General features: G+C 38.1%; 1 protein-coding gene across 1 annotated transcript; it reads left to right on the forward strand.

The window, feature by feature from the left end:
* Positions 1 to 497: 497 nt before the first annotated feature.
* Positions 498 to 48,331, forward strand: LOC121372954 (protein ERGIC-53-like). Its single transcript, XM_041499392.1, has 15 exons — positions 498 to 660; positions 9,684 to 9,740; positions 13,200 to 13,297; positions 16,858 to 16,965; positions 17,846 to 17,907; positions 18,632 to 18,731; positions 20,272 to 20,395; positions 30,420 to 30,472; positions 32,134 to 32,222; positions 34,642 to 34,702; positions 37,294 to 37,479; positions 38,207 to 38,301; positions 40,335 to 40,503; positions 41,480 to 41,592; positions 47,772 to 48,331. Exons 1-15 carry the CDS (start codon positions 498 to 500, stop codon positions 47,806 to 47,808), a joined length of 1,515 nt encoding a protein of 504 aa, XP_041355326.1. The 3' UTR covers positions 47,809 to 48,331.
* The last annotated feature ends 23,758 nt before the right edge of the window (positions 48,332 to 72,089 follow it).

Here is a 72,089-nt window from a genome sequence, read left to right on the forward strand (position 1 = left end):
TTTGTAGTAAATTGTACACGACATTTTGTATGGATTACCAAATACCTTTGAAACTGAACTTCGGTACTTAGTTCTCCTAAAATGGCGAAAACCGACGAAGAAGGAGACAGCAAAGACAGCAAAGATAGTTTCCAAATATTATGTAGGGTTGGGGCGAAATGTCAAATCAATGTTCGAGCTGACCAAACACTGTGGGTGTGGGTAATGTTTGGCATGCTTCCATCAGATGACTGTTCAAGCACGCCTGTCGTGGGCACAACTTCTGACTTCGCCAGAGAGTTCTGTCCATGGCAAGATCAAACTCTGGGCCGAGTTGGTAAATTAAAATTAGGAGGTGTTTTCATTACGCAGATTAGGGTGAGTTGACCGACCATTGGGGCGAGTTGGTACGGGGCGAATCGGTTTTGGGACGACGAGTTAACCGGCGTTCTTACGGATTAGAGTTATCTCCATCTCTTACGAAATCTCCACCTGAGGGCGCATTAGCGAATTTCAAGATGGAAGGAGTGGACACGTTTCTGGTTTTGCTGTCTCTGTCTTTATCGGTTTTCTCCGTTTTAGGAGAACTACCGAAGTCTAGATTTGAATATAAGTACAGTTTCAAAGGGCCACATCTGGTGCAAAAAGATAAAAGCGTGCCTTTCTGGCAGTATGGCGGCGGTGAGACTTTTAAGTGTGATACATGGGTCAAAATCTGATTGGTAGTAACTTACACGTGTGTTTTAAACCGACTTCCATATGGCAATGTTTACATTATGTCAATGACCTAGATGTGGACGCATTGTGACTATTTTGGACTGACACGCAGCAACCTATTGTTCATTTTAACTAAGATAGTTACCAAATAAGATGTTCAATTAAGATTAAATTTCATAATTTTAAATTTAGCATGAGACCCATTTTATTAATCATTTCATGATGCATAATAATTGTAGTTTTATATTTTAAAACTGTTTTGTAATTGTATTATTAAAACTGCTTTGTAATTGTATTATAATAATTATTTTTATTACATTTTTCAATTCAGGGCTTCTAGAATTTTTTTAAAATTCACTAGCCATGGGATCAGTGATTTAAGAAATTTACTAGCCACGATTAAAAATCCACTAGCCCTACTTTACTTTAAGTAAATACAATTTTACTAATTAATAGTAATAATCGGATATGTCACCTAAAGAGGGAATGAATATTTAACGACACCCCAGCACGAAAAATACATCGGCTATTGGGTGTCAAACTATGGTAATGCAAATAAATAAAGTGATGATCAACATCAATATAAAAATTCAAGACGTAAACAAAAACAGTGTAAAGAACTGTGCAAAAACACAAATATCACAGAATTTTTCTCAAAGAGAATGTTACACCCCTGCACCACGGTGAGGTTACAGCAGACACAGCAATCTAATTAAAATTAGCTCCACTATTACATGTGGATCTAACACCAGCCAGTTGGAGCTCATGTCCACCAATCAAAACCTTACTTGCAGAATCCTGCCAGTGATTTAAAACGGTAGGACTTTCCTTTGGCACTGTCACGTAGCGTAGGCTATAATAAAGAACATTATAAATACTTATCATAGGGTTAGGGTTAGTCCTTCCTTTAAAACTAACAACACTGTGTAGTCTCCAGTGTCCAGGTAACATTTCGTCTATAAATAATAATTTAAATATTGACCAATCACACTTCGCCTTTTATAACGTTATTTGGGAGCATACAAATTCTAAAAATATCGGGTGAGTCTGTTTTAGTGGCCGCAGTACAGCGAACCATACCAGTACGTACGGGGTAGGTTATCAGTCTTCAATTTTACATTAAAAATTATTTATTTATTTATAAAAAAAAAACCTAACTAAATCAGTCTTCAGTTTTACATTACAAATTATTTATTTTATAAAATAAAAGATATTTTAAGGCATTCGTAATTCACACGGAACTATGTCGTATACCCTCAGGATAATTCGGAATGTTTTCAAATTATTTTCAAATCACTGGCAGGATTCTGCAAGTAAGGTTTTGATTGGTGGACATGAGCTCCATCTGGCTGGTGTTAGATCCACATGTAATAGTGGAGCTAATTTTAATTAGATTGCACACGCAGGGGCCTAAAGAGGGAGATGGAGCTTAAAAACACTAATATTGGGGGTGTATGGAGGTGGGAGTGAGTTACAGGATATTCATATTTAAAAAATAGACTAAAATGCAGCATTTGACAACTTTTGTTTTCACTAGCCGTTGGGCATGGTAATATTAGTTATTTACTAGCCCAACATTGAATATCACTAGCCATGGGAGTGGGGCTACCATAATCTAGAAGCCCTGTAATTGTTACTTAAACCAATAATACCTAGAAATAAACTAAACTGATGCAAACAAAAGTGGCTACGTGCTTACAGTTGGTCTACTCCTACTTAACTGAATAAAGAAAATTCAAATCAGTCCTTCATATGGCGTGAGTTCGACTCGTACTCACCTTTCATTGGTTACGGTTAGTTTTAGGGTTAGTCTTTAGAGCCTTGATATAGAAGGGTACATGTACTTTAGCACACCCTAATTTTATATCGGAAGCAGTTTTTATTGTCCACCTAAAACATGGTTTCAGCACACCATCAGCTGAATATTTAACAAGAAGCTGCTTTAACCCCAGCCAACCACAGTATTTGAATACTAGTATCAGGGCTATCTCTGGGTGAGCAGAACGTCTTGCTAAATCATCAATTTAATCTTCAATAATTGCAACAACCCAGTTATTTTCTAATAATTAATATAATAATTATTACATAAAATATATTACTTATTAGCCAAATGAATATAAAATTCACAAATTGCTTTGAAAATTGTCAGTTGGCAACCTTGACGAGTGCCAGAGCTAGCCATGTGTATAATTCAATTTTTTTTCAGTGATTGTTCGATGTGCGCTATTCAAAACGTCTTTGTGTCAGTATACAGACATAACTGTACAAGCTTTTCTCAAGATCTTTCCAGTATATTTCAAATCACTCGCTTGGAGAGGATAGTAATTTATCACTCGCCTGGTATTTTCAGTGTTTACTGTAAAAGTCAATACTAATCTACATCCTATTTTACGTGCCAGTATACCTGCACTGTGGAAACCAAACAGTCCTGAAAAAAAAGATAATTATAAAACAGGGCTTCTAAAATTTATACAAAATCCACTAGTCATGGGATCAGTGATTTTTATTTTATTTTTTACTAGCCATGAGTAAAAATTCACTAGCCCTACTTTACTTAATACAGTTTTGCTAATAGTAATAATGAGATATGTTACCTAAAGTTAGAGATAGGGATTAAAAACACTAAAGACTGGTGGGGTTGGGGACAGGATATTCATATTTATAAAATAGATAAATGCAACATTTGTCAACTTTTTAAAAACTTTTTTTGGCTAGCCATCGGGCATGGCAGTAGTAGTTATTTACAAGCCCAACATTGAATATCACTAGCCATGGGAGTGGGGCTACCATAATCTATAAGCTCTGGATAAAATGATAGAAATATATAAAATAGTAATAATAACAATAATACTTAAGAGATGAAATTTGTTCAGAAACCCAATGTACTGGCTATATTGTAGCTGTTTAATTTGATCAACACTACATGTGTATGTAAGAAAATAAATTCTTATACTTCTTACTAAAATTCAACATATTATACTACTCAAAAGAATTTAAGGGTCAGACGATATTTTCGACATATTTTCTGAATGTCAATTATATTAGCTAGACCATAATGTCACGCATGGTATTGTTCCATTTTGATGAAAGTGGGTCTAAGCAACCCATAAATGAATTAAAATCCACTGACACTGTCAACTAGTTCTAATGGCGAAAACATGCTTACATTTGCACGTAAATTAGGGCGAAAGCGAAAGGTCTGCTAAGTGCCCATAACTTGCTTTTTCACAAAGCGCTTCATTTGCATGCTTTGCACGTGTATTCCATGTTCCCAATGCTGAATTTCCGTATAATTGGAGCTTGCGTTCGTGTACGGTGCACACTCCAAATTCGACAATGGTACGACTTCAACTGACTATCGAAGATCGAGGAAGGGCTATTGCTTGGCTTCAGGATGGCAATACGCAAAGAAATGTTGCTCTGAGACTTGGTGTCAGTCAGAGTGTCGTTGGCCGACTGTGGCAACGGTACCAAGCAACGAATTCTTTTCGAAATCGTCCACGTTCGGGAAGACCCCGAAGCACTACAAATAGAGAGGACCGCTACATCACCAATATGGCTCTACGTCAACGCACAACCACTGCACGCCGATTACGTGACAATCTGCAGACTGCGACTGGAACTCGAGTGTCTGATCAAACCATACGCAATCGTCTGAGAGCCAATAATCTACGCTGCCGTCGCCAGGCTGTTCGACCACCACTCCTACCACGTCACAGAACGGCCAGACGTCACTGGTGCACGCTTCATCTGTGGTGGCAACGTGTTCAGTGGGGTCGAGTGATGTTCACTGATGAGTCCAGGTTTAGTCTCCAGTTCAACGACGGTCGGGTTCGTGTCTACAGACGTCCTGGGGAGTGCTTCGCTGACGTTAACGTTAGACAACGTCACCGGTTCGGTGGTGGCAGCGTCATGGTGTGGGGCGGCATCTCTAACCACCACAGGACCCCCCTCTATGTGGTGGATGGCAATCTGAATGGAATCCGCTATCTGAATGAGATTATCTGGCCGTTGGTTCTCCCAGGCCTTCAGCAGATTGGCGGCGGGGCAGTTCTGCAGGATGACAATGCCAGACCCCACCGCGCCAGGGTGGTAACGGACTTTCTCAGGCAACAAGGTATCGCCAGGATGGATTGGCCAGCATATTCGCCTGACTTGGCCCCAATAGAGACGTCTGGGACGAATTAGGCAGGAGAGTTCGGGATAACCATGCCCCTCCGGCCAACCTTCATGATCTGGGTCAACTTCTTATGGCAGAGTGGCAGGCCATTCCCCAAGAGTTCTTCAGATGTCTGATCAACAGCATGAGGCAACGATGTGTCGAGTGTATTCACGCCAGGGGTGGATTCACACACTATTAAACGAATGTTCTAATGTGTAAAATCCATGTTTCACAACCTTCAACTTTGACAGCATGTCATGTGACTTTCTTGTATACAGTGACGTTTATTTGTGTTTTTTTGTAAATATGGAACAATAAATAAAAAATTTGGTGTAGTTTACATCATCAATCTAATACACTCTGAAACTTATTTGGTTATAAATTTTTGACCCTTAAATTCTTTTGAGTAGTATATAAATTGCCCACTTTTCAGTGAGTGAGTGAGTAAAAGTTTTACACGTGCGTATATACCACGAAGGTTTCACGCACGCCTGTCACGGGCTTAATCTCTGACTTTCGCCAGTGACTAAGTCCGGGCCAGGAGGGGGGAGGGGTACGTTTGAGGTGGGCGGAATTTGGAATAAAAAATTTAGTGGTCGGTCAAAGACCTAAGTCCTAAAATCCTAACGACATTCTACACTTCTACACATGTCCGGACTAAGAATTTAAAACCAAACGTTTTTGACTGCTCGGCCTAAAAGGTTTTAAGGTGATTTGAGCAATTGATCGGGCACCAAAGTAAAGTGCGTTGGACTATTTATAAAAAAATAAACATAAGAATTTTGAGCCGCGGCCGAAATTTTTTAAAGTCCAACTAAGCCCAAGAAAAGAAAAAGGAGGTTGGCATCTACTTTGGCGAGCCTGAAGATTCCCGGAGTAGAGGCAGGTGATGTTGGCGTCGTAGCAAAGTACGCACTACAGCACCGTAGTCGGGGCCGCAGACCGCCCGGATCATCTTGTGGATGTTCTTGTTGTCCAACTTGGCCGGAAGTATGACTTGGCGGTAGGTCTTGTCCCTCTGGTGCGTCACGACTACGGTGTCATGAGTTCCAAACATCTTGTTGTGGAGTTCGTATTTGCTGCCGTCCTCCAGGGATCTCCAGTCTGTGTTGAGGTGGCTGCCTCGTAGCTGCGTCGGGTCAGTCGTGTCCCCCTGCATGTACTGGTGAAGTTGTTTATTCAGTCCGTTCACAGCGACGGTCTATTCGGACTCTTCAGGGGGAGCGACTACCGGGGCTGGTCTCTCGGCCTTGGCTGGCCGGTCGGTCGGTGATGTTGCCTTCCTTTTTTCTCCAACGGTGGTCGATCGGGCCGATGGCGAGGCGACTGGCTGTACCGGAGATACCGGCCAGTTCTTCCTGGGCCATGTGACGGTCGGTGATGGAGGGTCGTTGGGCGTCTCACACACCGCAGTGTTGAGCTCGTCCAGTTCGGTGGCCGACGGTTCCCTTGGGGCTGGTCGCGTCGTCTCAGGTTGGACTGGGGGCGGCGTCGCAGAAGGGACCGCCACTGGCGGTTGAGCCGCCAGCTTAGATCCCCCCCCGTGCCGCTCCTGGCGCAGGTTTCCTCTTCCTCCACTTCCGATTCCTTGTCGGTGAGATCGCGTCCCCGTACACCAAGGTCACGGAAGCCCGTGACCCGGTGTGCGTGACGCGATACTCACTCAGCTTTCCAAAACTGGCGAGCAGTCCCCCCAGGTGGGGGGGTAAGTCAAGAGCGCAGCTAACCACGTCTACTCTCATCGCGAGTTGAGTTGAAAGCCCCCACTTTTCAGTACATATATTTTATGAAACTATTCAACATTTAAATATTTTTTTTTTATACTGAGTTCTTTCTTTTTATTGTGTAGTCTTGGCTATTGATGTATGCAAAAATATAACAATAGATGTGAAGTTTACAGCCTAAATATACATGTATGTACCTTTTTTCAAGTTAAAGTTTATATTAGCTTTCTCGCTCCAATTAGTGCACCACAACTGGTTAAAGGCCGTTGTAAGTGCTTTCCTGTCTGTGGGAAAGTGCATATAAGTCAGAATTACCAAATGTTTGACATCCAATAGCCGATTAATATATCAATGTGCTGTAGTGGTTTCGTTAAACAAACTTTATATTAGCTGTGTGGAATTTGTAACATATTTAATTTAATAAGGGGTGGGACATACATGTAGCTGATTGGTAATGTGCCCACCTGATACATGGTCAGCCTAGGATCGATCCCCATCAGTGGCCCCATTGGGCTATTTCTCATTCCAGCCAGTACACCACGACTATAACATTAAAACATATAAAAGATCCCTAGCTAATAATGAAAAATGTAGCAGGTTTTCTCTCCAATACCAAGTCAGAATGCCAAATGTTTGATAGACAATTATTAATAAATCATTGTGCTCTGGTGGTGTCTTTAAACAAAACAAACAAACAAACCCATTTGTGGCCCCATGCATTGGGCAATTTTTTGTTCCAGCCAGTGCACCACGACTGGTATATCAAAGTTTGTGATATATATACATGTATATACTATCCTGTTTGTGGGATGATGCATATAAAAGATCCTTTGCTACTAATTATGGAAAATGTAGCGGGTTTCTTCTCTAAGACTATATCAGAATATCAAATGTTTGACATCCAATTGATAGCCGATGATTAAATAATCAGTGTGCTCTAGTGGTGTTGTTAAACAAAACAAACCCATCAGTTTAAGCAATGTTTATTCTCACTTATAATGCTGGTTGGGGATTTGTCAGCAGGCAAAATGCCTATATCAAGGCCTCTCCCTAACAAACCCATCAGTGGCCCCATTGGGCTATTTTCTCATTCCAGCGAGTACACCATGGCTGGTATATCAAAGGCTGTGGGATGTTGCATGTAAAATATCCCTTGCTACTAATGGAAAAAAGTAGCAGACTTCCTCTCAAATTGACCGGCGTCGTGGCAGGCCATTGGTCTACAGGCTGGTAGGTACTGGGTTCGGATCCCAGCCGAGCCATGGGATTTTTAATCCAGATACTGACTCCAAACCCTGAGTGAGTGCTCCGCAAGGCTCGATGGGTAGGTGTAAACCACTTGCACCGACCAGTGATCCATAACTGGTTCAACAAAGGCCATGGTTTGTGCTATCCTGCCTGTGGGAAGCGCAAATAAAAGATCCCTTGCTGCTAATCGGAAGAGTAGCCCATGTAGTGGCGACAGCGGGTTTCCTCTCCAAATCTGTGTGGTCCTTAACCATATGTCTGACGCCATATAACCGTAAATAAAATGTGTTGAGTGCGTCGTTAAATAAAACCTTTCTTTTCTTTTCCTCTCAAATTCTATGTCAGAATACCAAATGTTTGACATTCAAGGTGTTCTTGTAGTGTACATAAAGAAAACAAAGTTTTTAATTTTGCAATAAGGTGTGGTATGCACATTTTGACTCTTTGTCCCAGGAGTATTGTTTTTATCCCATCAATTAAGGTGAACAGGTGTCAGGGTGTATAAGCAATTAAGCTGTCCATTGTAAAGTAACAGTAATTGATAGCTGTTAAAAGTTGTATTCATGAATCTGTAAGTATCATCATTGCCTGAAGCGAATATAACAAGGATGTGAGACCCTAGTCAGATAGTAGTCAAGCTGTTGGTGCATGCTGCAGGGTGATCGCTCTGTGTGATCAGAAAATATTGCCAAATTATTCCAGGGCTTGCACTGGAATGAATTTTTGTTTAGCCAATTTTCATATTACATGTAGAGTAGTGTTTTCCATACAAATTCGGAAAGGCATAGTAGATAAAACATTTGGGACATTCTTGCCATTTTAATGGCACTTTTTGTTCCATTAAATCATTAAAGACAAGAACAATTAAAGGGACAGAACCTAGTGAAAACTAACACTTAAGTTTACTTAATCTACAAACCTGTAACACATTTGGATAAAGTTACAATTGAGTGAAACATGAGTCTGTTACTTTGAAATGGTGAAATACCCTCTACGATAGATTAAAACGCGACTCCATAAGTGTTACATGTACTTCTCAGACGCATGTGCGTTTTTAGAAATATGATAAATACATTTTGTGATATTAGAAACACCAGAATGACCAAAAACACTTCAAATGTACGGAAATTGATAATCTAAGCCATAGAATGTAAGTAAAGTATGATTTCAGTTATCAAAAACGACTCTAATAGTAAAATATATGCCTTAGTGTTTAAAAACAAGGGTATATCCCTTTAAGTGAAATAAAAATAAGTGTAATGGATGTACTTGTTTTCATAAATGAATAGCGAAATATATAACAGACATAATGTGTTTTATTAATTAATAATACATTACGTTTTATAAAGACAATTTTAAAATTAATTATTGAAACAGTCTAGACTTGTTTAATCTCTGGGCAAGATGGCGCTAGATTATTTTGGCTTGGTGCTGCGCCATGCTATAACAAGCTAGGGAAAACCCTATTTCTGAGACGATATCTATTATGACAAGAAATTGCCAATTTTTTTTTAATTTGGAATTAAGACTAGTGAACTTGGTAAGTGCCAAAGCTAGCCCTGTAGCCATTGTCCAGATTGAAATACTGTCCTAATATTAATAATATAAGTTCAATGCAAGTTTGAATGAATTAATTAATTAGGTTGCACAAATTTGTATATAATTTATTAGCATATCGGAACAGTCAGTATCATGATTACAAAGCACATTAACTGACTTCAGATTCAATTGACTGAAAATGTTACTGATGAAAATTTTAAAAACATAATGTTCCCTGGCTAAATTGTTATGAGGGGAGTAATATATGTACATAATTAAATATTAATGTTTAATGTGCTAAAATATTTTTGCAGATGCCATGGCTGGAGATGAGGGCATTCGGATTACTCCATCACTGCGGAGCAAAAAGGGTAAGCACAAAAATAATCCACAGTCATGTGTTTGTTTATTTATTGATAAACACACTGCAGTCTTCACCAGGAAAGACAAACTCGTGATTGCTCCCACTCCCCTCCACTCTCGTCAGTGGGTCCATTGGGCTATTTCTCATTCCAGCCAATGTAACTCGTGATTGCTCCCACTCCCCTCCACTCTCGTCAGTGGGTCCATTGGGCTATTTCTCATTCCAGCCAATGTAACTCGTGATTGCTCCCACTCCCCTCCACTCTCGTCGGTGGGTCCATTGGGCTATTTCTCATTCCAGCCAATGTAACTCGTGATTGCTCCCACTCCCCTCCACTCTCGTCGGTGGGTCCATTGGGCTATTTCTCATTCCAGCCAATGTAACTCGTGATTGCTCCCACTCCCCTCCACTCTCGTCGGTGGGTCCATTGGGCTATTTCTCATTCCAGCCAATGTAACTCGTGATTGCTCCCACTCCCCTCCACTCTCGTCAGTGGGTCCATTGGGCTATTTCTCATTCCAGCCAATGTAACTCGTGATTGCTCCCACTCCCCTCCACTCTCGTCAGTGGGTCCATTGGGCTATTTCTCATTCCAGCCAATGTAACTCGTGATTGCTCCCACTCCCCTCCACTCTCGTCGGTGGGTCCATTGGGCTATTTCTCATTCCAGCCAATGTAACTCGTGATTGCTCCCACTCCCCTCCACTCTCGTCAGTGGGTCCATTGGGCTATTTCTCATTCCAGCCAATGTAACTCGTGATTGCTCCCACTCCCCTCCACTCTCGTCGGTGGGTCCATTGGGCTATTTCTCATTCCAGCCAATGTAACTCGTGATTGCTCCCACTCCCCTCCACTCTCGTCGGTGGGTCCATTGGGCTATTTCTCATTCCAGCCAATGTAACTCGTGATTGCTCCCATTCCCCTCCACTCTCGTCAGTGGGTCCATTGGGCTATTTCTCATTCCAGCCAATGTAACTCGTGATTGCTCCCACTCCCCTCCACTCTCGTCGGTGGGTCCATTGGACTATTTCTCATTCCAGCCAATGTAACTCGTGATTGCTCCCACTCCCCTCCACTCTCGTCGGTGGGTCCATTGGGCTATTTCTCATTCCAGCCAATGTAACTCGTGATTGCTCCCACTCCCCTCCACTCTCGTCGGTGGGTCCATTGGGCTATTTCTCATTCCAGCCAATGTAACTCGTGATTGCTCCCACTCCCCTCCACTCTCGTCGGTGGGTCCATTGGGCTATTTCTCATTCCAGCCAATGTAACTCGTGATTGCTCCCACTCCCCTCCACTCTCGTCGGTGGGTCCATTGGGCTATTTCTCATTCCAGCCAATGTAACTCGTGATTGCTCCCACTCCCCTCCACTCTCGTCGGTGGGTCCATTGGGCTATTTCTCATTCCAGCCAATGTAACTCGTGATTGCTCCCACTCCCCTCCACTCTCGTCGGTGGGTCCATTGGGCTATTTCTCATTCCAGCCAATGTAACTCGTGATTGCTCCCACTCCCCTCCACTCTCGTCGGTGGGTCCATTGGGCTATTTCTCATTCCAGCCAATGTAACTCGTGATTGCTCCCACTCCCCTCCACTCTCGTCGGTGGGTCCATTGGGCTATTTCTCATTCCAGCCAATGTAACTGGTGTAGCAAAGGCTGTGCCGTGATATATAACATCCTGTCTGTGGGATGGTGCATATAAAGGATCCCTTGCTGCTAATTGAAGATTCTGACAACAGGTTTCCTCTCTCAATAACTGTGTGGTCCTTAACCATATGTCTGACACCATATAACCGTAGTCAAAAGAGTAGCCCGTGAAGTGGCGACAGCGGGTTTCCTCTCTCAATATCTGTGTGGTCCTTAACCATATGTCTGACACCATATAACCGTAGTCAAAAGAGTAGCCCGTGAAGTGGCGACAGCGGGTTTCCTCTCTCAATATCTGTGTGGTCCTTAACCATATGTCTGACACCATATAACCGTAGTCAAAAGAATAGCCCGTGAAGTGGCGACAGCGGGTTTCCTCTCTCAATATCTGTGTGGTCCTTAACCATATGTCTGACACCATATAACCGTAGTCAAAAGAGTAGCCCGTGAAGTGGCGACAGCGGGTTTCCTCTCTCAATATCTGTGTGGTCCTTAACCATATGTCTGACACCATATAACCGTAGTCAAAAGAGTAGCTCGTGAAGTGGCGACAGCGGGTTTCCAAGAGTAGCCCGTGAAGTGGCGACAGCGGGTTTCCAAGAGTAGCCCGTGAAGTGGCGACAGCGGGTTTCCAAGAGTAGCCCGTGAAGTGGCGACAGCGGGTTTCCAAGAGTAGCCCGTGAAGTGGCGACAGCGGGTTTCCAAGAGTAGCCCGTGAAGTGGCGACAGCGGGTTTCCAAGAGTAGCCCGTGAAGTGGCGACAGTGGGTTTCCAAGAGTAGCCCGTGAAGTGGCGACAGCGGGTTTCCAAGAGTAGCCCGTGAAGTGGCGACAGCGGGTTTCCAAGAGTAGCCCGTGAAGTGGCGACAGTGGGTTTCCAAGAGTAGCCCGTGAAGTGGCGACAGCGGGTTTCCAAGAGTAGCCCGTGAAGTGGCGACAGCGGGTTTCCAAGAGTAGCCCGTGAAGTGGCGACAGCGGGTTTCCAAGAGTAGACAGCAGGTTTCCTCTCTCAGTATCTGTGTGGTTCTTAAATATATGTCTGACGCCATTATCAAAATGTGTTGAGTGCGTCATTTTTCTTCCTTCCTCCACTCTTGCATGTATGTTTAGGTGAGCAACAAAATGATTGCCTCACAATAAAATTTTCAATGCTTTTGCACTACGTGTGTACAAATTACAATATATATTCAATTTAAACTGGAAGATTTCTTTTTAAAAACAAGCCTATTCCTTTAATACACTTTATAGTTTGGATGTAAGTCATTAAATTCAGTTTTTCTCTTGAAGGATTTACTTTTTCACTAGATTCTCGATAAGTACACAAATGTAAATCCCCATATTTCAGAGCCATACAGTTATTTTAGTATGAAATATCTTCTGGACAATACTATATTATAATGTAGGGTATCTCTTAAATCAGGAATGTGATAGACATTTAAAAATAAAAGCTGAACTGATGTTAAAAGCCGAAACCTCAGTACCATACCTATATAAAGGTCTTTGTTTTAGTATTTCATGCAGATCAAATCCATTCTATAGTAAACTTTGGGAAAATTATTTTACGTAAAAAGCTGAAATCGGATAAAAAGCTGAAAAATCACATCCCTGTTAAATAAAGTAAAAAAAAAAGAAAAAGTGGGCATTTTTTTTGCTTCTATAGATAATACACACTTTGTGATAATATCATTTATATTACCAGTTATGAAAATATCATATACCGGTATACATGTATTACTATTACGGTTGTAAAAAATATCATTTATGTCACCAGTTGTGAAAATATCATATATATTACCAGTTGTAAAAAATATTATTTACAGGTTGGGTGTGGACAAAAAATGTATTCGAGAGTGAACACTGGCAGATTGATGTTGTGGTCAGAGTTCAAGGTCGCGGACGAATTGGAGCTGACGGAATGGTAATATAATGTTGCATGGTTTAGTGACGTTCAACTTCCCCGATTCACACGGTTTGCAGATGATTTTTGTTTTTTTATTATTCATAACACAATGAACGTAAAAGAAATAACAGACAATCCTTAAATATTTATTACTTTTTAAGATAAGACTCTAAACATTGTGAGATTGATAGTTTTTGTTTGCACATTACTCATTTTATTTCAACTTATTTTTGTGCTTATATCCAAGTAATGTTCAAGCACACTGTCCTGGGCACACACACCTCGGCTATCTGGGCTGTGTCCAGGACAGTGGGTTAGTTATTAGTTGGTTAGTGAGAGAGAAGAGGGTGTAGTGGTCTTACACCTACACATTGAGTGCTTAAGAATTTGCTCAGGGTTGGAGCCGGTACCGGGCTGCAAACCCTGTACCTACCAGCCTGTAGTCCGATGGCTTAACCACTGCACCACCATTACTCAGGCAAGTCTAGCTTTGATTAACTCATTTTGCATTCGCACATTAAATTTATAACATCATTTCTATTATAATTTGTCTGAAGAGTCAATGCGCAGCTCGGGGCTTTTATGTTGTGTTAGCCCACTCACATGGCTAGTGATATTCAATGTTGGGCTGGTAAATAACTACTATCGTTATGCCCGATGGCTAGTGATATTCAATGTTGGGCTGGTAAATAACTACTATCGTTGTGCCCGATGGCTAGTGATATTCAATGTTGGGCTGGTGAATAACTACTATCGTTATGCCCGATGGCTAGTGATATTCAATGTTGGGCTGGTAAATAACTACTATCGTTATGCCCGATGGCTAGTGATATTCAATGTTGGGCTGGTGAATAACTACTATCGTTATGCCCGATGGCTAGTGATATTCAATGTTGGGCTGGTAAATAACTACTATCGTTATGCCCGATGGCTAGTGATATTCAATGTTGGGCTGGTAAATAACTACTATCGTTATGCCCGATGGCTAGTGATATTCAATGTTGGGCTGGTGAATAACTACTATCGTTATGCCCGATGGCTAGTGATATTCAATGTTGGGCTGGTAAATAACTACTAGCGTTATGCCCGATGGCTAGTGATATTCAATGTTGGGCTGGTAAATAACTACTAGCGTTATGCCCGATGGCTAGTGATATTCAATGTTGGGCTGGTAAATGACTATTAGCGTTATGCCCGATGGCTAGTGATATTCAATGTTGGGCTGGTGAATGACTACTAGCGTTATGCCCGATGGCTAGTGATATTCAATGTTGGGCTGGTGAATGACTACTAGCATTATGCCCGATGGCTAGTGATATTCAATGTTGGGCTGGTGAATGACTACTATCGTTATGCCCGATGGCTAGTGATATTCAGTGTTGGGCTGGTAAATAACTACTAGCGTTATGCCCGATGGCTAGTGATATTCAATGTTGGGCTGGTGAATAACTACTAGCGTTGTGCCCGATGGCTAGTGATATTCAATGTTGGGCTGGTGAATGACTACTATCGTTATGCCCGATGGCTAGTGATATTCAGTGTTGGGCTGGTAAATGACTACTATCGTTGTGCCCGATGGCTAGTGATATTCAGTGTTGGGCTGGTGAATGACTACTATCGTTATGCCCGATGGCTAGTGATATTCAGTGTTGGGCTGGTGAATGACTACTATCGTTATGCCCGATGGCTAGTGATATTCAGTGTTGGGCTGGTAAATGACTACTATCGTTATGCCCGATGGCTAGTGATATTCAGTGTTGGGCTGGTAAATGACTACTAGCGTTGTGCCCGATGGCTAGTGATATTCAGTGTTGGGCTGGTAAATAACTACTAGCGTTGTGCCCGATGGCTAGTGATATTCAGTGTTGGGCTGGTAAATAACTACTATCGTTGTGCCCGATGGCTAGTGATATTCAGTGTTGGGCTGGTAATAACTACTATCGTTATGCCCGATGGCTAGTGATATTCAATGTTGGGCTGGTAAATGACTACTATCGTTGCCTCCGATGGCTAGTGATATTCAATGTTGGGCTGGTAAATGACTACTATCGTTATGCCCGATGGCTAGTGATATTCAAGTTGGGCTGGTAAATGACTACTATCGTTATGCCCGATGGCTAGTGATATTCAATGTTGGGCTGGTAAATGACTACTATCGTTATGCCCGATGGCTAGTGATATTCAATGTTGGGCTGGTAAATGACTACTATCGTTATGCCCGATGGCTAGTGATATTCAATGTTGGGCTGGTAAATGACTACTATCGTTATGCCCGATGGCTAGTGATATTCAATGTTGGGCTGGTAAATAACTACTATCGTTATGCCCGATGGCTAGTGGGAAAAAAAAGAGGTAAAATGCTGCATTTAAGTATATTTTGTACAAAAGAATATCTTGCCTCCGATCCCATCCCAATCTAAGGGTTTTTAAAATCCTATCTCCTTTAAGTAACATTAGGTATTTTTTTAAAGTAAGGCTAGTGAATTATTAATCATGGCTAGTAAAAATTTTCAAATTACTGATCCCATGGCTAGTGGATTTTTATAACAATTCTGGAAGTCCTATCAGCTTGTTTTTGCATCTAACCCATAAATTGTTTATGCCAATTTATTAGTTTCGAATTCACTGAGGCCTGGGACCATATTTTTAAAGCGAAAAAGAAAGAAAGAAATGTTTTATTTGATGCACTCAACACATTTTATTCATGGTTATATGGCGTCAGACATATGGTTAAGGACCACACAGATTTTGAGAGGAAACCCGCTGTCGCCACTACATGGGCTACTCTTCCGATAAGCAGCAAGGGATCTTTTATTTGCACTTCCCACAGGAAGGATAGCACAAACCATGGCCTTTGTTGAACCAGTTATGGATCACTGGTCGGTGCAAGTGGTTTACACCTACCCATTGAGCCTTGTGGAGCACTCACTCAGGGTTTGGAGTCGGTATCTGGATTAAAAATCCCATGCCTCGACCGGGATCCGAACCCAGTACCTACCATCCTGTAGACCGATGGCCTGCCACGACGCCACCGAGGCCGGTATATTTTTAAAGCCATCTTAGCACTACGAAATCGTAAAACCATCGTACAGCACACGCCATAGTGACACCATAGCTTACAAGGGGCTGGAAGTAGCCCAGTGGTAAAGTGCTCGCCTGATGTGCGGTCGGTCTGGGATTGATCCCAGTCAGTGGGCCCTTTGGGTTATTTCTCGTTCCAGCCAGTGCACCACACCTGGTATATATCAAAGTCTGTGGTATGTGCTATCCTTTTGGTGCGATGGTGCATATAAAAGATCCCTTGCTGCTAATCGTAAAGAGTAGCCCATTAAGTGGCACCAGCAGGTTTCCTCTCTCAGTATCTGTGTGGTCCTTAACCGTATGTCTGACGCCATATAACCGTAAATAAAATGTGTTGAGTGCGTCGTTAAATAAAACATTTCTTTCCTTCGTGGCTCACAATGATATGCCCTGCTTTATTATTTGGTTTTGCAGACCTTTTGTTTATTTCAGCTTTCTGAAGATCATAATCTGGTGACAGAAGTGGTTACATAATAATTTTGTTATCTATATTTTAGGCAGTGTGGTTCACAGAGACACCTGGAACAGAAGGACCGGTGTTTGGTAGCAACGATAACTGGAAAGGACTAGGAATATTCCTCGATTCCTTTGATAATGACGTTCAGGTAAGGCACTCGCATGTAATCATACACTCATGGCCAGGTAGCAAAATCTCTCCTCCTCTGCTTGTCTCTCTCTTTCTGCCTCTCTCTCTCTCTAACTCTCTCTCTCTCTCTAACTCTCTCTCTCTCTCTCTCTCTCTCTCTCTCTCTCTCTCTCTCTCTCTCTCTCTCTCTCTCTCTCTCTCTCTCTCTCTCTCTAACTCTCTAACTCTAACTCTCTCTCTCTAACTCTCTCTCTCTAACTCTCTCTCTCTCTCTCTCTCTCTCTCTCTCTCTCTCTCTCTCTCTCTCTCTCTCTCTCTCTCTCTCTCTCTCTCTCTCTCTCTCTCTCTCTCTCTCTCTCTCTCTCTCTCTCTCTCTCTCTCTCTCTCTCTCTCTCTCTAACTCTCTCTCTTTCTCTCTCTAACTCTCTCTCTCTCTCTCTCTCTCTCTCTCTCTCTCTCTCTCTCTCTCTCTCTCTCTCTCTCTCTCTCTCTCTCTCTCTCTCTCTCATTCAAATGATTCGGTTTATTCTCATTCTAACCAGTGCACCACCCATTATGAATAAATCAAAGTGGTCCAGTGGTGTCGTTAAACAAAACAAACTTTTAATTAATTAATGGAAGTGCACTAGGGTCGATCAGTGAAAATTAGTTTTCTGCGATTTAATATACATTATATACATATACATATATATGTGTTCATTTTAATGTATTAATTAAAAGCAATTTACAAATGTTTTAATGATTTAAAAAAAAAAAAGATGCAGGGGAAAAAATTATGAGCATCTCTCAATTTTATGTTAATTGTTTGCAAGTGCCAAAGCTTGCCTTAATTGTTTTATTTTTTTTTTTACCAAATTGTAGATAGTTATGTATTATATTAATTTGTTGTTTATTTACAGCATAACAACCCATATATAATGGCGGTTGTCAATGATGGAACTCAGTCCTTTGACCATACCAAGTACGTAATTATGTATCTACTGTGCTTAAGTGGTGGTGTTATACAAAATAAACTTGAATTACCCAGCAACCCCTTGCAGTCTCAGTTATGATGGTGGCAGCGGGTTTCCTCCCTCTCCCACTTTTTCTTACTCTCACTCTGTCGGTCTCTCTCTTCCACCTTTCTTCCTCTCTGTCTTCCTTCCCCCTTGCTCTCATTCTCTCTCTCTTATTTCTTCTACCCCTGTTTGTCTCTCTCACTTCCCCTTTCGCTCTCTCTCTCTCTTGTCCTTCCCCCTTTCTCCCTCCTCTCTTCCTTCCCCCTTTCACTCATTCTCTGTCTCTCTTATATCCCCAGTCTGTCTCTCTCACTTCCCCTTTCTCCCTCCCTCTTGTCTTCTCTCTCTCTCTCTCTCTCTCTCTCTCTCTCTCTCTCTCTCTCTCTCTCTCCTCTCTCTCTCTCTCTCTCTCTCTCTCTCTCTCTCTCTCTCTCTCTCTCTCTCTCTCTCTCTCTCTCTCTCTCTCTCTCTCTCTCTCTCCACTAATTTAATGATTTAATTTTATAATATTTCTCCACTAATTTAATGTCTTTATTTTATAATATTTCTATATCTTACATTATGTTTTCAAAAATATTTATATAGTATTCTTTATTTAGTGTTTGTACTGTTGTTTTTTTTGTTTTAAATTGTATTATATTTGCCATTATTTCTATAGAGCCTATTATATTTCTCTGTCTTTCACAGTGACGGTGTGACCCAGCAGTTGGGAGGCTGTTTACGAGACTTCCGTAACAAGCCGTTTCCGATCCGACTGAGAGTGACGTACTACAAGCAGGCTCTAGAGGTATGGGATAGTTTTGTCGAGCGTTGTCTTTTTAGTTCATCTGAAGGGCGGGACATAGCCCAGTGGTAAAGTCCACGTCTGATGCGCGGTTGGTCTAAGATCGATCCCCGTCGGTGGGCCCATTGGGTTATTTTTCATTCATGTCACATTAGTGTGCGTGGCACAAAAATCTGTGCATGTTAATTATGTTACATTACATCTTGTTTCCTCTTTTAAGTCTATATGTCATAATCACCATATATACCGGCGTCTACAGGCTGGTAGGTACTGGGTTCGGATCCCAGTCGAGGCATGGCATTTTTAATCCAGATACCGACTCCAAACCCTGAGTGAGTGCTCCGCAAGGCTCAATGGGTAGGTGTAAACCACTTGCACCGACCAGTGATCCATAACTGGTTCAACAAAGGCCATGGTTTGTGCTATCCTGCCTGTGGGAAGCGCAAATAAAAGATCCCTTGCTGCTAATCGGAAGAGTAGCCCATGTAGTGGCGACAGCGGGTTTCCTCTCAAAATCTGTGTGGTCCTTAACCATATGTCTGACGCCATATAACCGTATATAAAATGTGTTGAGTGCGTCGTTAAATAAAACATTTCTTTCTTTAATCACCATATGTTCGATATCCAATATCCAGTCAATGTGTTGTAGTGGTATCATTAAACAAAACAAACTTGAATTTGCTCGAGAGGATTGCCTTTTTAGGTCCCCTGAGCTAATTTTAAAAAAAAGCTTCTTTTCCATAAATGTCAAGCCTCGGCACACAGAGAAATACATTTTTGACTTGTGTAATTCTACACCACCCTCCCCCGAGGGGCCTAACTGGGGGGGGGGGGAATTAATTTACTTTATAAAAATCTTTCTCTACAAATAGTCTTCATAACTGTCAAATATGTTTGATCAAAGTTCAAGGAACATTTTGTTCAGTATTGCATCATGATTCCAGGGCTATGATATTCAATATTGGGCTAGTAAATAACTTCTATTACAATGCCTGACGGCTAGTGAAAAAACCCCAGTCAAATGTTGCAGTGTATTTTGTAAATATGAATATCCTAACCCCACTCCATATCCCAATGTTAGTGTTTTTAAGCTCTGTCTCCCTCTTTAGGTGACATTATTACTATTATTTAGTAAAATTGTATTAACTTAAAAGTCAAGTTGGTCTAGTGAATTTTTAATCATGGCTAGTCAATTTTAAAAATCATTGATATCATGGCTAGTGGATTTAAACAAAATTCTGGAATAGAAGCGCTGACAATTTGCTATGCAAGTGTCAGAGGTCGCTTCAGAAATTTAAAGAATTAAACATTGAACAAAATGTTCCTTGAAGTTGTGCATTACATTAATGGTGGGTCCCGGGTTTGTGTCTGGGGAGGGGTCATGTTTTATCAGTAATTTCTTCACTAGACTAAGTGATTTCTTCACTAGACTAAGTGATTTCTTCACTAGACTAAGTGATTTCTTCACTAGACTAAGTGATTTCGTCACTAGACTAAGTAATTTCGTCACTAGACTAAGATCATTTTGAATGGAATGTTTCAGGTTTATATCAACAATGGGTTGAATCAGAACAAGGACGATTTCGAACTGTGTATGAGAGCGGAGAACATCATCTTGTCGAAAACTGGATACTTCGGAGTGAGCGCCGCCACTGGAGCTCTCGCTGGTAAATAACACACCACAGCTTTTCTTGTATATACAGAAGCAGGACGTAGCCCAGTGGTAAAGTGCTCGCTTGATGCGCGGTCGGTTTGGGGTTGATCCCTGTCAGTGGGTCCATTGGGCTATTTCTCGCTTCAGCCAGTGCACCACAACTGGTACATCAACGGCCGTGGTATGTGCTATCCTGTCTGTGTGGGGTAGTGCATATAAAAGATCCCTTGATGCCAGTCGAAAAGAGTAGCCCATGAAGTGGCAACAGTGGGTTTCCTCCCACAATATCTGTGTGGTCCTTAAACCATAAGTCCGACGCCATATAACCGTAAATAAAATGTGTTGAATGCGTCGTTAAATAAAACATTTCCTTCCTTCCTTGTTATATATACTGTATACCAGGGGAGTACTACGTGCATATAATAGATGAAAATCGGCATATTTCGGAGTGAGCTCTCACTGGTAAGTAACACACAGTTTTCCCTATATACACTGTATACCAGCGAATAATGTGTGCATATAATTGTCAAAAACAGGGTATTTTTGATGCTCTCGCTGTTCATTAATGCACAGCTTTTCTTATATATACTGTACACCAGGAATAATGTATGCATATAATTGATAAAAACAGGATATTTTAATGCTTTCGCTGGGGAATACTACGTGTTTATAATTGATAAATACAGGATATTTTGGAGTACGTTCTCACTGGTAAATAACGCATTTTATGATAGCAGTACAAAACTTGATATTTTACTTGGTTTTTATATATCGTTATAACCCTAATAGATATATATATATATAAGCCATGGTATGTGCTATCCTGGGCCTCTGAATATGTTGCGAGAACGATAGTTTCCTTCGCGTAACTATTGTTTGCGCATTGAATTTATAACATCATTTACATGTTCATGTTACGTAAAAACAGAAATGGTTACCTGAATATGTTCTTGCTAAACCATGGCTTCTAGATTATGGTAGCCCCACTCCCATGGCTAGTGAATTTAAGTGTTGGGCTAGTAAATAACTACTATTACCATGCCAGACAGGGCTTCTAGATTATGGTAGCCCCACTCCCATGGCTAGTGAATTTAAGTGTTGGGCTAGTAAATAACTACTATTGTCATGCCCGAGTGAAGTAAAACATTGTCAAATGCTTCAACTAAGTATTTTGTAAATATGAATATTCTGCTGCCCCCCTCAGTATTAGTGTTTTTAAGCACTATCTCCCTCTTTAGGTGACATTTCCTATTATTACTATTAATCAGTAAAATTGTTTTAACTTGAAGTAAAGTAGGGCTAGTGAATTTTTAATCGTGGCTAGTAAAGTTTTATAATCACTGCTCCAATGGCTAGAGAATTTAACAAAAATTCTAGAAGCCCTGTTAACCTATGATCAGTTTATGCAAATGTACAATTCTCAGAGGCCTATATCCTGTCAGTATATCAAAGGCTGTGGTATGTGCTATCCTGTCTGTGGGATGGTGCATATGAAAGATCTGTTTCCACTCTAAGACTATAAGTAAAAATTACCAAATGTTTGACATCCAATGGCCGATGACTAATAAATCAATGTGCTCTAGTGGTGTCGTTAAACAAAACAAACGTTACTTTTTCCAATGACCAATGATTAATAAAGCAATGTGCCCTAGTGGTGTCATAAAACAAAACAAAACATTTGACTGAATGCTGTGTATAAAAAGTGTCTTAGTTTAGGCACACAGTGTACCAAGCTCAAAATGTCAACTTTGAGCCTTGTATATCAGCTTCACAACTCGTCCAGAGTTACAATTAATAAAAAAAGAACACATTTGATTATAGCAAACCTGTTAAATTTGTGTTTTATGGATGTAAATAAATAAATAAATAAATACAGCAAACAATATTTTTAATATGGATATAGGAAATTAATTTATTTTCACGTATGCAGGACCTCTAGAATCTTTTTGAAATCCACTAGCCATGGGATCAGTGATTTTAAACATTTACTGGCCACGACTAAAAATTCACTAGCCCTACTTTACTTTTAAATTAAAACAATTTTACTAAATAATAATAATAATCAGATATGTTACCCAAAGAGGGAGAATATTTATATTTACAAAATAGACTTATACATGTAACTAAAGAGGGAGATGGAGCTTATAGGTTGGACTATACCAATTCAAATCCCATAGGCGACCATGTTAACGTTTGTGTTTAAAAACACTATATGCAATATATCAACCAAACTGTGACCCATAAATATCAGTACTACAACCCCTACCTCAAAGTATTAACTGCAGAAAATGGTACCTTTCATGGCTCATTTTCGGTATAACCAGATGTTTCTGCAACACCCCTAGTTTCGCACAAAATTTTAGTACTTTTTTTTACAGGTACCCCATACATGTTCCAAGCACAAGGCTACTTGACACGGTGGTACTACATCAAATAAAATTGCATACATTTTTAGCCCAGATGAAACTAATTTTTTTTACAACCAACACACTCACATTTATAACCAATCACAGGACTTGTGGTGTTAACTTCTCTATCAAAAGTTCAGTACACCTCGAACTTCGACCCAGCCGGAAATTAATTGGTATAGTGCAACCTATACTGATAACATACATGTTTCAAAAGGTGGTGAATCATGTGTTTTTATGACAACCAGGATCTGGTGTCTTCTGACATAAACTGACAACCTCACTGAAACTGTTGTTTCTACAGTGCAACCTAATTTAATGTACACCAAAACATTATACATTGGGGGTTGGAGTGGGGTCACAAAACACATGTATTTTGTACAGTTTTGTACAAATGCAATATGTCATATTTGAAAAAATAATTTTTTTAAAAATAATACTCCTGAAGATATTTATTGTCAGATGTGTGTGTGTGCTCAGCTATATATGTAGAGACAGCATGGCTATTCAGAGTACCTCAACTCCTTAAACTTATTCCATTGAAACACATGTACTTGACTGACCCCTAGATTATGAAGACCTCAATAGGCACATCAAAGAAATATCAGTATTAAAAAAATACAATGTCTGAGGAAGGAAAAACCAACATGACTGCATCTGTATGAAGTAATGACTTAATGTCCTGCACATCACTGTTGGAAGAAAATCCTGTATGCTGAGTGTGGGCATCTTCAAGTTACCATGTGCGGGAATTTCAAATCCATCAGCTATGCAGATTTTCAAATTGGACCATCAAAACCATTGGCAGCCACCAATATTCCTGACTATATTTTATGTATACCCTACTGTAGTTGGAGGTTTTAAAAATTTGTAATATCTGGAATTATCATGCAGCTTTCGCATATTTATTTTTGATTCATTACTAAAAAAACCTGTTTTTAAGTGACATAATTACCCGAACATCTATTTTATTGCATTATTTTCTAATCCAGATCAATACAATATGTATATTGGATGTATTCCTACAATCTGTAATCCAGCATATCATTTAGCTATTAACATTGGATAATACAGCATTAACAATAAAATAAATCATCAAATTACACCAAGGTAGATAATCAAATCTGGAAAAATTGGTTCCAAATCTAGTATACACTTAAAATACACTTCATGGGAGCAAACTAAGTGATTATTTTAAAAAAAGATTTGATCTGAAGACCTAAAGATATGTTTAACAAGCTTATTGTTATGTATAAATGAGAACAGAAGGCACAATAGTGACAAAAAATTTAATTATGGCTTTGGTAAAAAAATTCTTCAAAGTAAAAAAATGTTTCCCCTAAAACTACAAATTTGTCTAAAATATGACTTAGCACCCTATAAATATGCCAAAAGGACAATAAAAATCAAGGTCTTTAAAAAGTTAAGCTATCAGAAGTACACACATGAAACATTAACTATGTTTATAGAAGTTAAAGACATTATCCCAATATTGGCACATGTTATTTTTAATATAAAAATAAATTGCTATTAAAATCTAAGTTCAGACTGCCTAGATATATTAACATATTTAAGAGCAGTTGTATATGTCAAGGGTAAACACCATGTAAATAAGAACATTCAAATCTGTATAGTATGAATTATAGGCCAAAACCAACTTTTCCTCAGTGCTAATTTTTGTTCAAACTCCATTCAGAGCTATGTACAGTAATTATTGTCAAGGTCATTGTGAACTTGCATGGCCGAGTGACGGCTAATTAATCAAATAGTGTAGTTTAATTTAATTAAATCACAAAAATCATAATCTTTTTTATTATGCACTGAATATGTGCTATAGGTTGGACTATACCAATTCAAATCCCATAGGCGACCATGTTAACGTTTGTGTTTAAAAACACTATATGCAATATATCAACCAAACTGTGACCCATAAATATCAGTACTACAACCCCTACCTCAAAGTATTAACTGCAGAAAATGGTACCTTTCATGGCTCATTTTCGGTATAACCAGATGTTTCTGCAACACCCCTAGTTTCGCACAAAATTTTAGTACTTTTTTTTACAGGTACCCCATACATGTTCCAAGCACAAGGCTACTTGACACGGTGGTACTACATCAAATAAAATTGCATACATTTTTAGCCCAGATGAAACTAATTTTTTTTACAACCAACACACTCACATTTATAACCAATCACAGGACTTGTGGTGTTAACTTCTCTATCAAAAGTTCGGTACACCTCGAACTTCGACCCAGCCGGAAATTAATTGGTATAGTGCAACCTATAAACATTAACATTGGGGGTTGGAGTGGGGTCAGAATATTTATATTTACAAAATAGACTTATACATGTAACTAAAGAGGGAGATGGAGCTTATAAACATTAACATTGGGGGTTGGAGTGGGGTCAGAATATTTATATTTACAAAATAGACTTATACATGTAACTAAAGAGGGAGATGGAGCTTATAAACATTAACATTGGGGGTTGGAGTGGGGTCAGAATATTTATATTTACAAAATAGACTTATACATGTAACTAAAGAGGGAGATGGAGCTTATAAACATTAACATTGGGGGTTGGAGTGGGGTCAGAATATTTATATTTACAAAATAGACTTATACATGTAACTAAAGAGGGAGATGGAGCTTATAAACATTAACATTGGGGGTTGGAGTGGGGTCAGAATATTTATATTTACAAAATAGACTTATACATGTAACCAAAGAGGGAGATGGAGCTTATAAACATTAACATTGGGGGTTGGAGTGGGGTCAGAATATTTATATTTACAAAATAGACTTATACATGTAACCAAAGAGGGAGATGGAGCTTATAAACATTAACATTGGGGGTTGGAGTGGGGTCAGAATATTTATATTTACAAAATAGACTTATACATGTAACTAAAGAGGGAGATGGAGCTTATAAACATTAACATTGGGGGTTGGAGTGGGGTCAGAATAGTTATATTTACAAAATAGACTTATACATGTAACTAAAGAGGGAGATGGAGCTTATAAACATTAACATTGGGGGTTGGAGTGGGGTCAGAATATTTATATTTACAAAATAGACTTATACATGTAACTAAAGAGGGAGATGGAGCTTATAAACATTAACATTGGGGGTTGGAGTGGGGTCAGAATATTTATATTTACAAAATAGACTTATACATGTAACTAAAGAGGGAGATGGAGCTTATAAACATTAACATTGGGGGTTGGAGTGGGGTCAGAATATTTATATTTACAAAATAGACTTATACATGTAACTAAAGAGGGAGATGGAGCTTATAAACATTAACATTGGGGGTTGGAGTGGGGTCAGAATATTTATATTTACAAAATAGACTTATACATGTAACTAAAGAGGGAGATGGAGCTTATAAACATTAACATTGGGGGTTGGAGTGGGGTCAGAATATTTATATTTACAAAATAGACTTATACATGTAACTAAAGAGGGAGATGGAGCTTATAAACATTAACATTGGGGGTTGGAGTGGGGTCAGAATATTTATATTTACAAAATAGACTTATACATGTAACTAAAGAGGGAGATGGAGCTTATAAACATTAACATTGGGGGTTGGAGTGGGGTCAGAATATTTATATTTACAAAATAGACTTATACATGTAACTAAAGAGGGAGATGGAGCTTATAAACATTAACATTGGGGGTTGGAGTGGGGTCAGAATATTTATATTTACAAAATAGACTTATACATGTAACTAAAGAGGGAGATGGAGCTTATAAACATTAACATTGGGGGTTGGAGTGGGGTCAGAATATTTATATTTACAAAATAGACTTATACATGTAACTAAAGAGGGAGATGGAGCTTATAAACATTAACATTGGGGGTTGGAGTGGGGTCAGAATATTTATATTTACAAAATAGACTTATACATGTAACTAAAGAGGGAGATGGAGCTTATAAACATTAACATTGGGGGTTGGAGTGGGGTCAGAATATTTATATTTACAAAATAGACTTATACATGTAACTAAAGAGGGAGATGGAGCTTATAAACATTAACATTGGGGGTTGGAGTGGGGTCAGAATATTTATATTTACAAAATAGACTTATACATGTAACTAAAGAGGGAGATGGAGCTTATAAACATTAACATTGGGGGTTGGAGTGGGGTCAGAATATTTATATTTACAAAATAGACTTATACATGTAACTAAAGAGGGAGATGGAGCTTATAAACATTAACATTGGGGGTTGGAGTGGGGTCAGAATATTTATATTTACAAAATAGACTTATACATGTAACTAAAGAGGGAGATGGAGCTTATAAACATTAACATTGGGGGTTGGAGTGGGGTCAGAATATTTATATTTACAAAATAGACTTATACATGTAACTAAAGAGGGAGATGGAGCTTATAAACATTAACATTGGGGGTTGGAGTGGGGTCAGAATATTTATATTTACAAAATAGACTTATACATGTAACTAAAGAGGGAGATGGAGCTTATAAACATTAACATTGGGGGTTGGAGTGGGGTCAGAATATTTATATTTACAAAATAGACTTATACATGTAACTAAAGAGGGAGATGGAGCTTATAAACATTAACATTGGGGGTTGGAGTGGGGTCAGAATATTTATATTTACAAAATAGACTTATACATGTAACTAAAGAGGGAGATGGAGCTTATAAACATTAACATTGGGGGTTGGAGTGGGGTCAGAATATTTATATTTACAAAATAGACTTATACATGTAACTAAAGAGGGAGATGGAGCTTATAAACATTAACATTGGGGGTTGGAGTGGGGTCAGAATATTTATATTTACAAAATAGACTTATACATGTAACTAAAGAGGGAGATGGAGCTTATAAACATTAACATTGGGGGTTGGAGTGGGGTCAGAATAGTTATATTTACAAAATAGACTTATACATGTAACTAAAGAGGGAGATGGAGCTTATAAACATTAACATTGGGGGTTGGAGTGGGGTCAGAATATTTATATTTACAAAATAGACTTATACATGTAACTAAAGAGGGAGATGGAGCTTATAAACATTAACATTGGGGGTTGGAGTGGGGTCAGAATATTTATATTTACAAAATAGACTTATACATGTAACTAAAGAGGGAGATGGAGCTTATAAACATTAACATTGGGGGTTGGAGTGGGGTCAGAATAGTTATATTTACAAAATAGACTTATACATGTAACTAAAGAGGGAGATGGAGCTTATAAACATTAACATTGGGGGTTGGAGTGGGGTCAGAATATTTATATTTACAAAATAGACTTATACATGTAACTAAAGAGGGAGATGGAGCTTATAAACATTAACATTGGGGGTTGGAGTGGGGTCAGAATATTTATATTTACAAAATAGACTTATACATGTAACTAAAGAGGGAGATGGAGCTTATAAACATTAACATTGGGGGTTGGAGTGGGGTCAGAATAGTTATATTTACAAAATAGACTTATACATGTAACTAAAGAGGGAGATGGAGCTTATAAACATTAACATTGGGGGTTGGAGTGGGGTCAGAATAGTTATATTTACAAAATAGACTTATACATGTAACTAAAGAGGGAGATGGAGCTTATAAACATTAACATTGGGGGTTGGAGTGGGGTCAGAATATTTATATTTACAAAATAGACTTATACATGTAACTAAAGAGGGAGATGGAGCTTATAAACATTAACATTGGGGGTTGGAGTGGGGTCAGAATATTTATATTTACAAAATAGACTTATACATGTAACTAAAGAGGGAGATGGAGCTTATAAACATTAACATTGGGGGTTGGAGTGGGGTCAGAATATTTATATTTACAAAATAGACTTATACATGTAACTAAAGAGGGAGATGGAGCTTATAAACATTAACATTGGGGGTTGGAGTGGGGTCAGAATATTTATATTTACAAAATAGACTTATACATGTAACTAAAGAGGGAGATGGAGCTTATAAACATTAACATTGGGGGTTGGAGTGGGGTCAGAATATTTATATTTACAAAATAGACTTATACATGTAACTAAAGAGGGAGATGGAGCTTATAAACATTAACATTGGGGGTTGGAGTGGGGTCAGAATAGTTATATTTACAAAATAGACTTATACATGTAACTAAAGAGGGAGATGGAGCTTATAAACATTAACATTGGGGGTTGGAGTGGGGTCAGAATAGTTATATTTACAAAATAGACTTATACATGTAACTAAAGAGGGAGATGGAGCTTATAAACATTAACATTGGGGGTTGGAGTGGGGTCAGAATAGTTATATTTACAAAATAGACTTATACATGTAACTAAAGAGGGAGATGGAGCTTATAAACATTAACATTGGGGGTTGGAGTGGGGTCAGAATAGTTATATTTACAAAATAGACTTATACATGTAACTAAAGAGGGAGATGGAGCTTATAAACATTAACATTGGGGGTTGGAGTGGGGTCAGAATATTTATATTTACAAAATAGACTTATACATGTAACTAAAGAGGGAGATGGAGCTTATAAACATTAACATTGGGGGTTGGAGTGGGGTCAGAATATTTATATTTACAAAATAGACTTATACATGTAACTAAAGAGGGAGATGGAGCTTATAAACATTAACATTGGGGGTTGGAGTGGGGTCAGAATATTTATATTTACAAAATAGACTTATACATGTAACTAAAGAGGGAGATGGAGCTTATAAACATTAACATTGGGGGTTGGAGTGGGGTCAGAATATTTATATTTACAAAATAGACTTATACATGTAACTAAAGAGGGAGATGGAGCTTATAAACATTAACATTGGGGGTTGGAGTGGGGTCAGAATATTTATATTTACAAAATAGACTTATACATGTAACTAAAGAGGGAGATGGAGCTTATAAACATTAACATTGGGGGTTGGAGTGGGGTCAGAATATTTATATTTACAAAATAGACTTATACATGTAAGTAAAGAGGGAGATGGAGCTTATAAACATTAACATTGGGGGTTGGAGTGGGGTCAGAATATTTATATTTACAAAATAGACTTATACATGTAAGTAAAGAGGGAGATGGAGCTTATAAACATTAACATTGGGGGTTGGAGTGGGGTCAGAATATTTATATTTACAAAATAGACTTATACATGTAACTAAAGAGGGAGATGGAGCTTATAAACATTAACATTGGGGGTTGGAGTGGGGTCAGAATATTTATATTTACAAAATAGACTTATACATGTAACTAAAGAGGGAGATGGAGCTTATAAACATTAACATTGGGGGTTGGAGTGGGGTCAGAATATTTATATTTACAAAATAGACTTATACATGTAACTAAAGAGGGAGATGGAGCTTATAAACATTAACATTGGGGGTTGGAGTGGGGTCAGAATATTTATATTTACAAAATAGACTTATACATGTAACTAAAGAGGGAGATGGAGCTTATAAACATTAACATTGGGGGTTGGAGTGGGGTCAGAATATTTATACATTATACATGTAACTGCAACTTTTGACACAGAAAATTCACTAGCCGTCTGGCAAGGCAATAGTAAATATTTACTAGCCATAATCTAGAAACCATGAGGTATGACATATTTGGTTGTATTTTTATGATTGTCTTATTTATTTCAGATGATCACGATGTTCAGGCTTTTATCACTCATTCGCTGCTGCCACCTGGTGAGGTACGTATTTGTACAAGTGAAAGGCAGATAATCCTTTACAGCACTGCATATAAGCCATTCTGTTATTCTGTTTTTTTCCTTCCAACCAGTGCACCACAACTGGTCAACGGTTGTGGTATGTGCTTTCCTATCTTAGGGAAAGTGCATATAAAAGATCCCTTGCTGCATTAAGAAAATGTAGCGGGTTTCCTCTGATGACTACGTGTCAGAATTACCAAACGTTTTGACATCCAACAGCTGATGATTAATTAATCAATGTGCTCTAGTGTCGTCTCTGTCTCTCATATAGATTTCAACTTATATTTCACAATGCGACAAGGTATTAAAGTGAACTTTTGTGTATAAGTTTCTCATGCAGAGCTACAGATCAGGTTTGACTTCCATTGTGATTTACCCATTTTTGACAGTTATTGCCAGTTCAGTTCAGATCAGATTATTTTTGTGCTTATATCCAACTAAGATTCAAGCATGCTGTCCTGGGCACACACCTCGGCTGTCTGATATGTCTGTTCAGGACAGTGGGTTAATTGTTGGTGGTTAGTGAGAAAAAAGAGTGTGTAGTGGTCTTACACCTACTCATTGAGTCGTTAAAACTTGGTCTGGGTGAGAGCCAGTACCAGGCTGCGAACCCAGTACCTACCAGCTTTATGTCCGATGGCTTAACCATGACACCACTGAAGCCAGATCATTTCATTTCTGCTTATTGTTGTGCTTATACCCAATTAAGATTCAAGCACACTGTCCTGGGCACACACACCTCAGCTATCTGGGCTGTCTATCCAGGACAGTTAGTTAGTTGTTAGTGATTAGTGAGAGAGAAGAGGGTGTAGTAATCCTACACCTACCCATTGAGCCCTTAAGAACTCGCTGTGGGTGGGAGCCAGAACATTTACCTACCAGCCTTAAGTTTCGCTTTCATGGGAATTTATTCAAGGACCATAACTCTTGTCAAAAATGGATTTATCCAAGTTTGTGGGGCAGTACTGCCCAGAATGCTCGTTTCACGATGCAGTCAGTTCTTCGTAGCCTAATTCACTAAACTCTCACAAGTTTACGATCTCGCAGTGCAATGCTAAAAGACTTACAAAGAGGATGCTTTGTTGTCTAGCAGATCTTTGTGAATTAGACCCTAGTATAATATTACGTCAAATGACATTGTGAGGCATGCATTTTAAGTCATTGTTATCAATCCTACTCATGAGGGGGGGGAGGGGGAGGGGTGTTGGTTGAGTGCTAGGGTCATAGGATCAAACCACCCCAGCAGATCTGTTTGGGTTTTTGATTTGAACCGGTGTCCCACGACTTGTATTTCAAAGGACATGGTATTTATTATTTGTTTTAGGGACGTGACATATAGTCCAGCGGTAAAATGCTTGCTTGATGCTCGATTGGTTTAGGATTGATCCTTGAAGGTTCCAGCCATTGCACCTCGACTGGTATATCAAAGTCTGTGGTATGTGCTATCCTGTCTTTGGTATTGTGCATGTAAAAGATCCCTTTCTACGGATGGAAAGATGTAGTGGGTTTCCTCTGTCAGAATTACCAAATGTTTGACATCCAGTAGCATATGATGGATAAATCAGTGTACTCTAGTGGTGTCTTTAAACAAAACCCCTTCCCAGTCTAAAAACTAATACAAATTATTTGTTTTTCTTTTTCAGAAAGGAGCAGAGATGTCAGAAGAAGAGCGAGTTAAATTTGAGAAAGAATTTGAAGACTATTACAAACAACTTGAACAAGCTAAAGAAGAGTAAGACCCACAAAAACCCATTATGTCGCAAATAGAGGAAATATTTTAAACTGGATTGACTTAATTTCCATCCACAAAAATTGTTCTCATTGAGTGAAAATTTCAGACATAATTGTTTTCCGTTATAAAACGGGTTTCTGCTTTTTAAATATTCCGTTACCGATTATTTTACTCTTGTTATAATTTTTAATGAGTGGTCATTTGGAGCACTTTGCCTTAATTTATGATGCCGGAGAAAACTTCTTGACTGTCCCGTATTGTGATTGGCATACGGTTTTCAATAGACCAATGATTTGCTGCGTAACAAGTTGGCAAACAGTTTGCCTTTGGCAAAAATGGTGTCCCATGTTGTTACAGCCCACCAAACCCCCAACTGGAAAGCTGTCTCTCAGTCCGCATTTTTTTTGGTAGTGTGCACAATCATGTCTGAAATTAAAAGGGTTGGCTGTGCAACCCCCCACCACAAGCCCAGCACTATTTGTGCAGGAATGTGTGAAGGAATTTTAGCAGGGAGAAGTCTAGACTGTCGTGAGCGAAGTTTATAGGGGAGGAGGGGTCGAGTCATGTTATCCTGGAAAATATATTGGGCACATTTTTTTTAATTTACTCGAGTATTGTGTGTGTGTGTGTGTGTGAGTTTGACACATGAAATCCTCCCCAGCACATATAAATGTATTATTTCCCTTTGCAAACATTCTTCTGCTGTCTGAAGAATTTCATTAGCTGTTATGTCCAGGCACTAACCTAGGATTTATAAAGTAGAAGTAACTTCTCCCTTCCAAGAAAAAAGGGGAGACGTTTGATAACAATTTGGGGGTGAGATGTATCCCAGTGGTAAAGTGCGTGCTTGATGCGCAGTCTGTTTGGGATCGATACCCGTCAGTGGGCCCATTGGGCTATTTCTCGCACCAGCCGGTGCACCATAACTGGTACATCAAAGGCCGTGGTATGTGCTATCCTGTCTATGGGATGGTGCATATAAAAGATCCCTTGCTGCTAATCGAAAAGGGTAGCTTGTGAAGTGGCGACAGCGGGTTTCCTCCCTCACTATCTGTGTGGTCCTTAAGCATATGTCTGACACCATGTAACCATGAATAATACAACTGTGTCCGGTGTATCAGTGCATCTGGTGATTTGATGCACTTGCTATTTTGCTTATGTATGTTTAGGAAGTTGTCATGTTGTCGGTGTTTTAACGAATTAAAGTTCAATTCCTTTTTCAATGGTTAATCAAGTACATGTGTCAACATATTTATTGTTAAGGGTGCAATTAAAAATTATTAAAGATTATCAATAATTATATCATAATTTCAAAATAAATCATTCACCTGTTTTCGTGTATATAAACGCGAAGTAGGTCAGCCTTATTGATATTAAGAATGTTAAAACCAGTCTAAAAATGCCTTTCCCGCATTTTTAAAATTATAATATACGGTATAATGTTTTTCCGGTTATTTTTATTTAAACTGAAAAGGAAAACACAGACAAATACAAACAAACGAAAGTGTTATACCTTAATTGACAGTCATTCCAGTTCACAATTGTCACATTGTCACATAAACAACAATTTTTTTTTACCAAAAGCAAAATAAGATCCCCACGTGTGCACAATCTACCAGAGAAAAAATCCATGTAGGCATCTTAGCAATGCATGACAATGAACATGTATGCATCTACTGTGCCACTCAATTTCTTAGTAATATTTTTAACAAGCCAAAACAAAAAAGTACTAAAATAATCCTGGGACAATAGTGTAGCATTTATGGGCTTCAAAGTGAGGTCATGGGGGGTTATAAATAGCGAGGTCACCGATCCACAACTACTGCGCCAAATCACCGGACATGCAAATCGTTTTGGATACAAGGGGGTGTCTACATTTATGGACAATTTTAAAATGTTTATTTAATACAGACATAAAATAATTTGTGGTTATCTCAGATTATGCACTGCTTCATTGGTGAGAGACACATTTTATTAAGTATTTCACAGTGTTCACATAGAAAACGGTCTTTGAATGCTTAGGTGCGCTGATACACCGGACAACACTGTATGTGTTGAGTGCGTCGTTGAATAAACCATTTCCTTAATAACAATGGGCGAAGTGAACATTCATTTTATTGGTACATTTCATAGTTCTTCATCATGTTTGCATCCATATTTGATTTCCATTTTTGTCAGTGGGCCCATTGGGCTATTTCTCCACAACTGATATATATCAAATGCCATGGTATGTGCTGTCCTGTCTGTGGGATGGTGCATGAAATGTCCCTTGCTACTAATGAAAAAATTTATGAGGTTTCGTTTCTGAGACTATCTTAAAAATTACCAAATGTTTGACATCTGATGACTGATGATTAATAAATCAATGTGCTCTAGTTGTGTCGTTAAACAAAACATTTGATTTCCATTTTTGTTTCAGATTTCAGAAACAGCATCCTGACAGGAAGCCTGATCCATATGAAATTCCTGATGACAAATATGTAAGGCACTAGTTATCTCTCGTTTTCACCCCCCCCCCCCCCCCCCCCCCCCCCCCCCCCCCCCCCATCCCTCCCCAAAAAGAAGAAACTGTCATTCGGTCAGTGTTATTATATCAGACCTGTGCATTTTGCAATTAAGAATTGGTGAATGTGGTTTACTGTACATATAACATGGCTACATAATTATAACATGATCAGTAAATTTCGCCAAATTATCTCAAAAATGGAAAACCTATAGCTATTTTCCAACAAAATATCAATTATCACCCAATTTCTTTTCGACAAATTAAAATGACATTCGGCAATGGTTCTTAAAATTTGCAATTGGTTAATTTGGCGAATAGCATATAGAATACTACATGTTAGATACCATTTATCTTACGAGTTGTTTCAAAACCTATCTTAAGAAGCAAAAGCAGATTCTGTTACGAAAAGAAATTTCAGATCTCGGTTTTCTTTCTCTCTCTCTCTCTGGGATAGATATAGGTATGAGGCGGGACACAGCCCAGTGGTAAAGCGATGGCTTGATGTGTGGTTGATTTAGGTTGAATCCCCATCGGTGGGCCCATTGGGCTATTTCTCATTCCAGCCAACATCTGGTGTAACAAAGACCGTGGTATGTGCTATCCTGTGTGGGATGGTGCATATAAAAGATCCCTTGCTACTAAATGAAAAAATGTAGCGCGTTTCCTCTCTATGACTGTCAAAATGACCATATGTTATACATCCAATAGCCGATGATTAATAAATCAATGTTCTCTAGTGGTGTTGTTAAACAAAACAAACTTTAAAAACTTTTACAGTGGCTGTGATTGCGTCAACTTTTGTATTAAATTTTAACGTTAAATATTCTCGTTAGATCAGTTTCTCACATACTGTTAAGTTCTAGGTCAATAAAACTTGGCTTATAGTTGCACGTCTGGCCCCCATTTTATGACGCTATCAAGGCACTAAGATCACCTTAAGTGCATGAGGTTACTATGCACTTGCTCTGATCTTATTGCCAGGATTGCTTCGTAAAACGGGGCTTGTAGGGGGGGGGGCAGGACGTGTCCCATTGGTCTGTCTAGAATCGATCCCCTTTATTTGGCCCACTGAGATATTTCACGTCCCAGCCAGTGCACCACGACTGGTATACCAAAGGCTGTGGTATGTGTATATAAAATATATCTTGCTACTATTACCAATGTCAAAATGTAGCAGTTTTTACCTCTAAGACTGTATGTCTGAATTACTGAATGTTTGGGGGCAGGACTTACCTCGGCTGAGTGCTCGCTTTAGGTGCTTGCGTCGCAGGATCAAACCACCTCAGAGGATCCATTCAACAGATTGGGGTTTTTTTCTCGTTCCAGCCAGTGCACCACAACTGGTCAAAGACCGTGGTATGTGCTTTCCTGTCTGGGAAAATGCATATAAAAGATCCCTTGTTGTGTTAGGAAGTCAGAGTCAGAATTAACCAATGGTTGACATCCAATAGCTGATGATTACTTAATCAATGTGTCAGTAGTGATGGTGTCATTGAAAAAACCCAACATTATCGTAGGTGAGACAACATTCTAATTTTTTCTTCAATTTGCAAGTTAGAAGGAGTGAGAATTGAAAGAGATTTTTGAGGGGCAGCCTGTTTTATGAACAGAAATTTCAGATCTATCTTAGTCTTTCATTTTTCGTTTCTTCTACGGTTTGTGGGGCAGGACGTAGCCCAGTGGTAAAGCGCTTGCTTGATGCGTTGTCAGTTTAGGATCGATCCCCGTCAGTGGCCCCATTGGGCTATTTCTCGTTCCATCCAGTGATCCACAACTGGTGTAACAAAGGCTATGGTATATACTATTCTGTCTGTGGGATGGTGCATATAAAAGATCCATTGCTGCTAATCGAAAAGAGTAGCCCATGAAGTGGCGAAAGCGGGTTTCCTCTCTCTATATCTGTGTGGTCCTTAGCTGTATGTCTGATTCCATATAACCGTAAATAAAATGTGTGGAGTGCGTCGTTAAATAAAACATTTCCTTCCTCCTTCAGTCCGAGAGCCAGAATGAAACAAAATTAAAACAGATTTTTGTAAAATTTATGAAACTGAAATTTCATATCTGTCTTTTCATTCATTTTTGTCTTTTTCTGGGTGGTTTTCTTCGTCTGTTTGACAGCCAGAATGAGAGAGAACTAAAGCACATATTGTTATTGAAATTTCAAATCTATCTGTTTTAATAAATTTTTCATATCTATCTGTTTTAAACATTTTTTTTATATCTTATCTGTTTTATCCTGTCTATTGGATGGTGCATATAAAAGATCCCTTGCTGCTAGTCGAAAAGAGTAGCTCATGAAGTGGCGACAGCAAGTTTCCTCTCTCAATATCTGTGTGATCCGTAACTTTATGTCCGACGCCATAAATAAAATGTGTTGAGTGCATTGTTAAATAAACCATTTCCTTCATATATCTGTTTTAATTAATGTTTGTCTTACTGTTTTTTGGTCCATTTCTCAGTAGAACGAGAGAGAACTAAAACAGACTTTTATATAATTTATTCACTGATATTTCATATCTATCTGTTTTAATTACTTTTTGTCTTACTGTTTTTCTTCTTTTTCAGTTTGAGGGCCAGAACGAGAGAGAACTGAAGCAGATTTTTGAGGGACAGAACATGATCCACAACGTGATACGAGACTTAAACCGGAAGCTAGATGAACTGCTGGGCCGACAGGAAATCGTTCTCTCCAAAGTGACGAGCTTCACTCAGGGGGGCCAGGTCGTGCAGCAAGGAGGGCAGCAACAACAGGTGGGATTTAAACACAGAATATCAGAAGTCGAAATAAAAGAAATTAACACTGAGCCAGTTTAATATTGATAAGTTATATAATTTGATGAAAATCTTCTAAGAGAGACCCTGACACTGGCGATATCAGAAGTTGCAATCGGGACAAATGTGCCTGAACATTAAATTTATAGTGTTTTCCCTAGCTTGTTTTAGCATGGTGCAGCACCATGCCTCAATAGTCTAGCGCCATCTTGCCTTAATCAGCACCATGCTGCCCTGAGATTAAACGAGCCTTTTTCAGTAATTAATTCCAAAATTGCCTTTATAAAACATCCAAAAAGGTATTATTAATTAATAAAATATGCCTTTTATATTTTTTGTGTATTTTTAATGAAAAAAAAGTGCCCTGAAAATGGTGAAAATGCCCCAAAAGTGTTTGGTCTACCATGCCTTGACAAATTTCTAGGGAAATCACTAATTTATATAAGCATGTTAATGATGACAATATTTTAAGAAGTTTGCACATTGTATGATACTCCAATGAGATCAAGGCTGTAGCTAGCAAAGGGGGGGGGGGGGGGGGGGGGGGGGGTGCAGGGAGGCCAGGCCAGGATCCCTTAGTGTCTTGCACCTTCCATGCTCGTTCGTTTGTTTGCTAATAAATCAATGTGCTCTTGTGGTGTCGTTAAACAGAACAAACTTTTCACACCTTGTTGACTGGCGTCGTACCTTTTTTCTCTCCTTACAGGGCCAGCCTTTGATGTTAGATACAATAAAAAGACACGAAGTGGAAAGAGTTTTAAATAATCAACAGGAAGTCATGCAGCAAGTTAGAGATATACGGTAAGGTATATATATATATATATATATTATTATATGAGCTTGTGTGTCGTACTGATTTTACAAAACGAGTTTCAGAATTCTTGTATTACCCGAGTGAGAATCAGTACGACTCAACGCATGTGAGTAATAATTTTTTTTATTATCCACATGGTTCACGATATCCAGGGAAATATAACCAGTATGACACATATGTGTCATAATGATTTCACGTGCACATCAAATGACGTCATTTTGGGAAGTGACATCATAACATAATGCGGTGTCTCCAGCCTTAGCTGTATGTAATTGCTTACCAAAATGATGTCATTTTGTCGTCTCCTTCTAGTTTTGTTTGAAACGTTTTGACATGATATTTGTTATTTGTAAAAAAAACCCACCCTGTTATGAATAATGTGGATAATAAAGAAATTATTACACTCATTACACGAATTGGTACGTGTGAATTGTACTGATTTTACGAAACTCGTGTCAGGATTCATGTATTACCCTACAATAATCCTGACACTTGTTTCGTAAAATCAGTACGACACACAAGCTCATGTAATAATCTCTATTATCCATAGTATAATTTGTTATGAATAGGCTGAAGGACCTTGTCAAAACGTTTCAGACATAAACAGGAGGAGACGACAAAACAACATGATTTTCCGAAATCCTGTCATTTTGGTAAAGGGGTGTTCTCATGATGCAGTTAGTTGTACCGACTTGTCGCATGCGATGGAATCGTACCTTGAGAACACCTAATAAGACTTTAGTCTAAGACATTTCCTTCCTTCCTTCCTTTTGCAATCAAATCTGTCTCGCCACAATGCCATAATTCTTTTATTACATCAGTCAGTTTCATAAAAAAAAACCCCAACAAATATTTATATACAAGCTTTTTGGAATGTAGCCCAGAGGTAAAGAGTGTTATCATTAAATAAACCAAACTTTTTGTTCCAGTTTGTATTAAAACTTTTGATTAATGGCAGTGTTTTTAATTTAAATCGGCATTGCAGGTTTCGTCTCATTATATGTGTGATCCTTAACCATATGTCGTAATTAAAATTTCTCCCATCCCTAGCTATGCAAGACATTCCCATTCCATGACGTCAGCCCATGCGGATTAAATCTATCTTGCATAGGCTATGGCGTCATAGCGATTAACATGGGAAGTATTACGGCGTTGGAAATATGACGTCATATTAATGAGAATTGGTTAGTTTTATATTGATATTTTGTTAATAAAACCTACATTATAGAAGCTGTCTTGTTAATTTGTAGTGTTAAGTTATATTTAACACATGAAACAGACGTGGCAAATATGATAGTGTAGTTTATTTATGTTAAAACGGTCAAATACAGAAGTTACGTTTTCAGCCATCTTTATTTGTTCGTGTAAAATAATTGTTTATTTATCCAATGAATGAGAGAAAAAGACTCCATCTTATGTGGTTATGTGGGGCAAAAAAAGTACACCCTTGGTGGTGAAAATTTTGACCATGGGACTCGGCAAGCCTCGTTCTGGGTTACATGACCACATGACTTTTACTGTTTGAGCTGATATTGACATTGATATGTCACGTAAACGGCAAAATAATGCAAGAAATACTTTTTATATTCCATAAAAACAAGGAAACCTGCTGTCATAATGAAATTATACTATCAATTGCGATTTATACTTTTAGTATAAACCTATTTTTGGGTACGATCTTTTCAATGGTTATGATTATTTGATTGCAAGATAAAAATAAAAAATGTATTTTTTTACGTTTTCCCAAAATGCTTTGTTTTTCGTCTACTGGATGGGAAAAAATAATCCTCCATTATGTATCCATGTGGGACAGGGCTATTCCACCCTCAGGTACATAATATGATGTCAGGAACTTGGCAAGCCTTGTCCTTGACAACAAATTATGTACCATTGGGTGGAATAGCCCACATGGACACATATGAAGGATTCTTTTAATCTTTTTGTCTTTTTATGTTAAGTCAACTGTAAATGATGAAAGGTATCGGCTGACAATACATTTTGTTTCTGGGTTTTTTTTCAGGCATGTTATTGACGATGTTCAACAGAAAGCTACAATGATACACAATTCAGGAGTACAGGGGGGTGGAGGGGGAGGGGCAGGGGCAGGCAACCCCCTAGTCTTCCATGAGCTCAAGGATGGCCTTAAAAACGTTAGAAACGATATTTCACAGCTGCTGTCCAGACCCATGGTAAGCCAGTTTTATTTATTAAACCCCTGCTGGTCCAACCGGAGGGGACTACTGGTTTCATGTCCATCTGTCGCAGATATTGTTTTTTCCGTCTTTTTGTTCGAATCACAGGATCGAACCGTCTCGGTTGATCCATTCAACTGATTGAGTTTTTTCTCATTGCATCCAGTGAACCGCGACTGGTTAAAGACCATGATACATGTATGTCCTGGGATGACTCAGATGACTATATGTCAGAATTACCAAATGTATGACATCTAATAGCCGAGGGCAGGACGTAGCCCAGTGGTAAAACGCTCGCTCGATGCGCGGTCGGTCTGGGATCGATCCACGTTGGAGGGCCCATTGGGCTATTTCTCGTTCCAGCCAGTGCACTATGACTGGCCGTGCTATGTACTACCCTGTCTGGGATGGTGCATATAAAAGATCCCTTGCTGCTAATCGAAAAGAGTAGCCCATGAAGTGGCGACAGCGGGTTTCCTCTCTCAATATCTATGTGGTCCTTAACCATATGCCTGACGCCAAATAAGCGTAAATAAAATGTATTGAGTGCGTTGTTAAATAAAACATTGCTTTCTTTTTTTCTTTTTCTAATAGCCGATGATTAATTAATCAATCTGCTGTAATGGTATAACAAAACAATCTTTATTGTTCGACATAAACAAAATTAACAAGCACTTTGAGGAAGTAATCTCCATTTTTGTCAGTTTAGAAATCAATTGTTCATTATTTATATTACAATATGCAAGGTTCATACTGGAATGAATTTTAGTTTAATCTATTTTCAGATATGTACAGTATTTTCCTTGAAAACTATTAAAATATGGTTAATTTAAAGAATATTGTGTTGACCAAAACTGAATATTGCAGCCACTTTGCCAAATTAGCCAATTATTATTTTTTATACAATGTGCAGGGCGAGCCCCGAACTTGGTTGAAAAATGAGAAACTAATATCTTTTTTTCTTTTATTTCAGTCTGGGCAGGTTCAATGTCCGCCAGTGACAGGACAATCGTGTATAACTCCCGTTTTGTTTATAGTCGCTGTTGCAGCTCAAGTTATACTTACAATAGGATATATGGTGTATAGGTAAGTCGTGTATAACTCCCGTTTTGTTTATAGTCGCTATTACATACAATAGGATATATGGTGTATAGGTAAGTCGTGTATAACACCCGTTGTGTTTATGGTTGCTATTACATACAATAGGATATATGGTGTATAGGTAAGTCGTGTATAACACCTGTTGTGTTTATGGTCGCTATTACATACAATAGGATATATGGTGTATAGGTAAGTCGTGTATATAGTTGCTATTGCATACAATAAGATATATGGTGTATAGGTAAGTCGTGTATAACACCTGTTGTGTTTATAGTCGCTATTGCATACAATAGGATATATGGTGTATAGGTAAGTCGTGTATAACACCCGTTGTGTTTATAGTCGCTATTACATACAATAGGATATATGGTGTATAGGTAAGTCGTGTATAACACCCGTTGTGTTTATAGTCTCTATTACATACAATAGGATATATGGTGTATAGGTAAGTCGTGTATAACACCCGTTGTGTTTATAGTCTCTATTACATACAATAGGATATATGGTGTGTAGGTAAGTCGTGTATAACACCCGTTGTGTTTATAGTCGCTATTGCATACAATAGGATATATGGTGTGTAGGTAAGTCGTGTATAACACCCGTTGTGTTTATAGTCGCTATTACATACAATAGGATATATGGTGTGTAGGTAAGTCGTGTATAACACCCGTTGTGTTTATGGTCGCTATTACATACAATAGGATATATGGTGTGTAGGTAAGTCGTGTATAACACCCGTTGTGTTTATGGTCGCTATTGCATACAATAGGATATATATTGTATAGGTAAGTCGTGTATAACACCCGTTGTGTTTATAGTCGCTATTACATACAATAGGATATATGGTGTATAGGTAAGTCGTGTATAACACCCGTTGTGTTTATAGTCGCTATTACATACAATAGGATATATGGTGTATAGGTAAGTCGTGTATAACACCCGTTGTGTTTATAGGTCGCTATTACATACAATAGGATATATGGTGTATAGGTAAGTCGTGTATAACACCCGTTGTGTTTATAGTCGCTATTACATACAATAGGATATATGGTGTATAGGTAAGTCGTGTATAACACCCGTTGTGTTTATAGTCTCTATTACATACAATAGGATATATGGTGTGTAGGTAAGTCGTGTATAACACCCGTTGTGTTTATAGTCTCTATTACATACAATAGGATATATGGTGTGTAGGTAAGTCGTGTATAACACCCGTTGTGTTTATAGTCGCTATTGCATACAATAGGATATATGGTGTGTAGGTAAGTCGTGTAATAACACCCGTTGTGTTTATAGTCGCTATTACATACAATAGGATATATGGTGTGTAGGTACGTCGTGTATAACACCCTTTGTGTTTATGGTCGCTATTACATACAATAGGATATATGGTGTGTAGGTAAGTCGTGTATAACACCCGTTGTGTTTATGGTCGCTATTGCATACAATAGGATATATATTGTATAGGTAAGTCGTGTATAACACCCGTTGTGTTTATAGTCGCTATTACATACAATAGGATATATGGTGTATAGGTAAGTCGTGTATAACACCCCGTTGTGTTTATAGTCGCTATTACATACAATAGGATATATGGTGTATAGGTAAGTCGTGTATAACACCCGTTGTGTTTATAGTCGCTATTACATACAATAGGATATATGGTGTATAGGTAAGTCGTGTATAACACCCGTTGTGTTTATAGTCGCTATTACATACAATAGGATATATGGTGTATAGGTAAGTCGTGTATAACACCCGTTGTGTTTATAGTCGCTATTACATACAGTAGGATATATGGTGTATAGGTAAGTCGTGTATAACACCCGTTGTGTTTATAGTCGCTATTACATACAGTAGGATATATGGTGTATAGGTAAGTCGTGTATAACACCCGTTGTGTTTATAGTCACTATTACATACAGTAGGATATATGGTGTATAGGTAAGTCGTGTATAACACCGGTTGTGTTTATAGTCGCTATTGCATACAATAGGATATATGGTGTATAGGCAAGTCGTGTATAGCACCCGTTGTGTTTATAGTCGCTATTGCATACAATAGGATATATGGTGTATAGGCAAGTCGTGTATAGCACCCGTTGTGTTTATAGTCGCTATTGCATACAATAGGATATATGGTGTATAGGCAAGTCGTGTATAGCACCTGTTGTGTTTATGGTCGCTATTGCATACAATAGGATATATGGTGTATAGGCAAGTCGTGTATAACACCTGTTGTGTTTATAGTCGCTATTGCATACAACAGGATATACAGGGCTCACCCTGGATCAAAAATACCTGTAGCCAAAATATTAGTCAAATGGCATTTTTATTAGCCATATTGAAAATGCTTTAGCCAAATTTGTTTTACGCAGTGCTGTATAGAGTATTTATATATGAATATAAAAATTTATCTTTTTCAGCTAATTGTGTACAAACTGGAATAAATAGGAATAACAAAACCTTAATGGGGGTAGGAGCAGTTAATATATTACTTCAAGTGTTTTCAGCGGGGGTGGGGTTGGGATGGGGTTAAGCAATATCTTCAGTCTGAAGCCAGTACCCCATACACCCACCCCCACTTCTGAGGCCTATGACATTAAATTAACAAACATACAGAAATATGGGGGTGGGTGGATGTTTATGGATGGTGTTTTTTCTTTCTTCCTTTTTTCCCAAATAAAAATTCGAGAGCTTTTTTTTTTATATACTACTCAAAAAAATTTAAGGGTCAAAAATTTATAACTAAATAAGTTTCAGAGTGTATTAGATTGATGATGTAAACTACACCAATTTTTTTATTTATTGTTCCATATTTACAAAAAAACACAAATAAACGTCACTGTATACAAGAAAGTCACATGACATGCTGTCAAAGTTGAAGGTTGTCAAACATGGATTTTACACATTAGAACATTCGTTTAATAGTGTGTGAATCCACCCCTGGCGCGAATACACTCGACACATCGTTGCCTCATGCTGTTGATCAGACGTCTGAAGAACTCTTGGGGAATGACCTGCCACTCTGTCATAAGAAGTTGACCCAGATCATGAAGGTTGGCCTGCCTAATTCGTCCCAGGCGTGCTCTATTGGGGCCAAGTCAGGCGAATATGCTGGCCAATCCATCCTGGCGATACCTTGTTGTCTGAGAAAGTCCGTTACCACCCTGGCACGGTGGGGTCTGGCATTGTCATCCTGCAGAACTGCCCCGCCGCCAATCTGCTGAAGGCCTGGGAGAACCAACGGCCGGATAATCTTATTCAGATAGCGGATTCCATTCAGATCGCCATCCACCACATAGAGGGGGGTCCTGTGGTGGATAGAGATGCCGCCCCACACCATGACGCTGCCACCACTGAACCGGTGACGTTGTCTAACGTTAACGTCAGCGAAGCGCTCCCCAGGACGTCTGTAGACACGAACCTGACCGTCGTTGAACTGGAGACTAAACCTGGACTCATCAGTGAACATCACTCGACCCCACTGAACACGTTGCCACCGCAGATGAAGCGTGCACCAGTGACGTCTGGCCGTTCTGTGACGTGGTAGGAGTGGTGGTCAAACAGCCTGGCGACGGCAGCGTAGATTATTGGCTCTCAGACGATTGCGTATGGTTTGATCAGACACTTGAGTTCCAGTCGCAGTCCGCAGATTGTCACGTAATCGGCGTGCAGTGGTTGTGCGTTGACGTAGAGCCATATTGGTGAGGTAGCAGTCCTCTCTATTTGTAGTGCTTCGGGGTCTTCCCGAACGTGGACGATTTCGAACAGAATTCGTTGCTTGGTACCGTTGCCACAGTCGGCCAATGACACTCTGACTGACACCAAGTCTCAGAGCAACATTTCTTTGCGTATTGCCATCCTGAAGCCAAGCAATAGCCCTTCCTCGATCTTCGATAGTCAGTTGAATTTGGAGTGTACACCGTACACGAACGCAAGCTCCAATTATACGGAAATTCAGCATTGGGAACATGGAATACACGTGCAAAGCGTGCAAATGAAGCGTTTTGTGAAAAAGCAAGTTATGGGCACTTAGCAGACCTTTCGCTTTCGCCCTAATTTACGTGCAAATGTAAGCATGTTTTCGCCATTAGAACTAATCGACAGTGTCAATGAATTAGTTAGTGGATTTGAATTCATTTATGGGTTGCTCAGACCCACTTTCGTCAAAATGGAACAATATCATGCGTGACATTATGGTCTAGCTAATATAATTGACATTCAGAAAACAATGTCGAAAATATCGTCTGACCCTTAAATTCTTTTGAGTAGTATATATAGAACTCATTATTTCTTTAAATAGCAATCTTTATGTTAGTTTGAATAACTTTTTTTTTTTTTTTTTTTTTTTTTTTTTTTTTAAGTGACCCATCAATTCCCCACCCCAAATGATTTCATAAGTTGTGCCATGTTGTTGCTGTTGATTTCAGCGTTGTGTTAAATGCTTGTTGTGATTTCTGCTTACAAAATACCTCAGCTAAGAATGCAGACTTCACCACAGTATAGTCCATTTATTAAAAAAAACCCCAACAACAAATCCTTTAATAAAATTAAAATTTACAGTCTTTTTAAAATCCAGCTAACTTATTAAATGTCACCTCACAGTCTTACAAATTTATATCTAAAATTATCTAACAAATATGATTACTGTAAACTAATTTTATTCAGTGTACATTTGCAATTTGTATAATTTAAATACTGCATGTTCATTTCCGGCGATCGCGATCTATCTGCATGCGTGCTCTCGACCATGGGTACGAAACTAACAAAAACAAAGGAATAAACAAAAACTGCAGTTAGGTATTCATTGATGTGAATAACTATTGTTTTTCTACAAATTTACATCAAGATTTACTTTTGCGTAATCGTATTGTTTAATGTCCGCAACGATGTCTCTTGACACGCGGGCGTCAGCTTACTCTGAAGCGTGACGTATATTCGCACCGAGAGCTGTCCTCAGTTCAGCCAACGAACGTTTTTCCTAACGTTCGCGAACTATTTGATTGATATTCATCGTGTCCATTTGATTTAACGTGAAGCGCACAAACCAGTCTAACGAACGTTTTGTTTTCGCTCGGTCTGGCTGAACTCAGCCCTTGAGATGGCCTACATGTCTTTTGGCCCTGAACTGGCATGTGTATTCAAATTGACACGCATTGTCGGTCTGTTTTTATTACTTTGGTTCAAAGATTTTACAAAGTAAAAATAACAAGCTACAGACCTTCCAGACATTGCTGCCATACATGTTGAATGCATGCCGTTAAAATTAATAACCGTGATTATTAAAATAAGCAAACATTATAAGGCCTACACTGTATTCTGCATGACACCCGTTTCTCGTTACCGGTTGTGAGATCGCTATTACGCTAATTGAATATTTGGTAGTATTATTATGTTTGAGGTGTCGATAGATTATGTAACCGTTTGTTCACATCAGAAGACAGAAAATGGCTTAGCCAAAATTTTAGCCACTTGCAAATTTTATTAGCCATTTTTTGTAAAAATTAGCCAATGGCTAATTTGGCTACCGACAGCGCGAACCCTGGATATATGGTGTATAGGTAAGTCATGTATAACACCCGTTGTGTTTATAGTTGCTATTGCTGCCCAAGTTATACTTACAATACGATATATGGTGTATAGGTAAGTCTCTTATTGTATTTAGCTGGGTCACTCATATGACTCTGTCTTAATAGAATGACGGTCTGGGGTCGATCCCAGTCGGTGGGCCTGTTGGGCTATTTTTCGTTCAGCCAATACACCACGACTGGTATATTAAAGGCCGTGGTATGTACTACCCTGTCTGTGAGATGGTGCATATAAAAGATCCCGTGCTTCTAATCGAAAAGAGTAGCCCATGAAGTTGCTACAGCAGGTTTCCTCTCACAATATCTGTGTGGCCCTTAACCATATGTCTGACGCCATATAACCGCCATAAACCGTCAATAAAATGTGTTGAATGCATCGTTAAATAAAACATTTCCTTCCTTCCTTCCATATAACTGTAAATAAAATGTGTTCAGTGTGTCGTTAAATAAAAACATTTCCTCTATAAGACTATATTTAACAAATATAGTGTGAAATCAGTGTGCTCTAGTGGTGTCGTTAAACAAAACAAACATGACTTGTTTTAACTTAACTACCTTTTCTTTTCTTTTTCAGACAAAACAAAGAAGCACAAGCCAAAAAGTTTTATTAGTCATTTTGAAGAAATACTTACCTGAAGTCATCTCCAACACAGGGCATCATGGGAAGGGGGATACGTCTCTCGTTGGCGGGTTCCTCTCAGCATTTCCATAACAACGGAATGAAGTCATTTTGTTTATCATTACGTGCAGCTGATCACAATCAAATCATTTTATATATAAAGTCGCGACTGGAGAAAAGAAACATACAGTTTAGAAGGAAAATAAACTCAGGGTTTGGGCATCCATGTTGTATATATTTTTTAAAACAATATTAATTCAAATAAATGAAGTGGATTGGCAAACAGGTGATACGCCTATATAAATACCTCTCCATGAGATGATGTTACATACTGTAAACATTTCAATATATATATATATATATATATATATACAGTAGAATCTTGTTGGGTTGAACTTGGAAGGGTCAAATACACTACAATGCTCAAACCAAAAATGAAGTCCGTAGTTACACATACATGATGTTGACTGAATGGTTGTATCTATATCTATATATATATATATATATATATATATATATATATATATATATATCTTTATATATATATAGAAACATTCTATATGTGTGTGTGTGTATATATATGTGTGTGTATATATATATATATATATATATATATATATATATATATATATATATATATATATATATATACTACTTCTTTCTGCTAGAAACATTCTGTGTGTGTGTGTGTGTGTGTATATATATATATATATATATATATATATATATATATATACGATACATTTATGGTTAGGGTTAGGAAAATCACACAATAATGATAAGAGTAATTAATTTTGTCAAAAGGTTAACTTAAAAAAAAAAAAACAATTGCCAAAATATTTTGATATGGCACCATACCAGTTTTACCCTCTGGCAGAAACCCTAATATACACATACTGTATCGAATGAAAAAGGGTATATTATGAGTCTGATGGGTTATAAATGTAAAACAAATAATAGATGAACATTCATCAAATGAGTTTTGTTTTTATTTTAAAAAACCCCAGAAAATTACTGAGTGAAATCATGGCTACATGTATATTTTGTTGTTATTGATCTACTAAGTTGTATGTTTTTTCTTTACTGTCGTGTAATATACATGTAACATATACATATATTTAAATATCTACAGTGTATTCGTCAAACTGATTTCATGTTTTAAACAAAAGGTGGTTGTCATTGATATTTCTTTAGAAAACCGCAGTCATGAAACGACAGGAGTTTTAAGATGGTGGTTTTCACAGAAGCTTCAAATTAGAACCTCAGGTTAATGTTAACCCTGTATGTTTTAAAAAGTGGTTTTGCAGAATAGCCACTGAGTTGAGTTGTTGGAATACTGTACGAAAAGAAATTAGGATTTTTTTTTTTGTTAATATAAAATGAGAATGGCGAATAGATAATACATGTAACTTGGGTAACATTTTGTTTTAAACAACCTCATGAATAAGAAATGTTTTTTATTTAATGACGCACTCAACACATTTTGTTACACCAGTTGTGGAGCACTGGCTGGAATGAGAAATAGCCCAATGGGTCCACCGACGGGGATCGATCCCAGACCGACCGCGCATCAAGCGAATGCTTTACCACTGGGCTACGTCCCACACCCTCATGAATAAGAAGCCAAAGTACATTAATAATTTTCAAATAGATCTCTCGAGTAATGTATGAATTTTCAAGAGCACTTTTCTTCAAAATCTGAAGACTTGTCTTTTTAAGTATTTTGTTTGCCTTTTAAAAAATATTACTTGTGCTTGTGAAATTTTAAACATGTGTACTAAGAAAAATGTGTTTGTAGATAAATTAAATCGATTGTTCTTATAGAACTTGAGGGTGTGTTGTAGCCCAGTGGTAAGGTGCTCACTTGATGTGCAGTCGGTCTTAGGATCGATCCCCGTCCGTGGGCTCATTGGACTATTTCTCATTCCAGCCAGTGCACCACGACTGGTATATCAAAAGCAGTGGTTGTGTCTGTTGTATGGTGCAAGATATACAAGATGTCTTGCTACTGATAAAAAATTGTAGCAGTTTCCAAGAGCACATTGGATGTCAAACATTTGGTTATTCTGACATGTCTTAGAGAAGAAACCTGCTATATTTTTCCATTAATAGCAAGGGGTCTTTTATTTGCATTATCCCATCGATATGACAGCACGTACCACGATCTTAGATATGTCAAAATGACTAAATATTTGATATCCAATAGCCTATAATGATTAATAAATCAATGTGTTCTAGTGGAGTCGTTAAACCAAAGAAACTTTTTAAAAATATCTAATGATGTCACACGCATACAAGTGTGTATGGCATTGCCATGACATGAAAGTCTTAAACATTTTTAGAGTCTCGAGTTCAGACTCTTTAAAGGGACATTCCCAAGTTTGCTGCAATTTTTAAGATGTTATCACCTAACAGACTTTTTAACGATTGAAATTACATATCAAATATATTGTACTAGGTTAAATTTCATTTATGTCCTAAAATAGTTTGGGCTCCTTACAAATATTAATATGACCAGAAACACATTCAATATACAGACACTGATATTCGAAACAAAGAAAATATATTTAATATGTAAGTTTAATCGTAGAAATATTTTATTAGTCGGAAACGCCTTACAATGCAACAAACTCAGGAATGTCCCTTTAAGACGACCTGAAACGCATTGAATATACCGACACTGATATTCTAAACAAGAAAATATATTTAATATAAGTTTAATCGTAAAAATATTTTATTAGTCGGAAACATCTTACAATTCAACAAACTCGGGAATGTCCCCTTAAGGGCCAAATTACGAAGTCTGTTTTTCTTAAACACAGGTATTTAAACATTGTAAATATAAATATGTAGTTACACGCATGTAGGACAAAGACAGGTTTTTAGTAAATTTGGCCCTAATGGTTGTATCAGCATGGAATCTGTCCCTTTCTCCGTATCTGTCTTTGACAAATTTAACCTACATTCACAAGTTAGTGCCATTGGTTTCACATATACATTCAAGTCTTTTATAATTAAATTTCTTTTACATTCATTACAATATAATGTCATCCCATTAATCCAGACGTAGCAACGGGAGTTTGTTCATTTCTCGGTGAATGTAAAAATTACATCGTCAGGGAACGTCATATCTGATGACGTCATTTTATATGGGCTAGTTGTCTTATTGAGCGTTATTGTTTGAACCAACAAAATAATTCAAAATGAAATCTGAACTTTTAATGTTGTTATTGGTAAGTATGTTTCAAATTTAATTATAAGTATTGTCTGCTATTTTTTTTTACGTCTATCTGGTGTATGAACACAAAAAATCATCCGCAAACTTATGTGAGAACGGTTTCGCTAATTCACACAGTTTGCAGATGATTTAATTTTTTTGTTCATACCCCAGCTGCGATGAACGTAAAGGAAATAACAGACGATCCTTAGATGAATTTTGCACTAGATTGATAGTTGCTATACTGTAGTAAAATATACATACTGACGTTCAAAAGACTTTTTTGCAAGGCATGATATTGTATTAATAGAAAACTAACAAACTCTATGGTGGAATATGAAAGTATGTTTTAATTGGTACATATTTGAACAGTGTAGCGGGTTTCTTTCTAAGTCTATATGTCAAAATTACCAAATGTTTAACATCCAATAGCTGATAATTGATAAATCAATGTGCTCTAGTGGTGTCGTTAAACAAAACAAACTTTCCAGTAGCCGATTATTTATAAATCAATGCTCTAGTGGTGTCGTTGAACAAAACAAACTTTCCAGTAGCCGATTATTTATAAATCAGTGTGCTCTAGTTGTGTTGTTAAACAAAACAAACTTTAAAACATACTTTAAGTACATATGTGATACATGCAAAGTGTAAGGTAGCTTTTAGATTGGTTCTTTTCGTTTAGCAACAATATTTATCAAGCTGTTATAATTTTGTATATGTTAAGTTTCTTTTGGAAGTCAGTATAAATATGCAAATTAAATCAAAAATAGTTTATTAGCTTTTGTTTTTGTTAAACGACTAGTTAGCTTTTTCACCACAATGACAAACATCAAATGGTTTGGGTCACCATGACTCCTGATTTATTTTCATTATTAAAATAAAAATATATGGTGAAAAACAAGTATGTAATTCTATTTTTTAAAAGAGACCGAGAGAGAGAAAATACTCTTTAGTTTTACATTCTCATATACTTGTATATATGTGCATGTAAAATTCATACTACTGAATTATTCAGGAATGTTTCGACTTCATGATATTGTAGTAATTCCCAGCTAGTACTTAAAGATTTAAAGGCGTGGATCCTAGTTTCAACCTGTAAAAATCGACACTAAGTTTTGACTAATCTACAGACATGCAATGTATTTGGATACAGTTACAACAGAGTGGAACAAGAGTCTGTGACTTTGAAATGATGAAATACCCTGAAAAAGTAGACTAGAGCTTGTCTCTCCATAACTGTTATGTCTTAAAGGTACGTGCATTTTTTAAAATATGAAAAATTAATTTCATGGTGTTAGAAACACCAGAATAACCAGAAACACTTAGGATGTACGGAAATGAATAATCTAATTAAATAAAATCTAACTACTGTCCAATTTCACTTATTAAAAATGGCTCTAATAATGAAAAATATGCCATAGTGTTTAAGAACTAGGTTCCGTCACTTTAATGGTTTCCACGGTAGCATTTGTTCCATGTAATTTGCTTATTTTTTCTTTTCATTTGTATTTATTGTATTGCAGGTATATTCCAAAATGTTTTGGATGACATGTTTAGCACAAGTTGCTACTATATCACACATTGTTATGTATACAACCTGTTAGAATTATGGAATATAAAAAATCTCTACATTTTGCATTTCATGTCAAGTGTAGTGCGCAACACAATGGTGGGAAATATCACTAACAGAATATCACTAGACTCAATTTGATTTGCAAATGGCTGATTAGGATTTTCCCACTTAAATAACTAGTCAACTCGTGAGGGTGAAAATTATTTAAGAAATAGTAGTCTCATATTATTTCCCCCAATCCCTGCAATTAAGAAAATGTCTGCAGCAATTGTCATGCAGTGGAAAAAATAAAAATAATATAGTAAAATATACAATATAGAATACAGCAAAAAAAGTGCCATGAAGAATTAAAAGCTGGCAGGGGTTGTTTCCCCTTACAGTTCACCATTAAAGCACTACCAAAAGATGTTGGCTAATATGAATTATATGATGGTAAAAATTGTTTTAGAAATAATAATCTAAAATTATTTTCCCATTACAGTTCGTTAAAGCACTACGAAGATTTGTTACCTAATTTAAATTACATGATTTATTAGCAGCCCCTAGAAAAATGGTGGTATTACATTTTAATTTCAAAATAATTAGAGGTTTTGTTCACTTCAAGGACTAGTCAATTCATGATGGTAAAAATTGTTTTAGAAATAATAATCTAAAATTATTTTCCCATTTCATCTCATCATTAAAGCACTTCCAAAAGATGTTGGCTAATGTAAATTGTATGAATTTTTATTAGCCTTCAGAAAAAAAAATATGATACTGTTACATTTTAATTGTAAAATATAATAAAACTATATTAAAAACGGATATCTACATTGTCAGATTTCATTATTCACATGACGTCATTGTGTTTTTGTATTTGGTGTAATTTTTGTGTCATATTTATCTGTTTCATATGTGACATTTTATTCAGTTTTTATGAAATAGGTCTACGGTACTTGGACCATATTTTCGAAGCCATCTTAGCGCTACAAAATTGTAAAACCGTCGTACCTTATGATGGCTAATATTGCTTAGAAAATATGGGCCCTGGTTTATAATGTACAACATTCCCGACTGTTACACTGTTGTACTTCCATGTTAGAGATACCAATACATTTGTGTATCACATTACTGTAAATATGACCGTGGAATCACGTTTTGGTTATGAGCATGGCACATAAAAGACACCTTGCTGCTAATTACTAAGAGTAACTTATGTGGAAGCGGTAAAAGACACCTTGCTGCTAATTACTAAGAGTAACTTATGTGGAAGTGGTAAAAGACACCTTGCTGGTAATTACTAAGAGTAACTTATGTGGAAGTGGTAAAAGACACCTTGCTGCTAATTACTAAGAGTAACTTATGTGGAAGTGGTAAAAGACACCTTGCTGCTAATTACTAAGAGTAACTTATGTGGAAGCAGTGGGTTTCCAACAAAACAAAGTTTACGTTTTATATTTTGATGCAATACGTTTTGGGGGTATTATGGAGTATGACAGCAGCTACCCTGTGACCAAGCCTTTAATACATACCATAGATCATTGTATAAAGCCTGCATTGATTAGGTCAGGTCGTGGAGTGTCTTGTAAAAAAAATAGAAGGCTGTCTTGAATAGAGGCCTGCCTGGAATAGAGGCCTGCCTGGAATAGAGGCCTGCCTGGAATAGACACCTGCCAGGAATAGAGGTAGGCCTCGAGTAGAGTTGGAAACCCACTGCTTATGTTAGAAATAAATAGAAGCCTGCCTTGAATAGACGCTGGCTCTTTGAGCATCACAAATGGTGTTTTTTTTAGAAGCCTGGGCTTCTGTTTAAGGATTTATAGTAATAGTAATAGTCCAGGGGATAGCATGCTCGCCTGAATACCTTAGAATCGTATTCTTTTGAAACTAAATGGTGATGGATGCACTGTCCAGTGCATTATACATGTTTGTGTCACGTATATCTGTTGTTGATTTTTTTTCTTTTTTTTTCTTTTGGGGGGTTGGGATGGGGAGTGGGGGGCGGGGTGTTATGGAATGTCTGATAATAACTGTTTTATGATCTGATGTGAAAAATATTTCCACTTATATTTTATCATATACCAAAAAATATGGTGCAATTATTTCAACAATGGTACAGTTTACTCCTAACGACTACACTGGTTATGCTAAACTGTTGATTTGATGTGTGTGTACATTATATTGTGAATGTATTTTTAACTAAGGTTTTGTTTTGATGTTATGTGTTTAAAATTTGTTTTACAACACTAGAACATAGTAGGCTAAGTACATGTAGTGGTGACGAGAGTTTATTAAAAGCGCAGACCCTACGGGGGGTGGGGGGGGTGGGGGGGCAGAGGTCCCCCCCCCTCTAAAATTTGCGACAGTTATAATTTTATTATATATTAATTTTGATCCCACTCCAACCCTCCCCCAAAGTTCCCTTGGCATTCCGCCTCATGTCATTGGGGCCCCCCACCTAAAGGATTTTCTGGATCCACCACTGGCCTAGTTTCAGCCCATGAAAATGGACACTAAAGTTTCGTGAATCTACGAACCATTGACCCATCTGGATACCGTTATAACAGAGTGAAGCTAAAGTCTGTGATGTTTAAACACGGAACTACCATCTTAAACATAACTGGCTTGATAACCATTACTCTAAGATGTACATGCATTTTTTTTTAAAATAACAAAAATGTATTTCGTGTATTGTAAAAACATTGATGACCAGAACCACTTACTGTGTCCGAAAATGGATATTCTAAATAATAAAATGTAAGTATATTCTAAGTTAAATTAACCGAAAAACCCTGGCTGTAAACAAATAAACACATAACACTAAAGTCTGTCACTTTATGGTAGTAAAATCAACTTTTGTAATGTGCCCAATAACTAGTGGTTGGCAGTATACCAGAATCTCAAAAAGTATAGCTACATCTCATGTAGTACTATATACTAGTATATATTTTTAAAAATGTAACTGATAAATTAACCTACTCTAAAGGGATTTGAACCTTCAGGGTGTATACTACCAAATAAAATCCCATTGACGACAATAGTAACGTGTGGCAAAAACTCCTACCTGCAGTGTATCAATCGATATAAACTCCAAGGATATAAATACTACCACCCCTCACCCATAAAGTAAATCAGTAAAAAAATTGGTGGTCAAGCTGCTCATTTCTGAGATAACGGGTAGTGTCTATAACTACCCTACCACCAACGGGGATCGATCACAGACCCACTGCGCATCACACAAGCACTTTACCACTGGGCTACTACTGAAACGGTGTTAAAAGAATATGACAGTAGCCCTTAGATAATTCTGAGTATACTGGTAATATTACTGAATCGCAATTCTTCCTCACTTTGCCAAAATTCTGGATTAATCCCATTATAAACAAACCGTTGTGCTTCCATACATTGCCTGAAGTCATTATTGTTCAGAAATTGACATTTATCGTTTTGCTCACATTTCCCCAATAGCATTTGATGCTGATTTTATATGAATGTTAAATATATGAGATTTTATATTTCTGTTTTAATTTACATGTAGCGGGGTCGTGGAAAACTGTTACAAGTGAACAAGGAAAAACAATGTACAGAAAAGTGTGCGTATGTTCAGGGGTGGAGGGCAGGGTCTAGACTGGTAAGCAAAGTTTTTTGGGGGGGGGGGGGGTTCAGGTCATGCTCCCCAGGAACAGTGCATTGAAAAAAAAAATCGACATGGAGCAGGGTGGGATTGACCCCAAATCCCTCAGCACATGCACATAAAAAATCATACAATACCTGCACTATACAAGGGACCAAATATTGTGAACATATACTGTGTGTGTGTGAGCGTGTGAAGATGTTAATAGGATTTTAACTGCCACCAAACAATGAATTAAACAAAATATATATTTTCTTATTGTAATGTTAAGTTATAGACATTTAGTTTTCTATTATTAAGCAGTCTGCTTTTGGAGATTCATAGTTAGAACTTATTTTGTAGTAAATACATTGTTTGATAGTTAATGCATTACGTTAAATCAGTTTTATATTCTTCTAAATTTTGCACTGCAGATGTTATTATAGTTGTCTATTAATATACGTAACTTGCACTTTTGTAACATTACAAATATCAGGTTTGGGATTTTATTTTATTTTTAAAATGCATTACCAAAAACAAAAAAAAAAGAATAAAATATAAAATAAAAAAAGTGGAATTTAAACCTTAATGTATGAACATTTGACTAAAATCACACTCCGCACTATTATTAATGAACTTAAATGTTCATCACGGTGCAAGGAAAAAACCACTTTATGGTAGAAAAGAAATTTAATTCCGCCGAATTCTTGTGTTAAGTGTATAGAACATGTTGACCATTTAGCTTTATCATTTGTGTTATTAAAACTGACTTGTGTGTACAGTCTGTAATTAAAGTACCTGATGTTGTAATATATGTCTGTGACAAAACACTGTACATTTTAAAATTGTTTTTAAATAAGTTATGTATGATTCTCTGAATATTTGGACTGGTTATGGAATTTAAACAATAAAATTTATACATGTTAACATTATCTTGTTTGTTTTTTGGTTCTTTGTATTTGGGTGGGGTGGAGTTTTTTCATGGGGGGGGGGGGGGGGGGGGGAGCTGGTTGTACACCAGTGAAGTAAAGTTAAAGTTGTGTTTAACGACACCACTAGAGCTCATTGATCATCGGCTGTTGGATGGCAGGCTTTTGGTAATTCACTCACACTCTTCATTTAAGTTTTTTTTAAGAATATTTTTTACACCACTAGCGCACATTGATTAACTAATCGGCTGTGGTATGTCATATTCTATATTTTTGGACACGAACTCTAGTTAAAGTCTGTTTTGTTTAACGACAACATTGGAGCATATTGATTAATTAATCGTCAGCTATTTGATGTCAAATATTTGCGAATAGACCCGTATGATATCACATTCCATCTTCACATGCGTGCGTGCGAAGAGTAACGTCCCTTGTCCCTTGTCGAATCAAGAAGTTTGTTTTGTTGAACGACAAAACGAAGAGCACATTGATTTATTAATCATTGACTATTGGATGTCAAACATATGGTCATTTTGACATATAGTCTCAGAGAGGAAGCCCGCTATATTTTTGCATTAGTAGCAAGGGATCTTTTACATGCAGAATCCCACAGACAGGGTAGCACATTCCACAGCCTCTGATGGCGCAGTGGTTAAGCCATCGGAGCCTGGTACCGGCTTCAACCCAAAGCGAGTTCTTAAGGGCTGAATGAGTAGGTGTAAGGCCACTACACCCTCTTCTCTCACTAACCAACTAACAACTAACCCACTGTCCTATACAGACAGCCCAGATAGCTGAGGTGTGTGTCCAGGACAGCGCACTTGAACCGTAATTGGATATAAGCACGGAAATAAGTTGACATAAAATGAAAATGATATACTACATAGGGAAGATTTAAGACTTGTGGGCAACAAGAACAGCTGTCATATGCGACGTAACAACATTTGTAGGAGATTTGAAACTGACGAATTACAAAGTCATATTTTATATCAGATGGTGTTACGACTGAAAAACGGTCTACTAAAGCAGTGGCGGAACTAAGGGGGAATTTTACGTTAGAGAATGAATTCGGGAACCTCTGTGGCCTTCGTCCACATGTCATTGCACCCCCCCCCCCCGGATTTTCTGGATCCGCCACAAAAGATTATATCCGAATGGTTTAAGACCAAAAGTAGTGAAAAAAACACGTAAACTTAAGTCTCTGGAGCCTCCTGTCGACTGTCGAGGGCTTTAAAAGATTTATACCATAAAATGAACTGAAAAGAATGTTTGCTACTTTTAACAATTAAAATTATAGTTAAACACTGTCTTAGAGTACTACCACTAGAGTACATTCTAACACAGCGCCCCCCCCCCCCCTTCCCATTCCCCCTAAAACGGACAAGCAAGGACTGCAACACTAGAGCACATCTCTAAACATTTTTTATTTTTTTTTAACGACACCACTGGAGCACATTGATTTATTAATCATCGGCTATTGGATGTCAAACATTTGGTCATTCTGACTTATAGTCTTAAGAGAGGAAAAAAACCTACATTTTTGCATTAGAAACAAGGAATCTTTTATATGCACCATCCCACAGACATGATAGCCTAGCTAACACATACCATGACTTTTCATATACCAATAGTGGTACACTGGCTGGAACGACAATTAGCCCAATGGGCTCACCGACGGAGGATCGGTCCCAAACAGTGGCGTGCGCAGGAAATGTTGCAGGGGGGGGGGGGGTTGAGATGTCTGGCGAAGCCCGATAACATCTCAGTACTTCCATATTCATTGACAGGAATGTAAAAAATCGGGATATGAATTTTTTTTTCGCCTTGAGCGGGGGGGGGGTCGACCCCCCCCCCCCCCTGCGCACGCGCGTGCCAAACCGATCGCGCATCTTGAGCGAGCGCATTACCGCTGTGCTACCTCCCACCTTCAGAGAACATCTCCAGTGTCAACGCATGAATCGACGTTGTGTAGGGCGCACATTAGGTCGACACTTTTCTTAAAGGGACATTCCTGAGTTTGCTACATTTTAAGATGTTTCCTACTAATAAAAAATATTTCTACGATTAAAATTACATATTATATATAGTTTCTTGTTTAGAATATTAGTGTCTGTATATTCAATGTGCTTCTGGTCGTCTTAATATTTGTAAGAAGCTCAAATTGGGTTTTGTCTTCAAATAATTTCGTACGTACGAAAAAATATTTTTTAGGAAATATAATGAAAATTAACCTAGTACAAATATTAGAACAATCAGAAACACGTTTAATATACAGCCACTAATATTCTAAACAAGAAATTATATTTAATATGTAAATTTAATCGTAGAAATATTTTATTAGTCGATAACATCTTAAAACATTGCAGCAAACTCAGGAATGTCCCTTTAATATGCAGGGCGAGTTGCTTCCCTCTATTTAGCAAATTTAAAATGGCAGGCAAATGTTTTATGCTGTCGATTTATTTTGTTAATAACGATTGTTAATAATGATGCAAACTTTATACAAATTATACAAACTTTATTTCGATTCACTCAGGCCGTCAAACGACCGCATATGAGGACATATTTTACAATAATTATTTACAGTGACAAGATGACAACAGGAGTTCTTCATAGAATATATACAGACATAATTCAAAATAGCTATATACACATTTTAAAAAGAAGACACGTGGTGACAGAACATTTAAATAAAGCAGATAAATCTTTATACGTCAGTACTTTTAACAGTATAAAATGATATCGGAGATGTTTATCTATGGTTGACTAAATTTACTTGTAATTTCAGAGATTAGTTTTGACAATTTACGGAGAGTGCTTATTTTATTACAATTAAACAGTTAAAGCGATCGCATAAAACGCTGTCAGTCTCGGGTTTATCCCCGTCGGTAGGTCCATTTTGCAATTTCTCGTTCCAGCCAAAAGACCTCGAATGGTATATCAAAATCCGTGGTATGTGTTATCCTGTCTATGTGATGGTGCAAAACAATCCCTTGCTACTAATGCAAAAATGCACTGGGTTTCCTCTCTAATGCTAGGATTAAGATTACCAACTGCCAGAAAAAAGTTGGCCAACTCGACGGTTGCGTACTCGCGACTTACGACGGGTGCGCTCATATTAACATCTAATGGGTTATACTACAAGAATCGAGTTGTAAGAACGCTCAGACTAGCAACTGGACAGTCGTAGAAGTCGTGACAGCAGAACGTTGGCCAACTTTGTGATGGCAGTTGGTAGTCTGCTTCTAGCATTAGACTATATGTCAGAATTACTGAATGTTTGACATCCAATACCCGATGATTAATAAACGAAAGTGCTCTAGTGGTGTCGTTAATAAGCACAGACTTTAACCTCGTCTAAATAAACTGTCTTCATTCCGAATTGTCTTGGTGGGTGCAATCTTTAAACGTTTCCATGTCAATCGATAGCTAATATGAGAGCGGGAAGTAGCTCAGTGGTACAGCGCTCGCCTGATGCTTGATCGATCTAGGATCGATTCCTGTCAGTGGGCCCATTTGGGCTATTTCTCTTTCCAGCCAGTTCTCCACGACTGGTTCAACAAAGGCCGTGGTATGTACTATTCTGTCTGTGGGATTGTGCATATAAAAGATCCCTTGCTGCTAATCGAAAATGAAGTGGCGACAGCGGGGTTCTTCTCTGACGCAATATAACCGTAAATAAAATGTGTTGAGTGTGTCGTTAAATAAGAGATTTTCTTCCTTCCTAATCGAAAAGAGTAGCCCATGAAGTAGCGACAGCGGGTTTCTTCTCTCTATATCTTTGTGGTCCTTAACCAGTATGTCCGACGCCATATAGCCGTAAATAAAATGTGTTGAGTGCATCGTTAAATAAAAACATTTCCTTCATATATCTGTTTTAATTAATGTTTGTCTTACTGTTTTTTTTGTCTTTTTCTCAGTAGAACGAGAGAGAACTAAAACAGACTTTTATATAATTTATTCACTGAAATTTCATATCTATCTGTTTTAATTAACGTATGCAGAAAAAAAAAAGTTTGGTAAAGATTTTGAGATAAAAGGGGTGAGCGCCCTTGCATGGCGCTGCCAGTCATACTTAAAGGTTATGTAAAACTTTGTGTAAAATTATGCTGACAGCGAGTTAGTGCGCCTTTTCTATTAAAGGGACATTCCTGAGTTTGCTGCATTGTAAGATGTTTCCGACTAATAAAACATTTCTACGATTAAACTTACATATTAAATATATTTTCTTGTTTACAATATCAGTGTCTTTATATTCAATGTATTTCTGGTCGTCTTAATATTTGCAAGAAGCCCAAACTGGATATACACATGTAGTCTTCAAATAATTTCGTAAAAAATATATTTTAGAAAATAAAATGAAATTTTACCTAATACAAATGTTAGAACGATCAGAAACACGTTTAATATACAGCCAATTAATTTATGCAGAAAAATATATTTGATATGTAATTATAATCGTTAAAAAGTCTCTGTTAGTCGATAACATCTTAAAAATTGCATCAAACTCAGGAATGTCCCTTTAATAATAACAGGCTGGATCTAGCTACATAGAAAATGCTACATGAATAGCTGTTAGATACCATTTATCTTACAGCAAGTTGTTTTAAAACGTATCTAACGAGCGAACGTGAATTTGATTCGTTTTTAAGCAACACGTTATAAGATAAATGGTATCTAACGGTTTGTTTTGCTTTTACAACACCACTAGAGCACAATGATTAATTAATCATCTGCTATTGAATGTCAAACATTTGACAATTTTGACATATAGTCTTAGAGAGGAAACCCGCTACATTTTTATTTTAATAGCAAGGGATCTTTTGTATACATCACCCCACAGACAGAATAGCACATGCCACGGCCTGTGATATAACAGTCGTGGTACACTAGCTGGAATGAGAAATATCCCAAATGGGCCACCGACGGGAATCGATCCTAGACCGACCGCGCATCAAGTAAGCGCTTTACCACTTGGCTACGTCCCTCCCCCGGTATCTAACGGATACAAATGTCTTATTCTATTTCTTACATATCTTCAAAAACCAGGTTTTAAGCAAATTTTAACATATTTTTCTACTAAAAGGTATTTACAGCCCTATTTACGCACCACAAACAAATGATTGCCAGGTTAACTATACGTCACGTTGTAATCGATTTCTATGATGCTGTTTTTTCATTGGATGTATGGCATTGGTGACCTGGTCATCACCTAGGAGCAGCCATTCGTATGTCTTGAAATTGTTAACACACGTACATGTGTTAACAATTATGTGTTATACAAAATAACGAATGATGCTCTCACCAAAGGGTTTGTCAGAAATGTATTTATTTATTATTATAGAACGATCTAGAAGTATTCGATCTAGGATCTAGCTATGTCTGTAGAGCGCTTGCCTAAGCACTGGCATGGCCAGGGGAGCGGATGAGGGCCACGCCCCATTCCCTTTGACCTCTGTAGTGTAGTGGTTAAATCATCGAAGATAAAGCTTGTAGGCACTGGGTTCGCAGCCCGGTACCGGATCCCACCAAGAACTAGTAAGAACTAGTTTAATGACTCAATGGGTAAGTGTAAGACCACTACACCGACTTCTCTCTCTACCCACTAACACATGACTACTAACCCACTGTACTGGACAGACAGCCCAGATAGCTGAGGTGTGTGCCCAGGAAAGCGTGCTTGAATCATTAAGTGGATATAAAAATGAAAATAATTATAAATAAACAACATTTAATTTTTTTGTCGCGCAACAACAGGACTCACAGAATGGCTAACTGAACTTCCCAATGCGGGCGTCCTCACCTCCCCAATACGAAATACTGGCAACGCCCGTGCGCTTATAGTGCTTTGGTCACAAGATCGAATCCCCTCGGTGGACGATCCATTCTCTGACTGCGTTTTATTTCCCGTCCAAACCCTGCGACTAGTATGTTAAAGGTCATAGTATGTACTGTCCTGTCCTGTCTGTGGGAACGTGCTTATTAAAGATCCCTTGCTACATATGGAAAAATATTGCCATATATATATATGTCAGAATTACCAAATGTTTTGACATCCAATAGCTGATGATTAATAAATCCATGTGCTCTAGTGGTGTCGATAAACAAAACAAACTTTAACTTTAAAAAAAAATAGATCACCAATTATAAAATCTTTCAGGGGCGGATCCAAGATTTTGTAGGAGGGGGTTCTATAACATTGTAAAAATGGCAATTGCGAGTTTGTTTAAAAGCAAATGAGTCGAGCTCCCAAAGAGAATGAAATTTTTGTGCGGGTGAGGTGGTCGAGTGTGTGTGTGTGTGGGGGGTGGGGGGGGGGGGGGGGGGGGGGGGGTGGGGTGAGGATCCGGGGGCATGCTCCCGGCAACTACCCGGAACTGTTTGAAATAAAGAGACGCATGTTCGGGGTAATTTTGTGCTGTATATAGTGGATGATGAATTACCCCACCCCTCCCCACCCCACCTAAAATGATCATTAAAAAGGGCACTTCAATCAGGCGGGGTGGGGTGGGTATGGATGGAGGGGGAAGGGGTGCCACAGGAACCATATGACCCTTAATGGATACGCCAATGTACATTAAAGTGTATACTCATAGCTGTAGCTTTAATCTCTTTCTCAAGTTAAAAATAACCAGTGGCGGATCTAGGGGGGCTCCAGGGGCCCGACCCACTAAATTTTGCGACAATTATATTTTTATTTTATTTTTTCATTTTGTTGACGTGTTGGGGTATCCGGTAGTCCGAAGTGACGTAGTAAATGTGGTTCTCACTACATCCGGATCTTGTTACATACCCTATTTATAGCCTGTATCCAAAACGTGTGGCACCATGTTTCAACCGTTTCTCAACCGAAATAGTGCAACAAATGGACACAGAAACCAAAAATGTATAACCTACCGTACTCACTAAATCCCAATTGAAGTACTTGCATCATTATTAGCAAAATAAATCTTCAACGACAATCTTAAAAAAATATCCCCGCCATTTTAAATTTGCTAAATAGAGGGAAGCAACTCGCCGTGCACGTTATGAAAATTATTGACTTAACGTTCCCCGTGCACTAGGGTATCCGAAAAATCCCTTAGGGAACATTTGTGGTCTTTGGTCACGTATCATTGGGCCCCTACCCACTAAATGGATTTTCTGTATCCGCCACTGAATGATCAATGTACGAAACCATAACGAGTGCAATGAATAGAACCGGTCAACTGGATAACCGGAAAGGTTCGAATATATAAAAACTGACCAACCACGTTTGACGGAAACAATGACATACATTTGATATACAGAGGTCGTGGTATGAGCTATACTGCCTGTGGGATGGTACATCTAAAAGATCCCTTGCTACTAGTGGAAAAAATGTAGCGGGTTTCCTCTCTAAGTCTATAATATGTAAAAAATACCAAATGTTTGACATTCAATACAAAACAAACGTTAACTATGGTAAATGCAAACATTAAAGGGACAGATCCTAGTTCAACCCGTGAAAATTAACCCTAAGTTTAGTTAGTCTACAAACCTGTAACACATTTGGATAAAGTTACAATTGAGTGAAACATGACTGTGACTTTGAAATGGTGAAATACCCTATAAAAATAGACTAAAACTCGACTCCATAACTGTTATTTCTCAGACGCGCGTGCGTTTTTAAAAATATGAGAAATGCATTTTGTGATATTAAAAATACCAGTATGACCAAAAACACTTCGAATGTACGGAAACTGATAATCTAAACAATAAAATCTAAGTAAAGTATGATTTAAGTTATCAAAAATGGCTATAATAGTAAAAAATATGCGTTAGTGTTTAAAAACTAGGGTATGTCCCTATAAGCGAGGAACCACATCAATATATAACAATTCAAGTACGAAAGATAAATTGCAGGAAACCATAACGAGTACAGTGAATAGAATCGGTCAATTGGATAACCGGAAAGGTTCGAATATATAAAAACTGGCCAAGCACGTTTGACGAAAACAATGACATACGTTTGATATATTTCGTAATAAGCCGTGGACCACGCAATAAAATGAACCGTTCGTGTACAGAAGTCTAGACCAGTCGATAATATCAGTTTTGGTTTTGCCGCCGCAAAGACAATAAATCTGGCAGAATGCACCGTGCTACTGATGTGGAGAGACAATATCGCCCAGGACAATCAACGTCCATTGAAGAAAAGATTATAATCATTTTGTGGTATTAGTCTTTAAGAAATGAAATTCATAATAACAATTAATGACGCCATATCTATGATCGGTTTGCGTCAAAAGAGAACCGATGAATGGGCAGGTAACTCCATAATGAATATTAGCATAGTTTGACACCCAATACCCGATGTAATTTAAAAAAAAAAAAAAAAAAAAAAAAAAAAAAAAAAAATTGGGTTTCATAATTGTTCAGAGTATAATACTGACTTTGTATTTACATAGTAACATTAAATACGCATTGTCTAAAGTTGATAAATATTTTATATACATTTTTTTTTGTTTGTTTATTAGAGCACATTGGTTATTAATCATCGGCTATTGGATGTCAAAACATTTGGTATTTTGACATATAGTCTAAGAAAGGAAACCCGCTACATTGTTCCATTAGTAGTAAGGGGTCTTTTAAATGCACCATCCCATAGGCAGGATAGCACATACCACGGCCTTTGTAATACCAGTTGTTGTGCACTGGCTGGAACGAGAAATAGCCCAATGGGGATTGATCCTAAACCAACCGCGCATCAAGCGAGCGCGTTACCACTGGGCTACGCCCCGCCCCAAATATTTTATAAGTCATAACAAATTAATTACTGCATGTTTGAGATGCTACACAAAACTAACAACGGATATTATGCGTTTTTGACAATCTGCAGAATACATATTTTAAGAAAGAAATGGCATATTTTCGAATAAAAATGTGAATATTCAAATGATTCGGAATAAAAGCAGACATAACACGCTTCAATTGAGTGCCGTCGGAACTGACATTCTGTGTTACACATAGGAGTAACACACTGTCAAAATGAAACAAAAAAAACAACAAAAACCCCCCACCAAAACCCCCTTCATGTTGGCGACATCTCGGAAATGAAGTTTTTCAGACTTTAAAGCCTCAGTCACACTGGATCGTGCGATTGGTGGCAATTTGGCCGAGGTACGACCAATCGGCAATGTTTGCTACGATCTCCATTTGCGATCGCATACTGCGATTGCTCTTAAGACTGGTGGTAGGTCATCGTACGATTGGTGGTACGCGTGGTCGTGCGATCACCAACGATTGGAGAAGATCGATCGCATGATCAATCGTAGATAATCGTACGACTAGTGATGGCGATCAGCAACTGATCATACGATCAGTCGTAGCGACCTGCGACCGCTCGCACAATCGATCGCAGCCAGTCGCAGCCAGTCGTGAGATGGGTCGCTGTTGTTGCTGCTCCATCTGCAGTCAGGCCAACATAAGTTCGAGTCTTCTCGGCGGCACTGGTACACACGTCATATCGATATGCTCTCTTCTGGTGTCGTAGTGGAGAGTGACCTGAACCCAATGCCAATGCCAATGCCAAAGGAGTTAACGTGCACATTCAGAGCAAGCTGTTGCAGCGCACGCCTGTCTTGGGCACAAGAACCGGCCTCGGCCGGTTCCTCCGTCCAGGACAGGAAAGGTTGTGGGGTGAAGGAGGGACCGCCTGCACTGGCAGGTGTAAGGGAGCACCAGCAGTCCAACCGTAGTTGGTAACAGGCGATAGGTGATATGGTGCTATGTAATTTGGAATGTCCCGTAGGATTAAGCCAAAGAGAATTGGTGCGCATTTTAATGAAGGAAATTTGGCGCAATTTTGATGGTCGTTCTGTGAATGGTAGAGAGCTAAGTATAGGTTTGGATTTTAGTAGGCCGAGAGAACCCCAGAAGCCACTCAAAATATACTGGTCTGTGAGCTAAAGACTGGTGGTACCACCAATCGTAAGGTCGTGAAACCAGTCGGGACAGGTCGTGATTGGTCGTACGACAGGTGGCACGACCAATCGTCAGGTGGCATGACCAGTAGCACGACCAATCGTCAGGTGGCATGACCAGTAGCACGACCAATCGTCAGATGGCATGACCAGTAGCACGACCAATCGTCAGGTGGCATGACCAGTAGCACGACCAATCGTCAGGTGGCATGACCAGTAGCACGACCAATCGTCAGGTGGCATGACCAGTAGCACGACCAATCGTCAGGTGGCATGACCAGTAGCACGACCAATCGTCAGGTGGCATGACCAGTAGCACGACCAATCGTCAGGTGGCATGACCAGTAGCACGACCAATCGTCAGGTGGCATGACCAGTAGCACGACCAATCGTGCGACTACTTGACCTGCGGTCATGCACGACTGGTGGTGCGTCCATGCGCGACTGGTGGTACGACAATGTAATGCCTGTCTGCGCCCTCCAAATTTTTTCGGTCGCAGCTAGGTTGTAACCTGGTCGCTGGCCCGGTGTGACTGGAGCTTTAGTCAGTTCGGCACTTCGTAAATATGTTAATATGATAATCATGGATTTTCTTAATCGTTTGCATGTTTTCTACACAATCTCGGCGAAAAAAATATTTTCACGTCAATGTGTTTGAGAGAAATGCTGCCGAATCGTATTTTTCGAAAGTTAACAATGTCGGTCGGTTTTTTGTTGTTGTTGTTTTTAGCTCATTTGATGTAAATGTCAATTGTATACACCAAAACATAAGTTAAGCACAATGTAAATAGGAATGCGATTCTATAAAAATATGACGAAAAACAGGCCATTGTAACTTGAACTGCTGTGAAGATATGCGAATTGTACATGTAATACTCACTTATCTAGGAATGGTACGTAAATTTACTTTTTATGTTTGTTAAACTTGTGTTACATTTACAATATCGAGAGCTATTCAAAATATCAATGTACACGAGTTAGATTCATTTCATTTCATTGCAACTTATTTTCGTGCTTATATCCAATTAAGGTTCAAGCACGCTGTCCTGGGCACACACCTCAGCTGTCTGTCCAGGACAGTGGGTTAGTTGTTAGTTGATTAGTGGTTAGTGAGAGAGAAGAGGGTTTAGTGACCTTACACCTACCCACTGAGCCCTTACCGGACTGCGAACCCTGTACCTACCAGTCTGTAGTCCGATGACTTAACCACTGCACCACCGAGGCCGGTCATGAGTTAGACTGCATGTCTCAATAATGCTGCCTTCGTGCTCATATATTAATTACAGAGGCGCATGTGCAGCAATTTATGCAGGCGTGGGGAGGGGGGTCTACACTGTAGTGAGTGAAGTCCTTAGGAGGATGTCTCGCTCGTGGGTGTCTGTGTGCGTGCGTGTGTGTGTGTGTCAGTTCCCGACCCCTCCCCACGTGCCTAATATAGCACAAATTAATAATGATTAAAGGTTCAGATAGTTCCAGGCATACATAGAGATTAAAACACATTAGAAATTGCTTAAAGGGACATTCCCTAGTTTTTAAACACTAACGCATATTATTTTACTATTAGAACCGTTTTTGATAACTGAAATCATAATTTACTTAGATGTTATTGTTTAGATTATTCATTTCCGCACATTCGAAGTGGGTTTAGTCATCCTGTTTTTTCAATATCACAAAATGCTTTTCTCATATGTTTAAAAACGCACGTGCGTCTGAGAAATAACTGTTATGGAGTCGAGTTTTAGTCTATTTTTATAGGGTATTTCACCATTTCAAAGTCACAGACTCTTGTTTCACTCAATTGTAACTTTATTCAAATGTGTTACAGGTTTGTAGATTAACTAAACTTAGTGTTTATTTTCACGGGCTGAAACTAGGGTCTGTCCCTTTATCTTATTCTGAGGAGTATATATCATAATCATACCACATATATTGAAGTTCGTTTTCCTGAACATCTATAGTCCGTCCAATCATTCTACAACTTTTGTTTTCTTTTTTAAATAATTTCAGTTTGGTTTGACATAAGAAGAAAAGTAAAAGTGTTTTGGTAATAACACACACACACACACACACACACACACACACACACACACACACACACACACACACACACACACACAAAAAACAAAAACAATTGTGTGCAATTTACAAATCAATCGGCTCATAAATAAATAACTTGTAGTAAATTCCACAGTATGAACAACAAAGGAGTTACTTGTGGGAAGGACTATAGTTTAGCGTGAATATCATTCATATGATCCTAAACATGTTCAAATATCTCCATGTTCACTTTAAAGGGACAGAGCCTTAATTGTTGTTGTTGTTGTTGTTGTTGTTGTTGTTGTTGTTGTTGTTGTTGTTGTTTTTTTTTTTTTTTTTTTTTTTTTTTACTATTAGAGCCTTTTATGATTACTGAAATCAAACTTTACTTATATTTTATTGTTTAGGTTATCCATGTCCGTACAACCGAAGTTTTTTTGGTCATCCTGGTGTTTCTAATACCACAAATTGCATCAGGAAAGTAACAGTTATGGAGTCGATTTTTAGTCTATTTTTAACGGTATATTTTACCGTTTCAACGTCACATACTCTTGTTTCACTCTCTTGTAACGTTATGACGTTACGCACAATGTTCGTTTTTACACAATAATGTTTGCGTCAAATTACCTTAAATCTCCTGTAATAAGCATAATTCGGAACATACATTTATGTTTTATGCCTCAAAATTAATTCCAGAACATTTGCCTGTATGGATTTATAACTAAATAAAATGAATTAATCCACATTAATTATTTACACGAGACAAAAACATTGCAAAACGTCGAAAACGCTATATAGACGGGTAACCTTTGCAAAACACGTTTTATACAAAAGTGCTGAAATTTCCATTACGAACGCGAGAAAATGCTCGAAAATGTGCCCATAATATCACCTGAAAATAACGTAACTGAAGTAACAGCTAAGTAGATGACTTTGCACATAATTAAACAAATTATTGAAGCAAAAAATGTTCAGACAGACGTGTAGACGCCTGTAAAATGTGTCAAGATTTGAGGAGGGTGAGTCTGCATTATTGTAAGCAAAATAACTGTTTCAGCATTTCTTCCTAAATAAAGTCATATTTGACATATTGTTTGCGCAAAATAATTGTATGAAAAATTAAACTGCTTTAACATTGCTATATTTTGAAAATATATTTGCATATACTTGTGTCCACTGAAATGTCACAAAATCGAAAAGTATGCAGTTTGCCGTAGATATGCATATTTTAAGGTCAAATATTTAATATTTAATGTTTGATTTGTCATATCTATCGCTTTATTCTACATATTATTTTTCTTAAAATTAAGAAAAAATATAACATGGTCATATATAAATGGATTAAAAAAATTTATAGCAAATTACCTATGTCCAGAGAAGTGTCACAAAATTAATATATAATGTGGTGGCTTAAGTCCAAATTTGGGCGGTATTGTGACACGTTGGCCCAGTGCACCAAATTTGGCACAGCTGTACCTTGGGACCATAGAATTGCTTTGAGAAGGGGCTACGCGATTTTATAGCTCAAGGTCAAGGTCAGGTCACGGTCAAAAGTCAAATTTAGACAATGTCAATAAAAGCACGTTTAAAGCACTAACATGGGCACAATTATACTTTAAGATCATAAAGAATATCTGAGATGGGGCTGCCAAATGTTAAAGGTCAAGATCGTTTCAAGGCCAAGGTCAAATTAAAACTATAGCGCATTGGTTGCCAAAAATTATAAATTGCTATTTCTATTTGCCTGTAATGCTACATATAGAGCCGGGAGTGTGGTGCTGAACGGACTGTATTTTACAAAGGTGGGAGACTTAAAGTATAAAGTAATACGTGGAAAAGAAAGAAGTGTTTTATTTAACGACGCACTCAACACATTTTATTTACGGTTATATGGCGTCAGACATATGGTTAAGGACCACACAGATTTTGAGAGGAAACCCGCTGTTACCACTATATGGGCTACTCTTCCGATTAGCAGCAAGGGATCTTTTATTTGCGCTTCCCACAGGCAGGATAGCACAAACCATGGCCTTTGTTGAACCAGATATGGATCACTGGTCGGTGCAAGTGGTTTACACCTACCCATTGAGCCTTACGGAGCACTCACTCAGGGTGATGAACACCAGCATGTATTGCAGTGTGTTGATATCTGTCACGTTGCTCGCTAAGACAAATATTTGCAATGCATATGTGTACGTGAAATAAATTGAGAAGTATACATAAAGTATACAGTACAGGAAGTCGTGTTTATTGACAAATTAAAGTGAATAGTTTAATATACAATATACAGGTTTTAACAACGTTATAAACAGATGGCGTCATTTTGACCTCTTTGACGTTACCGTACGAGGTACGAACATTGTGCGTAACATCTCTCCAAATGTGTTACAGGTTTGTAACTTAACCAAATTTAGTGTCCATTTTTACGGGTTGAAACCAGGGTCTGCGCCTTTAACACTACCATTCAGTTTTTTCACGTATTACAAATTTAGTAGTATGTTTGTAATATTCAGGGCATTTCACTTTTAAAAAGTTTGTTTTGTTTAACAACACCACTAGAGCACATAATTTATTAATCATCGGCTATTGATTGTCAAACATTTGGTAATTCTGACTTATACCTAGAGAGAAAACTCGCTACATTTTTGGGTATGGTGGTATGGAATTTAATATTTACAATGTGTGTGCTGAATACAACCACAATCCCCCAGAAAAAAATGGGTTAGGTTTAGGATTAGGGTTAAAAAGAATCATACAGTAATGATGAGTCATTAGTTTTGTCAAAAGGTTAACATAATTTGTTTTGCAAAAACATTTGGGTATGGCGCCATACCCGTTTTACCCTCTGACAGAAACCCTGCTAAAGATGTGTGTGTGTGGGGGGGGGGGGGGGGGGGGGGGGGCAGGGACGGGCAAGGGGTTACACTGGGCATATAGTCTAAAACAATTTATGGTAAATAGTGTGATAACTCAATGAACGA

This window comes from Gigantopelta aegis, chromosome 5 (assembly GCF_016097555.1).
Source record: "Gigantopelta aegis isolate Gae_Host chromosome 5, Gae_host_genome, whole genome shotgun sequence".
Lineage (NCBI taxonomy): Eukaryota > Metazoa > Mollusca > Gastropoda > Neomphalida > Peltospiridae > Gigantopelta > Gigantopelta aegis.

What these genes read in the sequence shown, in the direction of transcription:
- LOC121372954 (XM_041499392.1), top strand. Translation starts at nt 498, where the DNA reads ATGGAAGGAGTGGACACGTTTCTGGTTTTGCTGTCTCTGTCTTTATCG. An exon ending in AAATTCCTGATGACAAATAT is followed by an intron (nt 34,703 to 37,293) that starts GTAAGGCACTAG and finishes CTTCTTTTTCAG; the next exon opens with TTTGAGGGCCAGAACGAGAG. An exon ending in AAGGAGGGCAGCAACAACAG is followed by an intron (nt 37,480 to 38,206) that starts GTGGGATTTAAA and finishes CTCTCCTTACAG; the next exon opens with GGCCAGCCTTTGATGTTAGA.